Source organism: Plectropomus leopardus, chromosome 1 (genome assembly GCF_008729295.1).
Source record: "Plectropomus leopardus isolate mb chromosome 1, YSFRI_Pleo_2.0, whole genome shotgun sequence".
NCBI classification, from domain to species: Eukaryota; Metazoa; Chordata; class Actinopteri; order Perciformes; family Serranidae; genus Plectropomus; species Plectropomus leopardus.
Window position 1 is genome coordinate 2,846,459 of NC_056463.1, and position 72,089 is coordinate 2,918,547.

A 72,089-nucleotide genomic window follows, 5' to 3' on the forward strand; every position below is an offset into this window, starting at 1 on the left:
GGCCAAAAAAAAAAAAAAGCAAGGCTATAGTATGGCAAAAATGTCAAAAAATGACATGTCCCAAAAAATGCTAAAACACCTTAAACAGCATAAAATAGCGTGCTGAGACACGCCATAGCATTTAAACATGCAAAAAGTGGCCAAAAACACTCAAAATATAGCATGTCCAAAAAAAATGCCAAAAAAAAAAAAAGCAAGGCTATAGTATGGCAAAAATGTCAAAAAATGACATGTCTCAAAAATAGCTGAAAACACCTCAAAACAGCATAAAATAGCGTGCTGAGACACGCCATAGCATTTAAACATGCAAAAAATGGCCAAAAACACTATAATATACAATGTCCAAAAAATGCCAAAAAAAAAAAAAAGCAAGGCTATAGTATGGCAAAAATGTCAAAAAATGACATGTCCAAAAATAGCTTCAAACACCTCAAAACAGCATAAAATAGCGTGCTGAGACACGCCATAAATTTAAAACATGCAAAAAAACCAAAAAACCTCATAATATAGCATGTCCAAAAAAATGGCCAAAAAAAAAAAAGCAAGGCTATAGTATGGCAAAAATGTCAAAAAATGACATGTCCCAAAAATAGCTTGAAAACACCTCAAAACAGCATAAAATAGCGTGCTGAGACACGCCATAGCATTTAAACATGCAAAAATGGCCAAAAACACTAAAATACCTCAAAATGTCCAAAAAAAGCATGTCAAAAAAATGGCCCAAAAAGCAAGGCTATAGTATGGCAAAAATGTCAAAAAAATGACATGTCTCAAAAATAGCTTCAAACACCTCAAAACAGCATAAATTGTGCGTGCGGCCCAAAACACGCATGAAAAAATAGCATTTAAACAGCAAAAATGGCCAAAAAACACCATAAATATACATGTCTAAAAAATCAAAATATCAAAAAAAAAAAAGCAAGGCTATAGTATGGCAAAAAAGTCAAAAAATGACATGTCTCCAAAAATAGCTTAAAACATGGCTCTAAACAAAACAGCATAAAATACGTGCTGAGAAACACGCCATAGCATTTTAAAATGCAAAAGTGCCAAAAAAAAAAAAGGCAAAAAAATGTCCAAAAAATGCCAAAAATTTAGCATGTCAAAAAAATGGCCAAAAAGCAAGGCTATAGTATGGCAAAAATGTCAAAAAATTTTGACATGTCCCAAAAATGGCTGCTTAAAAAACACTAGAATAACAGCATAAAATAGCGTGCTGAGACACGCCAAAGCATTAAAAACATGCAAAAAACAGCCCAAAAAACACTCAAAATAGCATGTGTCAAAAAAAAAAAAAAAAAGCAAGGCTATAGTATGGCAAAAATGTCAAAAAATGACATGTCCCAAAAATAGCTGAAAAACACCTCAAAACAGCATAAAATAGCGTGCTGAGACACGCCATAGCAAAACATGCAAAAAACAGCCAAAAAACACTATAATATAGCATGTCAAAAAAATGGCCAAAAAAGCAAGGCTATAGTATGGCAAAAATGTCAAAAAATGACATGTCCCAAAAATGCTTAAAACACCTCAAAACAGCATAAAATAGCGTGCTGAGACACGCCAATAGCATTAAAACAAAAAAAATGGCAAAAAACACTCATAATATAGCATGTCAAAAAAATGGCCAAAAAAAAAAAAGCAAGGCTATAGTATGGCAAAAATGTGTCAAAAAATGACATGTCCCAAAAAATGCTTAAAACACCTCTAAAATAAGCATAAAATAGCGTGCTGAGACACGCCCAAAGCATTTAAACATGCAAAAAAGTGGCAAAAAAACCAAAATTTATGTCCAAAAAATGCCAAAAAAAAAAAAAGCAAGGCTACTATAGTATGGCAAAAAGTCAAAAAATGACATGTCTCAAAAATAGCAAAAAACACCTCAAAACAGCATAAAATAGCGTGCTGAGAAACGCCATAGCAAAAAACATGCAAAAATGGCCAAAAAAACACAATAATATAGCATGTCAAAAAAATGCCAAAAAAAAAAAAAGCAAGGCTATAGTATGGCAAAAATGTCAAAAAATGACATGTCCTTAAAAATGCTTAAAACACCTTAAAACAGCATAAAATAGCGTGCTGAGACACGCCATAGCAAAAAACATGCAAAAATGGCCAAAAACACTCAATATAGCAATGTCAAAAAAATGCCAAAAAAAAAAAAAGCAAGGCTATAGTATGGCAAAAATGTCAAAAAATGACATGTCTAAAAATAGCTTCAAAAACCTCAAAACAGCATAAAAATAGCGTGCTGAGACACGCCATAGCAAAAAATGGCCAAAAAAATGGCCAAAAACACTCAAAAATATACAGCATGTCCAAAAAAATGCAAAAAAAAAAAAAGCAAGGCTATAGTATGGCAAAAATGTCAAAAAATGACATGTCTAAAAATAGCTTAAAACACCTCAAAACAGCATAAAATAGCGTGCTGAGACACGCCCAAGCATTTAAAAATGCAAAAAAATGGCCAAAAACACCATAATATTTAGCATGTCAAAAAAATGGCCAAAAAAGCAAGGCTATAGTATGGCAAAAATGTCAAAAAATGACATGTCCAAAAATAGCTAAAAACACCTCAAAACAGCATAAAATAGCGTGCTGAGACACGCCAATAGCATTTAAACATGCAAAAAAAATGGCCAAAACCCAAAACAATAATATAGCATGTCAAAAAAAATGCCAAAAAAAAAAAAAGCAAGGCTATAGTATGGCAAAAAATGTCAAAAAAATGACATGTCCTCAAAAATGGCTTAAAACACCTCAAAACAGCATAAAATAGCGTGCTGAACACGCCATAGCAAAACATGCAAAAATGGCCAAAAAACCAAAATACTATGACAAAAAATCACCAAAAAAAAAAAAAAGCAAGGCTATAGTATGGCAAAAATGTCAAAAAATGACATGTCTCAAAAATAGCTTGAAAACACCTCAAAACAGCATAAAATACGTGCTAGAGACACGCCATAGCATTAAAACATGCAAAAATGGCCAAAAACAGCAAAAAAAACCTCAAAATTTAGCAATGTCCAAAAAATGCCAAAAAAAAAAAAGGCAAGGCTATAGTATGGCAAAAAAAGTCAAAAAATGACATGTCCCAAAAATGCTTAAAACACTTAGAAAAACCAGCATAAAATAGCGTGCTGAGACACGCCATAGCAAAACATGCAAAAATGGCCAAAAACCTCAAAATTTAGCATGTCAAAAAAATGGCCAAAAAAAAAAAAGCAAGGCTATAGTATGGCAAAATGTCAAAAAATGACATGTCTCAAAAAATAGCTTAAAACACCTCAAAAAACAGCATAAAATAGCGTGCTGAGAACACGCCCAAGCATTTAAACATGCAAAAATGGCCAAAAAAAACACTCATAATATAGCATGTCAAAAAAATGCCAAAAAAAAAAAAAGCAAGGCTATAGTATGGCAAAAATGTCAAAAAATGACATGTCTTAAAAATGCTGAAAACACCTCAAAACAGCATAAAATAGCGTGCTGAGAAACGCCCAAGCATTTAAACATGCAAAAATGGCCAAAAAAAACTCAATAATAGCATGTCCAAAAAAATGGCCAAAAAAGCAAGGCTATAGTATGGCAAAAAATGTCAAAAAATGACATGTCCCAAAAACTGCTTAAAACACCTCAAACCAGCATAAAATAGCGTGCTGAGAACATGCCATAGCATTTAAAATGCAAAAGTGGCAAAAAAACAGCATAATAACAAAATTTCCAAAAAATGCCAAAAAAATGGCCAAAAAGCAAGGCTATAGTATGGCAAAAATGTCAAAAAATGACATGTCTCAAAAAAGCTTTCAAAACACTCAAAACAGCATAAAATAGCGTGCTGAGACACGCCAAATAGCATTTAAACATGCAAAAATGGCCAAAAAACACATAATATAGCATGTCCAAAAAAATGGCCAAAAAAAAAAAAAAGCAAGGCTATAGTATGGCAAAAAGTCAAAATTTTGACATGTCCCAAAAATGCTTAAAACACCTCTAGAATACACATAAAATAGCGTGCTGAGACACGCCATAGCATTTAAACATGCAAAAGTGGCCAAAAAAAACACTATAATATAGCAATGTCCAAAAAATGCCAAAAAAAAAAAAAGCAAGGCTATAGTATGGCAAAAATGTCAAAAAATGACATGTCCCAAAAATAGCTGAAAACACCTAGAAAAACAGCATAAAATAGCGTGCTGAGACAACGCCATAGCATTTAAAACATGCCAAAAAAATGGCCAAAAAACACTCAAAATATAGCATGTCCAAAAAATGCAAAAAAAAAAAAAAAGCAAGGCAAGGCTATAGTATGGCAAAAATGTCAAAAATTGACATGTCTCCAAAAATAGCTTCAAAAACCTTAAAACACATAAAATAGCGTGCTGAGACACCAAATAGCATTTAAACAAAAAAAATGGCAAAAAACAGCAAAATAGCATGTCAAAAAAATGGCCAAAAAAAAAAAGCAAGGCTATAGTATATGGCAAAAAAATGTCAAAAAAATGACCCTCCCAAAAATGCTTCAAACACCTCAAAACAGCATAAAATAGCGTGCTGAACACGCCACGCCATAGCATTTAAACATGCAAAAATGGCCAAAAAACAGCATAAATAAACCTAAAAAATTTAGCATGTCAAAAAAAAAAAAGCAAGGCTATAGTATGGCAAAAATGTCAAAAAAAATGACATGTCCAAAAATGGCTGAAAAACACTTAGAACCAGCTTGTAAAACATGCCAAAGTGCTGAAGACGCCATAGCATTTAAACATGCAAAAATGGCCAAAAACACTCATAATATACATGTCCAAAAAAATGCCAAAAAAAAAAAAGCAAGGCTATAGTATGGCAAAAATGTCAAAAAATGACATGTCTCAAAAAAGCTTCAAACACCTCAAAACAGCATAAAATAGCGTGCTGAGACACGCCATAGCATTTAAACATGCAAAAATGGCCAAAAACACTATAATATAGCATGTCAAAAAAAATGCAAAAAAAAAAAAAGCAAGGCTATAGTATGGCGAAAAAAACTGTCAAAAAATGACATGTCCCAAAAAATGCTAAAACACCTCTAACAGCATAAAATAGCGTGCTGAGACACGCCATAGCATTTAAACATGCAAAAAATGGCCAAAAAACACTATAATATACAATGTCCAAAAAATGCCAAAAAAAAAAAAAGCAAGGCTATAGTATGGCAAAAATGTCAAAAAAAATGACATGTCTCAAAAATAGCTTAAAACACCTCAAAACAGCATAAAATAGCGTGCTGAGACACGCCATAGCATTTAAACATGCAATGCAAAAAAATGGCCAAAAACACTAAATATACAATGTCCAAAAAATGCCAAAAAAAAAGCAAGGCTATAGTATGGCAAAAATGTCAAAAAATGACATGTCCCAAAAAAACTGCTTAAAACACCTCTAAAAAGCATAAAATAGCGTGCTGAGACACGCCATAGCATTTAAACATGCAAAAAAAGGCCAAAAAAACACTATAATATACAATGTCCAAAAAATGCCAAAAAAAAAAAAAGCAAGGCTATAGTATGGCAAAAATGTCAAAAAATGACATGTCCCTTAAAAATAGCTTCAAACACCTCAAAACAGCATAAAATAGCGTGCTGAGACACGCCATAGCATTTAAACATGCAAAAATGGCCAAAAAAACACTATAATATACAATGTCCAAAAAATGCCAAAAAAAAAAAAAAAAGCAAGGCTATAGTATGGCAAAAATGTCAAAAAATGACATGTCTCCAAAAATAGCTTCAAACACCTCAAAACAGCATAAAATAGCGTGCTGAGACACGCCATAACATTTAAACATGCAAAAATGGCCAAAAAACACTATAAAATACAATGTCCAAAAAATGCCAAAAAAAAAATGGCCAAAAAGCAAGGCTATAGTATGGCAAAAATGTCAAAAAATGACATGTCCTTAAAAATGCTTAAAACACCTCTAACCAGCATAAAATAGCGTGCTGAGACACACCATAGCATTGGAAAACATGCAAAAAAAAGTGGCCAAAAAACACTATAATATACAATGTCCAAAAAATGCCAAAAAAAAAAAAAGCAAGGCTATAGTATGGCAAAAATGTCAAAAAATGACATGTCTCAAAAAATGCTTGAAAACACCTCAAAACAGCATAAAATAGCGTGCTGAGACACGCCCCAAACATTTAAACATGCAAAAATGGCCAAAAAAACACTATAATATACATGTCCAAAAAATGCCAAAAAAAAAAAAAAGGCTATAGTATGGCAAAAATGTCAAAAAATGACATGTCCCAAAAACTGCTTAAAACACCTCTAACCAGCATAAAATAGCGTGCTGAGACACACCATAGCATTTAAACATGCAAAAGTGGCCAAAAACACTATAATATACAATGTCCAAAAAAATGCCAAAAAAAAAAAAAAAAGCAAGGCTATAGTATGGCAAAAATGTCAAAAAATGACATGTCTCCAAAAATAGCTTAAAACACCTCAAAACAGCATAAAATAGCGTGCTGAGACACGCCATAGCATTTAAACATGCAAAAATGGCCAAAAACACTATAATATACAATGTCCAAAAAATGCAAAAAAAAAAAAAAGCAAGGCAGTATGGCTATAAAATGGCAAAAAATGTCAAAAAATGACATGTCTCAAAAATAGCTTCAAAGAAAAACACCTCAAAACAGCATAAAATAGCGTGCTGAGACACGCCAAAAAACATTTAAAACATGCAAAAATGGCAAAAAAAAACAGCATAATATACATGTCCTAAAAAATGCCAAAAAAAAAAAAAAGCAAGGCTATAGTATGGCAAAAATGTCAAAAAATGACATGTCTCAAAAATAGCTCAAAACACCTCAAAACAGCATAAAATAGCGTGCTGAGACACGCCATAGCATTTAAACATGCAAAAATGGCCAAAAACACTCATAATATACAATGTCCAAAAAATGCCAAAAAAAAAAAAAAGCAAGGCTATAGTATGGCAAAAATGTCAAAAAATGACATGTCTCAAAAATAGCTTAGAAAACACCTCAAAACAGCATAAAATAGCGTGCTGAGACACGCCATAAGCATTTAAACATGCAAAAATGGCCAAAAACAGCATAAATATACTATGACTAAAAAATCACCAAAAAAAAGAAAGCAAGGCTATAGTATGGCAAAAATGTCAAAAAATGACATGTCCCAAAAATAGCTTAAAACACCTCAAAACAGCATAAAAAATAGCGTGCTGAGACACGCCATAGCATTTAAACATGCAAAAATGGCCAAAAACACTATAATATACAATGTCCAAAAAAATGCCAAAAAAAAAAAAAGCAAGGCTATAGTATGGCAAAAATGTCAAAAAATGACATGTCTCAAAAATAGCTTCAAAAAACACCTCAAAACAGCATAAAATAGCGTGCTGAGACACGCCATAGCATTTAAACATGCAAAAATGGCCAAAAACACTATAATATACAATGTCCAAAAAATGCCAAAAAAAAAAAAAGCAAGGCTATAGTATGGCAAAAATGTCAAAAAATGACATGTCTCAAAAATAGCTTCAAACACCTCAAAACAGCATAAAATAGCGTGCTGAGACACGCCATAACATTTAAACATGCAAAAATGGCCAAAAACAGCATAATATACTATGACTAAAAAATCACCAAAAAAAAGAAAGCAAGGCTATAGTATGGCAAAAATGTCAAAAAATGACATGTCCCAAAAATAGCTTCAAACACCTCAAAACAGCATAAAATAGCGTGCTGAGACACGCCATAGCATTTAAACATGCAAAAATGGCCAAAAACACTATAATATACAATGTCCAAAAAATGCAAAAAAAAAAAAAAAAAAAAGCAAGGCTATAGTATGGCAAAAATGTCAAAAAAAATGACATGTCTCAAAAAAATAGCTTCAAACACCTCAAAAACAGCATAAAATAGCGTGCTGAGACACGCCATAGCATTTAAACATGCAAAAATGGCCAAAAACAGCATAATATACTATGACAAAAAAAATCACCAAAAAAAAAAAAAGCAAGGCTATAGTATGGCAAAAATGTGAAAAAATGACATGTCTCAAAAATAGCTTCAAACACCTCTAACCAGCATAAAATACCGTGCTGAGAGACGCCATAGCATTTAAAACATGCAAAAATGGCCAAAAACACTATAATATACAATGTCCAAAAATCACCAAAAAAAAAAAAAAAAAGCAAAAAAAAAAAAAAAAATGGCAAAAATGTCAAAAAATGACATGTCTCAAAAATAGCTTCAAACACCTCAAAACAGCATAAAATAGCGTGCTGAGACACGCCATAGCATTTAAACATGCAAAAATGGCCAAAAACACTATAAAATACAATGTCCAAAAAATGCCAAAAAAAAAAAAAAAGCAAGGCTATAGTATGGCAAAACTGTCAAAAAATGACATGTCCCAAAAACTGCTTAAAAACACACCTCTAACCAGCATAAAATACCGTGCTGAGACACGCCATAGCATTTAAACATGCAAAAATGGCCTAAAAAACACAATGATATACAATGTCAAAAAAACATCGCCAAAAAAAAAAAAGCAAGGCTATAGTATGGCAAAAAAATGTCAAAAAATGACATGTCCCAAAAACTGCTTAAAACACCTCAAAACAGCATAAAATAGCGTGCTGAGACACGCCATAGCATCAAAAAAACATGCAAAAATGGCCAAAAACAGCATAATATACTATGACTAAAAAAATCACCAAAAAAAAAAAAAGCAAGGCTATAGTATGGCAAAAAATGTGAAAAAATGACATGTCCCAAAAACAGCTTAAAACACCTCAAACCAGCATAAAGTACCGTGCTGAGACACGCCATAGCATTTAAACATGCAAAAATGGCCAAAAAACACCATGATATACAATGTCCAAAAAATCCCCCCAAAAAAAAAGCAAGGCTATAGTATGGCAAAAATGTCAAAAAATGACATGTCCCAAAAAGTGCTTAAAACATCTCTAACCAGCATAAAATAGCATGCTGAGACACGCCATAGCATTTAAACATGCAAAAATGGCCAAAAACACTATAATATACAATGTCAAAAAATGCCAAAAAAAAAAAAGCAAGGCTATAGTATGGCAAAAATGTGAAAAAATGACATGTCTCAAAAACTGCTTAAAACACCTCAAAACAGCATAAAATAGCGTGCTGAGACATGCCATAGCATTTAAACATGCAAAAAATGGCCTAAAAGACAGTGATATACAATGTCCAAAAAAATCACCAAAAAAAAAAGCAAGGCTATAGTATGGCAAAAATGTGAAAAAATGACATGTCCCAAAAACTGCTTAAAACACCTCTAACCAGCATAAAATAGCGTGCTGAGACATGCCATAGCATTTAAACATGCAAAAATGGCCCAAAACACTATAATATACCATGACTAAAAAATCGCCAAAAAAAAAAAGCAAGGCTATAGTATGGCAAAACTGTCAAAAAATGACATGTCCCAAAAACAGCTTAAAACACCTCAAACCAGCATAAAGTACCGTGCTGAGACACGCCATAGCATTTAAACATGCAAAAATGGCCAAAAACACTATAATATACAATGTCCAAAAAATGCCAAAAAAAAAAGCAAGGCTATAGTATGGCAAAAATGTCAAAAATGTCAAACAATGTGTCCCAAAAACTGCTTAAAACACCTCTAACCAGCATAAAATAGCGTGCTGAGACACGCCATAGCATTTAAACATGCAAAAATGGCCAAAAAGACAATGATATACAATGTCCAAAAAATCGCCAAAAAAAAAAAGCAAGGCTATAGTATGGCAAAAATGTGAAAAAATGACATGTCCCAAAAACTGCTTAAAACACCTCTAACCAGCATAAAATAGCGTGCTGAGACACGCCATAGCATTTAAACATGCAAAAATGGCCAAAAACACTATAATATACCATGACTAAAAAATTGCCAAAAAAAAAAAGCAAGGCTATAGTATGGCAAAAATGTCAAAAAATGACATGTCCCAAAAACTGCTTCAAACACCTCAAAACAGCATAAAATAGTGTGCTGAGACACGCCATAGCATTTAAACATGCAAAAATGGCCTAAAAGACAATGATATACAATGTCCAAAAAATCGCTAAAAAAAAAAGCAAGGCTATAGTATGGCAAAAATGTCAAAAAATGACATGTCCCCAAAAACAGCTTAAAACACCTCTAAACAGCATAAAATAGCGTGCTGAGACACGCCATAGCATTTAAACATGCAAAAATGGCCCAAAACACTATAATATACCATGACTAAAAAATTGCCAAAAAAAAAAAAGCAAGGCTATAGTATGGCAAAAATGTCAAAAAATGACATGTCCCAAAAACAGATTAAAACACCTCTAAACAGCATAAAATAGCATGCTGAGACATGCCATAGCATTTAAACATGCAAAAATGGCCAAAAAACAGCATAATATACCATGACTAAAAAATCGCCAAAAAAAAAAAGCAAGGCTATAGTATGGCAAAAATGTGAAAAAAATGACATGTCCCAAAAACTGCTTAAAACACCTCTAACCAGCATAAAATAGCGTGCTGAGACACGCCATAGCATTTTAACATGCAGAAATGGCCCAAAAGACAATGATATACAATGTCCAAAACATCGCCAAAAAAAAAAAGCAAGGCTATAGTATGGCAAAAATGTCAAAAAATGACATGTCCCAAAAACAGATTAAAACACCTCTAAACAGCATAAAATAGCATGCTGAGACATGCCATAGCATTTAAACATGCAAAAATGGCCAAAAACAGCATAATATACCATGACTAAAAAATCGCCAAAAAAAAAAAGCAAGGCTATAGTATGGCAAAAATGTGAAAAAAAAATGACATGTCCCAAAAACTGCTTAAAACACCTCTAACCAGCATAAAATAGCGTGCTGAGACACGCCATAGCATTTTAACATGCAGAAATGGCCCAAAAGACAATGATATACAATGTCCAAAACATCGCCAAAAAAAAAAAGCAAGGCTATAGTATGGCAAAAATGTCAAAAAATGACATGTCCCAAAAACTGCTTAAAACACCTCTAACCAGCATAAAATAGCGTGCTGAGACATGCCATAGCATTTAAACATGCAAAAAATGGCCAAAAACAGCATAATATACCATGACTAAAAAAATCGCCAAAAAAAAAAAAGCAAGGCTATAGTATGGCAAAAATGTGAAAAAAAATGACATGTCCCAAAAACTGCTTAAAACACCTCTAACCAGCATAAAATAGCGTGCTGAGACACGCCATAGCATTTAAACTAAACATGCAAAAATGGCCAAAAACACTATAATATACCATGACTAAAAAATCGCCAAAAAAAAAAGCAAGGCTATAGTATGGCAAAAATGTGAAAAAATGACATGTCCCAAAAACAGCTTAAAACACCTCTAACCAGCATAAAATAGCGTGCTGAGACACGCCATAGCATTTTAACATGCAAAAATGGCCAAAAACACCATAATATACAATAACTAAAAAATCGCCCAAAAAAAAAAGCAAGGCTATAGTATGGCAAAAATGTCAAAAAAATGACATGTCCCAAAAACAGCTTAAAACACTTCCAAACAGCATAAAGTAGCGTGCTGAGAAACGCTATAGCATTTAAACATAAACATAAACATAAACAATCAGTCATACGTGCCTTATTTCTATAGAAAATGTCAGTTTTGTTTTCAAGGACTAGTCAGTTAATCAAAATACAACTTTTCAGTGACAAGACATTTACAGGAGGATACCCTTTCAACTGGAACCACATTAGACAAAGTAATGTTCACTTATCGCTAGAGAACAACATGCAATTGGTTTTATCTGAATGTAACAATAATAAAAAATCAACAAGAGTTTGGTGCACCACACAGAAATCACAATGCAACTTGTTCACTGCCAGGGCAACAGAGGGTGGCATTGCAAATAAAATGGCAACATCCACATACAGATGAACTGAACTATTTCTAACTTTAACACCCAATTCATTTATAAAAACTGTGAATAACAGTGGTCCCAGGATAGAACTCTGTGGCACACCTTTGTTAAAACTTATTAGGTTTGTCTGATAACCATTAGCCACATAAGCTTGTGTTGTGCCACTTAGATGTGTGTGTGTGTGTGTGTGTGTGTGTGTGTGTGTGTGTGTGTGTGAGAGAGAGATCCATTAGATTCGTGTCTTTTTAAAGAATTTGATAATCGATAGTATCAAAGGCATTAATCCTGAATGTGTCAGAGTATTCTTTTTCACCCACTAAGCTTTTCCCTAGTTATTTTTTTACAGGACTCGATTGACACAAATATAGACAGAGCCATGCCCTAGAGTTACTTTGTTTTGTTTTGGCATTTTCACTTTTATTGGACACTTGACAGTGCAAAGGGAGAATTGGAAACACGGGGAGAGAGGGAGGCATGGCGGGCAAAAGACAGAAAGTACATGCGCACAAAAATATCCTGATTTATAATAGAGTGTGCACGCACATGCCTGTTTCCCTTTTGTAAATCACAATCAACTCGAAATCTGGCACAACTGAGCGAGCTTCTTGTCCTACGCACAAGGGCCTATAAATGATCATTGGGACACCTTTAAGTAATATTCATTCATAATACCTGCAGGAAGGCAAGCATGGCAAGAAATGACATTTCACACAATATGAAGTTGAAGTTCTTGCTGGGGACGTTGACGCACATGAGGGAATGTTATATGGTGAACACAGCAGCAGCATAATAAAAAAAAGGCAGCAGAGTGGCAGCTTGTTGCAGATGCTGTAAACGCAGCTACCTCAGAGACCCAGACTGAGGCAGAAATGAACAAGAAGTGGTCCGATATTAAAGTGGAGGCCAAAAAACGCATTATTCTTCACAGGCAGAGTGTGTGTGGTACAGGGGGAAAGGGGCACCGGAGCTCAACCCCCCTTGATGAGAGACAGGCAGAGATTATTGGGGAATCCCTCATGAGTCTCCCACCCAGCCAGCAGGGAACATTTCCACAACATTGGCTAATGTTACTTACAAGTTGCAATAATAAGAAAACATTTAAATATAATGTCCAAAGAACATTTTAAGGATATTTATCATTTCAAATAATCTTCCTGTAAGATTAAATACTGACTAACGTTTTAACTGCAACAGGATGTTCTGGTGATGTTTAAAGAGGTGACAGATCATAGAATTCTTTTATAAAACGTTTCCACAACATTACATGAGAACAAAGTAAGAATACTATCAAAGCAACAGTCAGAAAATGTTGAAGGACTGAGATTACAGACCAGTTTTAATGAAAATGTGATATGTTACGAAAAACAAATTTAAAATGACCACTTTTATGATGTTTATAGAGAATGTTACCCTAACTTTAGGAAGTTAGTTCAGGAAATATAGCTCGGGGAGTTGGAATAGCTTCAAAAGTAACTAAATCGCTTTATAAATCATATGTCTTTTTTGTGTGGAATGTCTGATTAAAAGAAAATAAACAAAAACTTTAATGACAAAAAAAGTCCCCTAATCCTTTTTTTTCATTTCCTTAAAAAGCAGTATAAGTGGATATTTGTGTTGTTGATTGATTCAGGTCCAAATCTTGACATTTAAAAGCAAAGCATTAAAATTCTACATATCGTGTTTACATATGGATAGTGATGCCCTCTAAAGGTTGAAATGTGGCTTTTGCAATTAAATGTTGGCTTATCCTTGCAACAGGAGCATGCTTCATTACCAGTCAAGCTCCCTGTTGACGCCCTCTCACAAACTGACTACTATATGTGTGCGTGTGGTGGGCAGGGAGGTGCTATGGATCGAGAGGCTGCACGATTGAGTGACTAGACTTTTCTTTAGCCCCCCTCTGAGCTCTGCCAATTGCTCAAACTTTTTTCGAATTCCAATAAGGAGGCACTGAAGCCAAAAGTGGAGGGTTTACTTACTTTTTAATAATGATAATAAAAAATAATAACAAAAGCAACTTTGCACATTTGTCACACAAAATGTCTGTTATGTCTTTTTTGAACCCCAAACGTCTCTCTAACTATTAAGGATAAAATAATACCTTGTCAGGTTGTTCTGTTGTCGTGTTTCACATGTCAAATTCTGTGGAATAGGATCTGGCCTCGCCACCGGGTGCATGCATAGAGCACCCACACTGTACAGAACTAATCAGATCAGATCATCCAAGGATGTCCGCAAATACCTAAAATGTCTTCAAGCATTTTAGGGCCTGGTTAGACCTGGTATCAAAAGAGGTTTCAGTGATTTAAACACAAGTGGACAGCCAAGACACACCACCATTCACACCCGTGTCTATCATGCATCTCCATGTTACCTCTTATGTGCAGATTTCATCTCACTTACATCAGAAGGTCAAAGGGCCCACTGCAACATTATGTTGTCCACACTCTCACTAGCATACTTGCTAGATAATGCTTTCAGCAAAAATCAGCATGTCTCCTTCCGTGGGGCAAAACGATGGATGGTCACAAACACTTTCAGCTCGTCATAAAATAGACAAATTATAGAACATTAGTCCCTTGTCCCCAAAACAACAACTGTAAACAGCATCAATGACCCAGTCCTTGTTGATGACACAATAACATTTAGCATTACATAATAAAAGATATGGGGTCAAATGCATCCCAGAGCACCTCTGCAAATGATATGAGTTATTGGATCACAATGAATCTTGGTGGTTGTAACGCTGTCCACTTGTGATAATACCAGGCATGAACAGGATCTTAAACTGAAACTGAAGGTCATACAATGTCTTAAGAGGTCTTTTTTTTAAAAAACAATCCTCATGTACATGAATCTGCGAAAACAAAAAAATGCTGCAGTATCAATGCCAGGCCAGCAGTTGGCAGTGTAACTTTGTAATGACACAACAGAAAACCACCCAGCGCCTGCACATCAAGACATTCTTCTACAGAGCGGTGAGTATAAAAAAACAAGAAGACAATCACACGCTTGCTCATCACTTCATGCACGAACCACTGCCGTGTAAACGGGCCCTCAGTCACAAAAACTCTGAAACTTTGAAACCAAATCAAGCAAAACATCTCAACGAACATGAGCTCAGCAGGGAAGCTCTTACACACACCAGAGGAAATTATTAAGACCTTTCAAGATTTGTATACAAAACTACTCTAATCAACATAGAAACCAAAGCAAGAGGACACCTGACAGGTTCTATGTTATTTAATCAAATCATGAAAACGGTTGTTCTTTGGTGTCCTTTATTTTATAGTTCGACATCTTTGGGTTGTTTCTTCACAAGAAAAACCCCACCACAAATTTCTCTGAAGATTACAGGATTCAGGTAATAATCAGGTAATTTACCAATAATACGTTTTTTGGGAACAAGCACCCCTCAGTTCAAAGAGAGACAGAGCAGGGGCCCCCTACCAGGACAATGGAGATGTGAAGAGAAGAAGTTTCCACAATCCAAGTACAGTACTTGGGCTCCACCAGTTATTGAGATGTAGGTGTGATAGTAATTAATGTCACGAAACTCTTTAGACTTGGGATGGGACTGCAGCCCTGGTTGTGAGGTCTGATGCTCTCAGTGTGTCTTCCTGTAGTAAACAACAGCTGCAACCAACGCTACTGACACCACAATGGCTACTGTCCTCCACTGAGGAAAAACAACAGTGATCACCTCCTCCTGGAAAGACCAAGACATTAATATTAAGAATTTTGCATTATACGACAAATCCATACATGACACCAAAATTTCATGTAGATGATTTTTTTGTGCATGGCTGACAGATCTTATGCATCACTCACCCAGCCTCCCTGCTGTATGAGCCAAATGAAAACGTGCTCTCTGATGACCTGTGGAAACAATCTCTGAATTTGTCGGACGGTCTCTTCATCGTTAGTGGCCAGTGCCTTTTAAACAAAAAACAAAAGACCTGTCAAAACATCTCTGAGGTTACCAGGCACTGATGCAGATTTCTGTGTATAAGACTGAAGAATGAGATGGCTCCTGGCGCTACTTAATACCTTGACGTATTCCATATAATTAGATTTTTTATTGTTTCTGTACAATGTGTCAAAGAGGACAAAAATGATCTGATGACTAGGCACATCGTGAAAGATGAGCAGCGATGATTTTTGGTGGACCAATGTCTAGTCTGTCAAGTCTGTCAACCAAGTCACAACAAGATTTTAGGACTCTATATTTGCCTAATCTGACATAGTAACTACCAAAATGGACCAACATGTTGTGTGGTCTGAACCAAGCATAAGATGTCAGCATCAAGAAATTTGTCAATTAAAAAGGTTTTTCTTTTTTTTGGTAAAAAGGAACATAAGTGATACTTTCTTTGTTCAGTGGCAGATCTTCCTATAGGCGACAAAGGCAGCCTCTCAGGGCGCCACCCAGAGCCAGTGGTGTAGTGGAGGGTATCCAAAGGTATACGGGGTATACCCATCTCTTTTTCTCTTTTTTCATTCACGGTATACCCATCAAAAATCCACATGAATATATACCAATCGCCTACCAATCTGAGTAGTGCAAATGGTTGAAAAAGTTCTGCTTATAAAAACGTGTACTGAAGATCACCAGTAGAACTCAAATGGGCAACCACGGGATATCAGCATCGGAATAAAAAATGGTACCTGACTTTAAAAATCGCAGCCATGTTCAGAAACACTGCTCTGTGAGGTGTCTGTTTCAGTGTCTTACCTTCGCTATGAATATGTAGGCCATTTGGAAGAGAGCGAGCACTCGACCCCAGTTGATGCCGTCAGCAAAGATGTTCTTGGCCGTCTTCATGAAGATGTCCTCGGAACATTTGTCCGGAACCCGCTTGATCAGTCTGTCGAACAAAAATGGAGCAGATTCAAAGGTAAAATCTATGGCTCTAATATCACCTTCACCAAGTATTTTGGACTGACACCGCCCTTGACCAGGCACATGTAAAGATAGACCGCAGGTGATCCTCAAGCATCTGCTCTTTAGGTCTCTGACAAAATTTGTGCCCTTTTTCAGACATTTTTTTTCTATTTCTTTTATATCTTAGTTGTATAAGTTAGGCCCATGGCATCAATTATCATTTAAAAGCAAGTGCAAGTGATATGCCTGACAACTGCATCTGAGTCGAGCCTCTGCCAGCCCTCTTTTCAGCTTACATTGTCACAGCCACCACAGTTAACACACCCATCCACGACTGATGCAGCGTACCGGTACTGTTTGTACAAAATGCAAAGCTTACCTTTGGAGCTCTGTATTTGTTTCCAGATCAACTGTAATCTTCATCAGCTCTTTGAGCAATTGTTTGAGTTCTGGATCCTGTAGTTCGTCTGGCCTTCCTCCCAGAAGCTCAAGGGACACGTGTCGACTGGGCTCGTCGATGTTTAAACGCTCAATCACGTACCTGGGGCAGAGAAAACTGCTTCACCAAGGAAATACCACATATTTAGGCAGAAATAGTAAAAAGACTAATGTTGAAAGATAACCAGTGTCAGTTTTGTACTCTATCACTTATATTAACATCGCTTTAGGTATAACAGAAGGAACTTCAAAAAACAACCAATAACTTTTCTGATGTACATGTAGTCACATTGGTATTGTTGGCCTAAAAAATAGGAAGCGACAGTATCATATCCTTTAAGAAACGAGCATAGTGAAGAGACTGGAGGGGTATCGGATTTCTGAGGCCCTTTCCACACCTATACAGATATTTTTGAAAACTGACATTTAGCTCAAAGTTTTGCTCCCTCATTCACATGTAAAACTGAGTTTTAGGTCACTAAAACTCAGTTGTTCGGGTTGCCCGTCCAAACGACTGTCCATCCATCCATCCGTACATACTTAGGCACATCCCATTTTTTCCCATATCTCAAGAAAAGTTTGAGGGAATTTCTTCAAATTTGGCACAAACGTTTTGAGCAGACTGAAGGATAAAATGGCCATGGACTCAGCCTTGACACATGGTGTATATGCTTTATGGTGAGCAACCAGATATGCATGTATTAGAAAAACTAAAGCTGCTCTGCAGAAGCTGCAATACAAAGTAAAAAGAGAGTGCACATATAAAGAGTGCAATGTACAAGGACTAAAATAGCATAGCAGAAGAAGCAAATATAAAACTAAAATTATCTAGACATACTTTTGACAAAGAAGTCATAATCAATTCATCCTGGAGCCCAAGAGGATGTTTGTTCCACTTTGTTTTTTTATTTTTGAAATTTGCTGCATAAATTAAGTAAACTATTATCATCATCATTATTTATCAAGTTATGATGACACTTACCCTCTAAGAAGAGCTGCTCCTTGCTCCAGGATGAAATCAACAGTGACATCTGAAACAATGAGAAAATTGATAAATACTGACAATAATTGCAATCATTGTTTGATTGTAGCATAGAGTTGATGCATACAAAAGTATATTCGTTTTTTTTTAATGGAAATTTCGTGTTATGGCTTATAGTCAGGGCTGACTCAGGCTTACCTTGGACCAGCCCTTAGGCCTTGTCTGCCAGGGTAAACTCAAGAGTAGCACAGTTAACCTATAGATTGACATGTGTAACAGATTAAAAATATTCTTTGCAGTTTACTGTTGGCATTCCCAATTTTGTTATAATTTCTTATCACATTTGCATTTCCAATTTGATCATTTTTTACAAAGAAGTTTTAGTAACTAAGTAACCTAGTTTTAGTTAACCAAAATATATTTCTCACTAGGTTAGCTTTGCTGTAATTCAACTTCTTTCAGTTTTAAGTAGTTGGTAGCCTGCAAAACTATTCTTTCCAAAATAGTTAGTAAAAAGTGTCACTTAGTTTGCCTGTACATGTGACATGGCTTCACTTACCTTCCCCGCCTGTGGCACCCTGAGGCCCCTTGCTGTCAGCCATCGCTTCTAACTTTCTGTCAGTTCAGAGAGCTGAATAAAAATGAGACTAGATATTAAGTTACAACAAGGAGGGCTAACTTAAAAGTCACTTTGTGTCTCTTCTGTGAGAAGTTTTCACTTCCCGCAAAAGAATAAGTGAAGTGAAAGTGAAATGTCTAACTCATGTGTCAGGAATGAAAGAAAACCTGTTCATAGAAAAGATCTCACCTCAGACATACTGCTAAGGTCAGACCATTTCTCTCTCAGCTGAAACTGAAAAACTAATTCATGCCTTTATAAGACCGAGAGCACATATAACTCTTACTGTAAAGTCACTGCATTGACTGTTATCAGTTTTAGAAGCGAATTTAAGAATCTCTTAATCAGTGAACCGCCTGGCACCAGTCTGTCTCTCTGACATGCTTCTTAGATTTGTACCTGGCAGGTCCTCCTGATCATCCCAAAGATTTCACGGTAGGAATTTGTAGCATCTGATGGGGCTTCGGATTCACTTTCGCTGTCTGAAGTTTGGAGGATTGCCATTTCGGGAGTTGCTGCAGCTGTTTTTTCTTCAAGCTCAAGCTCCGTCCGTCTTCTCGTTAGCTGTTCCGGTTCCTCCAGCACATGCTTCAGTTTCGGGGCTGCTGCAACAAGAACGGCTCCCTCAGCTTCTGCTTCATGCCTGTATAGGTTGTAAATTTGCTGCTCTCCCTGCTGCCACAGCTTCATCTGCTAAAATGCTTGCTAGCAACATTTGACACACTGTGGGCGTCAGTCCGAGTTTGAGAGCGAGACAGGGGCAGGTCTGTCTCTCAATGCACTTCTATACTCTTTGTGTCCGCGGTGGCCACATGGCCGGGGGGGCACTGAGCAAAAGCACAGGGATATGGTGAAACTCAGCTGGAGGACGTGCTTGTATCAATGTGCGTCATCCCAACACGTTCTCGTCCCAACTCGTCACATGGTGCCGCTCTGTCAGTGACTTTCTTCATTTACTTAAAATGTTTTAGGAATCCAATGCGTCAGCTGTCTCCATCCTGGGAATACAGTTACCGTGATGTCAACAAATACACATGGTGGGATGCAGCACGTCCTTGTTTACACAACAGCACATGGCAACCAACGCAGGGCAACAAGATGGTTAGGATTAGACAACAAAAAAAAAACACTCCTGCGCAAAAGTCAGTTGTTTGTGGGACCCATCCACCTTCCCAGCCACCTGTCCTTTGAGCGCATTCGCCAAAAGCGTTAGCACCTGTCGCCGTCCTTAAGCATTTCATGCGCATGCTACCAGTTCCGTCCGGCCGCATTCTCAAGTGACCAAGTGACGCCACCCATGCACCTTGCATGTGGACACGCCTGGTGCCGTCCGACTTTTCGGCAGCGTATTATAACAGCGCCACCAGGTCTGTCAAAGCACGTTCTTGTCTGACGCCGTCCAGCTGTGTTCCAGTTAGATGCAGAAGGTGGCTTTTGGCATCATGTCCGTACACTGGAAGCACGGACAGAGGGGATATATTTGACAAGTTCGAAGCAAGAACAGGCTGGTCATCCGGTGGAGTTATGCCAGAGGAGGAGGGATATCTAGACACTGGTTAGATGGAGAGAAGTTTACCAGTTTATCTGCACACACTTCCCACATGGTTTTTACAAAACTGGTTGACAATAGGTGAAGTATCCCTTTAAGTCACAATCACTGCATTATAAATAAACTTAACACAATATGTACGCATCGGCTGAAATGCAAAAACCAAAATGTCCTCAAACTTTTACCTTTTCTCAGTCACTTCATTTTCTGCTACAATCTTTTTTGCATCCAGGTGGAACATTGTAATTCCTAACCACACTTTAAATCAACGCCTCAAAACCTGCAGACGCCATCGCCACAAACTAGAATTACTGCCATGCAGTTGTATGCCTCCACACAGCAGTCAGTTAACATTTCACATCCATGTATGTGAAAACATGGATGCATCACACAGATCTCTACAATCAGCACAGTTTGAGGTTGGACACCTGAGATTAGTGTCACCAATTAAGTATGTGATCAAATATCTCCCCTTTTGTTCCTGACCTATGATGTTAAATAACAGCCAAAAAAAGTGCTGTTACGTAACATGATGATGTCACAGTGAAGATGACCTTTGATATCTTGGATATAAAAAGGCAGCACTCGATCATTATGTTCTATTGGACGTTTTTTAGCATATAAATTCTCGACCTACAGCCATAAACATTTTTGAATTCACAGTGATCTTAAAATCTGAACCTCGACCTCCAAGGTCTCATCAGTTCATTCCTGCTTACATACAAACTTGCCAAATTTAAAAAAAAAAATCCATCAGTGTATTCTCGAAATATCTCATTCACAAGAACAAAACAAATGCAAGGTCACAGTGAGCTTGACCTTTGACCTATAACCATCAACATCTTATCAGCTCAGCACCAAGTCCAAGTGAGCATTTGTGCAAAATTTGAAAAAAAATCCCTCAATGCATTCTTGAGATGTGGCATTCACAAGTATGAGGCAAATGCAAGGTGACAGTGACCTTTGACCTATGACCAATGAAAAGCTTATCGACAGATCGTGAGTCCCGGTTGGATCACCAGCATGGAGGCATAAAAACAGTGTGCTTTCCCCTGTCATTCAATGCACCTGACTGCAATAACCCTTTCTGTATCAATGCAACTCCATTGTACAATTTTGCCACCCGGTGGACAACGAATGCATTACATCAAAAGTAAAGGCAAGCAAATGTATGAATAAATGGCTCTCACACCTCGACCGAGCTGACTCAGAGCATTCCCACAGCGAGATGAGTGGTATAACACATTTTTAGATTTATTCACATTCAAATAGAGTCCAATGAGATAATTTCCTAACAATTAAATTATCATCACATTTTTAAAAACACCATAGAACAGCAGATGAATAGTGTGATATCCCTCTCAAAAGTGCACGATCAATTTAAAAGCAAAAATATCTGAAAAAAAGCTAATGTGGCACTAGATTATAGCATTTAGGTCTGCTGTAAACCGCTGACTGTCCCCACAGAAATAATCCATTAAATCATCTGACCTTTATATACCTCAATAAGCACAAAGCGTTAGTTTAAATAACTACTTATTTCTCTATAAATTACAGAACTATAAAGAAAGGTTTCTTGTAATCAAAGTCTGGTCCTTTTCATGTGTTAAGAATCTAAATTAAGATCTTTACCAACCCAGAAACAGTAAGGACATAGCTTTTTTTGTCTTACAATCACAGAGGTTTTACAGGTTTAAAAATCTACCAGCATCTGTTCATTATAAAAATCCATCGGAGAAGTTTGTGAAGATAAAGTTGAAATACTGCACCGAGCAACCAGGCTGGAAAATAATAACTGGAATCTTCTGCAATATTTTAAGTAAAAGCAGCTTTTACAACGAGCTACATACTGCATGTTTCCAAATGTAGACACAGCTAACCTTTGAAACCTGAGCAAATTAGCTTGATTTTTTTTAAATTAAAAGCATGTTAAGAAAACAAACAATTTAAGAAGAAATTATCTAAAAAAAATAGCAAAAAAAACCTGTAAAAAGTTACCCCAAAAAATTCTTAAAATGATCAAAAAAAAAAAAACCAAAACAAAGGAAAGTAAAAAACCAAAACAAACATAAATATATAATTGTAATAATTACAAATATAGTTTTCTGGATATTTTTCCCTACTTTTTTTATAATAATCTTCTAAATCTACTTAATTGTCTTTCAGATGTTTTCAAATGAAATAGAACCAATTTGCTCATCGATCAAAGGTTTCATACTTTTGGTGTCTGAACGCCGCACAAGAAGTCGTTCCAGGTTTCGAAGAGTTAAACATCTTAATATGAGGAGTAACTCGAGCTAAAATGATGTTAGTATTTTGGAAAACACAGCATATAAATTTTAAGCCACATTTACATTTTCTGATTGTTCTCTAAAATGTTACGGTTCACATTGAAGATGAATGAAAAGGAAGACAGACAAAAATATCTCTGCCTCCTTTTCTTGTGCAACTGAATGACAAAACATTTTGACAAATAGCAGATTAAAGTTTGAATGTTCTCTTTTTTTGTGTCTAGTGTCATCACTGGCATTTATCTTAACCTTTTGAAACCTATGCAAATTGGCTTAATTTCTATCATAAACACGGGAAGAAGGCGTTGAGCAACAAAATAAGAAATTAGCAAGAAATTAGTAAAACATACAAAAAATTACCTGAAAATCTGGTAAAAACAAAAATAAAAATAAACCCTATAAACTAAACAACAAAAAATAGAAAAAAAAATCAAAAAAGACTTGGAAAACGTGATTTGAAATCATAATAATGCTAACATGATTTTAAATATGTAATAATGATAAATATAAATACAGTTTTCCATTAGCTTTATTCCCACTGACATTTTTCCCTATTTAAAAAAAAAAACAAAAAAAAAAAACGTTGCTTAATCTAGTCTGTTTTTTGTGCAATTTGTGGAACATTTCTCACCAAGTTGCTCAATGTCGTTTTTGCCATGTTTTTGAAAGAAATTGCTTTAATTTTTTCAGGTTTCAAAGGGTTTTCAAAAATACAGACGCTCCTTAGGACCTTGATGGTCATGATATAAACCTATGGGATCTTTACATTAGCTGGGACGCCCAGAACTCCAACATGTTTGCTAGGAGGTGTGTCGCAGCAGCTCTTATACTTCCATATAGATGCTGGTGAAGGATGATGGAGAACCCAGTTGGGCTGCTGGTAGTAAATGCACTTTCTTTGTTCTTGTAATCCTGAGACGAGAAGAGGTTTTCCCTCTCTAAGTACAGTACTTGACCTCCACTGATTAATAAGATGGAGCTTGAGGAATCCAGAAACTGTTAAGTCTTTTACTAAAAAGTTGCATTAATCCAAGAGGTGGGACTGTAGCCCTGGTTATGAGGTCTGATGCTCTCAGCGTGTCTTCCTGTAGTAAACAATAGCTGCAACCAATGCTACTGATGCCACAATGGCTACGGACCTCCATCGAGAAACACCACTGATCACACCCTCCTAAAAAAAAACATTAACACAGTTAGACCGGATTTCGATCCCCATCCCGACTGACAAGTCGACACAATGAATATAGCACAATTGTGTCAGATCTTTATGGACAGTGCATGACTCACCCAGCCTCCCTGCTGCACGAGCCAAGGGTACAGTTGGTCTCTGATGAACTGGAGAACCCAGCTGATGATGGTTCTGATGTTCTCTAGATGGTTAGTGGTCAATGCCTTCAAAACAAAAACCAAAACACCTTGTCAGATACTGATGGCAGATTTCTTTGTAAAATGTAAAGATGAAGAACAAGGTGGCTGGTTCATATGTTGAGGAGTCGATCACACCAAGAAGCGTTGAAGGCAAAGGGTCGCAAGCAGAGGGTCGCAAGCAGAGGGTCGCAAGCGAGGGTGGCAAGCGAATGTCGCAAGCAAAGGGTCGCAGGCAGAGGGTCGCAGGCAAAGTGTCGCAAGCAAAAGGTCACAAGCAAAGGGTCACAGGCAGAGGTATGCAAGCAAAGGTATGCAAGCAAAGGGTCACAGGCAGAGGTATGCAAGCAAAGGTATGCAAGCAAAGGGTTGCAGGTAAAGTGTCACAAGCAAAGAGTCGCAAGCAAAGGGTCGCAAGAAAAGGGTCGAAAGCAAAGGGTCGCAGGCAAAGGGTAACAAGCAAAGGATTGCAAGCCAAGTGTCGCAAGCAAAGTGTCGCAGGCAAACGGTGGCAAGCAAAAGGTCACAAGCAAAGGGGCGCAGGCAGAGGATTGCAGGTAAGTGTCGCGAGTAAGCAAAGCCTCGCAGACAAAGCCATTGTTTCCCTATAGTACAGCAAGCCTGTCGGGCACTCCTGTCTTACACATTTTTCTGGCAGTTTTTGTGGTGGGCATAAAAAAATTAAATATTTTCAACTTTCTGCTAAAGGCATGAAGTTGCACTGCTGTTAACTGTCACTTTTTGCCACGCGCACACAGAACCGCTCCACAAGCACTAACAACTGTTTTTCCAGATGCACTATATCTTCAAAAGTTGAGAAGATAAAGTATAAAAGTAGTAAAAGTAGTATAAAATCTTAACTTTTGGTGAAAAAATATTATATTACTTTCAGAAATCAAAAAACTTAAATTCCATGCCACCATTGCTCGATACCGCACCATAATGCTTGAGAAAAATCTCATTCACGAGAATAAGATCACCACAATAATTTAGCATATTCTTTGATATTTAAATTATTTCAATTCCAATATATAATCTAAAGTAATTGCTATTTGTAAGGGCATACTTGCATTATTTTGCCATGATATTATCATTATATCAATGGCATAAACCCTACGCTAACATAAAAAATAAATAATTCCACTTATAGTGACAATCGCCCGTTGAACCTCAATGCTCAACAATCGGCAAAGCACTGGGTATCACTATCGCACAGTTAAAATCTTCAGCAATAGCAGTCTGTTGAGAAGCGCTGCTCTGTGACGTGTGTTTCAGTGTGTTACCTTGTGTATGAGTCTGTAGGCCAGATGGAAGAGAGCCACCACTCGTCCCCAGTTGATGCCGTCAGTAAAGATGCTCCTGGCCACCTTCATGAAGATGTCCCTAGCACAGTTGCTCGGGACCTGGTTGATCAGTCTGACAGACAGAAATGGACAGATTTTTTATATAATGTTTGGATTTGAATTCACTTGTTGTAAAATCTGTAGTGTTAACAGTAGAGGCGTTATGGTACAGCAGCTTCACCATACAGCAGAGGCATCCAATTAAAATTCAAACTTTCCTCCCAGCAATGGTCTGAATAACACTTTTTTTTAAAGTAATTTAGTAATTTATTTAAACTTGTTTATCTTATCTCTTTCTCTTTTATTGAAAATCTGTATCTTTTATTCTGTTTTTATATTTTATTACTCTGTAAAGCACTTTCAATTGCCCTGTGTATGAAATGTGCTATACAAATAAAGCTGCCTTGCCTGCCTTTGTCTGACTGTACACATACAACACACATATATAAATATATATATATATATATACACACACACACACACACACACGTATTACGTATATATACATTTTTTTGCACTTAACAGTATGAATGTTAAAAAAAAATGACTATACAGTAAATTTTAAACTTATTGTTGCAGCTGAGCTGGAAATCCCAATACTAAAAAAAAATACAAAGTCTTACCAAAATGTATACCATATGCATGAAAACAGCCAAATTTATTTTCAAAAATAAGGAATATGAAGCACAGAAAATGTGCCAAACAGTCCCCAAGGGTTAATGGAATAGAGTACAAAGACAAGATATTTAATGTTGACACTCATAAACTGTTATTCAGAATTTGCTGCCTGCAACACACTAAATAATCTGGGACAGGAGCATGTTTACCACAGTGTTACATCATCTTTTTTTTTTTTTACAACACTCAGTTAGTGTTTGTATCATTGAAAATGTGCAAAGTTAAATGCTTTCCCATTCTTGCTGGATTTAAGACTTTGGTTGCTCACGAGTTGGGGTCTCCGTTGTTGTATCTAGTGCGTAATAATGCGTCACATGTTCAGTGGCAGACAGATCTGGACTGCAAGCACTCCTACTTTCTTGCCTTCAAATTCAAAATTATATAGTCGTTTGTCTCCCTGAAACTTTGTGCATATGTTTTTAAAAGAATCTGTTTCATAACTTTTAGTGTCCCACAGGTGTGTTTGCACCTGATGCACAGCTTACCGTTGGAGCTCAGCGTTCCTGTTGATGTCATCTGCGATCTTGATCAGCTGTTTCACGACCTCTTTGATATGTGGATCCTGTTGTTCATTTGGCCTTCCTCCCAGAAGCTCGGGGGAAACATGCCGATCAGGCTCCTCTGAGTTTATACGTTCAGTCACATACCTACGACAGGGAAAACTGCTTTACCAAGGAATCAGAACCCATGTAATTGGGGATTTCATACTAAAAACACAAAAGATACCCACCTGTTATTCAAAATTCTGAGTTTTGTTCAATCAACCACAAGATCTCTTGAAGAACAGTGCAGAACACCGAGGCAGATTACATTTAAATCCACTTAACATAAGTGACATAAATTATGAGGTCCAGTCTACAGGATGTTGATAGCCAAAATGTTCCCACACTGCTGACTTGAAAGTGTCTTGAAAGGGTTGTGGTGTCAATATCAGTAAATTCAATAAATTCAGTGCCCATATCACAACTGTGGCTGTCGTATTTCGCAGAACCCACACAAGCACAGTTTCCATGTCAATGTGTGTGAGGGAGAGAGAGAAAACTTTCATTAATTTTCATTAAAAAACTTACATTTCAGAAAAAAGCTTCGAAAATCTCATTGTTTTAAAAAAAATTATGTCATTTTCAAGAGCAAAATCAAATTCATTTTTAGATTTTGGGTTTTTTTTTCCCTCTTATCATCCTATGTCAACTTGAACTGTACAAAAATAATGCTGAAAATAATATTCAGCTTGAGTTATAGTGGATCTATAGAGAGGAACATTCCCGATGTCAGGAAGCAGCAGCAGCTACAGAACTCACTACACCTGAACTCAAACCGCGTCTAGCTTGTCCTCTCATCATGTCCTCTCATTATGTCCCTGTCACACACACACGGAGCAGAAGGAGGGAGCTTGCACCGGTGTTCAGCGGTTATTGATTAGCCAGCGTGCTAATCAATAATAGTATCAGGACCAGATCGAGACATGTTGCTGCCCTAGAAGAAATTGGAATCACCTGTCAGACAATGAGAGCGGAGTGGACATTCGGAGACACCGGCGGAGAATGAGGACGGAGCAGACATTAGGAGACACTGGCGGCGACAGTGGCGGAGAATGAAAGCGGAGCGGACATATGAAGACACCGGCAGAGACACCACTGGACAATGAGAGCGGAGCGGACTCATAATAATCACAATTATTTTGGTCAGTAATGAAGTCACAATTATTTACCTCTATTACTCATTGACTTCATAAACATGTTGCATTTATTAAACATAAAAAACTTAAACAGTTGAACTTTAATCTCCCTTAATATTTTTCCCATCGAGCTTCATTTAATTCCTTAATTTAATTACTGTTGAGTTGCTTTGTATAATGTCTCCTGAACTGATGACTGCGTTGAGGTGGATGTCGATGGGGTTGTCCTTTTCTCCTTTTGTATTTTCATTATTTGGTCACTTTGTGTTTAAACTTCAGATGATTAAAAAGATTTGACGCGTTGCCCCATGGTGCAGACATCACCATGTGTCATGAATCCTACATTTTATCCTCTTTTGCTCCACGCCGGATGCCTCGCATCCAAAGTGTTCCCACAATGGAATTTGTTCTGCCTAATTTGTTAATCAAACACTGTTGCTCTTCTTCCGTCATCTTTCCTCGCGCTGATACAACTCGCCTCGCTGTATCGACTGCAAGTGTTGAGCTCAGGCTGAGGGAAGGAGGGCCGAAAATGTGCATGCGTGTGGCATTCAGAGCACAAGACAAAATAAGGGTAGACTTGCAGACGAAATGTGGAAAAATAATTGTTTTTTCTCATTTACACCTTTTTTTGTATTTGTTGGGAGCAGAAATTGAAATTGAAATCAAAATTTGATTAATTGCACAGCCCTACTAACTACTAATAATCAGTATCGACCCTAAAAAACCATCAGTCGACTCCTAGTATGTACATGTATGGGTAAGCATGTGTGCGTTAGAGTGTGTAAAAAATGCATGTACAAAAGCATGCTTACTTTCATAAAACTCCTTTTGTTAAGACACAGAGGGAGCGAGAAGGGTTTTTTAAAGTCTAATATGATCTGTTTAAATTATTGTTAAATAAATGCGGAGTTTGCATGTTCTCCCCGTGTCTGCGTGGGGTTTCTCTGGGGTCTCCGGCTTCCTCCTGCAGTCCAAAGACATGCAGGTCAGGTTTATTGGTGACTCTAAATTGCCCGTAGGTGTGTATGTGAGTGTGACTGGTTGTCTGTCTATGTGTGTTAGCTCTGTGATAGTCTGGCGAACTGTGCAGGGTGTACCCCGCATACCCCCCGCGACCCTTACGAGGACAAGCGGTTACGGAAAATGGATGAATGAATGAATGTTGAGAGTATATATACAGTATATATGTATGGAAAACAGTGTCTGAGCTATTCCTTTATCCTAAAAGTCTAACCAAATTTTACAAAAAACATCTTGTTACCCCATCTACAATTGTCAAACAAGAAGCCAAAAACTAAAGTGAAATATTTGCCCTTTTCTTTGAAAAACGTGTTACAAAAGTCACTGGATGACATCTTAACAACAGAGGAGCACCCCAAAAAAACTTACCCTCTGAGGACCACTGCTCCCTGCTCCAGAATGGGATCATCAATGACATCTGAAAAAATGACAAGATTGATTAATACCCACAATCAATGTGTATTCCTATTAAAAAAAATGAAATTTCTTGTTAAAACAGCAAACAAACTTTATGTTTGGTGTCTCCCTTTGTACGATATCTTTGAAAGTTTGATAAAATATTATTTAGGCTACAGTTTAACAACATTTTACCAACTGTTCACTATTACAGCGATGAAGGCTCCCGTGGTAAGACTTCTTTTTTTATTGCAGTCCTTCACAATATGTTTTGCATTTTCTCTTAATACACATTTGCTACCTTGCAATAGTTTTCTGTTACCTTGCATTAGTTTCACTGCCATAGATAAGATGAAAAAGGCAAAATTTCCTGTTAAAGATATCCAAACTTTAGAAATTAAGGTTACATATCAATCTGTGTAGCCTACAGGTTGAGAGGGGTCTGCCGTTCATAATTTAATATAATTGTTTTTAGTGTATTTTCTAACATTTACTGATATTGACAAAACAATGTATACCAATTATATAAAATAAAGCCTTAACATAAAAAGGGGGAAATAAATTCCAGGATAATATATAAAACAGATAAGAGTGAAAGTATGTGTTATAACCAAAATACCTCAAAGCCTAACTTAACTAATTTAATGTAACATTTGGTAATACAGTTCCAATTTGATGGAGACTCTTAGGCTATTACATTCAAGGAATCATTTTTATGAACAACAAAAAAAAAAAAAGATTTGCCCAGAAATAGCATAATTAAAATTCACAATTGTATCACCTAAAGTTGCAATAGTATGCTATTTTCATATGACATATGACAGTATAAGGTATTACACAATTATTATTATTATCATTATTATATTTAGTTAAAAAAAAGGTTAAAAAAAGGCTACAGGACTGAAAACTGAAGGGTTTATTTGGTTGAACGGGTGCTTTATTAATATTACTGAAACTCAAACCATTTTTAATGTAAGTATATGTAAAAAGTCAATCTTTTGAAAATAACTAAAATGTAAGTGACATGGATAACATGAAAACATAAAGCATACCAAAAATTCAATGTTAATTTACACTGAAAGAATAAATAAACCGGCGTTTCATCAGCAGGTCCACAGAAAGAACAAGAGTTATCATCATTCGCACATCTGGAGGTTATAAAATTCACTGAATCAGGGGCTGACTGATAATTGTTTTTTTTCAGGACCGATACCAATTATTGGTAGTTAATGAGGCTGATAACAGATATTTGGAAGCAATATGCATTTAAAATAAAAATAAATCTTTCTGTCGATATTTAGAATTTGGCAAAGACACAAATTGACAGAAAACTTTATTTAAAGGCCTTCAGCATATGTTTAATCAAAAGTGAAACTTTCATCATCATATACAGCAAGTTCCCAGCAACTTTTTTCATAAAATCAAGTAAAAATTTAAAGAATTAATAAATGAAAATAGTTCCTGAAGGTTTAAAGCGTAAAAGTTCCTCCCATGCTGACGCTGTCTGTGCACTTTTTAATTAATTAATTCAATCAGGAATCATTCAATAAAACACTGATACAAACAATCAGCAAGATACCAAATATCTGCCTCAATAATCGGCCAGGCCGATAATCTGTCGATCCCTAAACCGGAGAGATTTTATGCAAGATTTTAATTTCTCTTCCATGTGTGTCTCAGTGTGACGTCACCTTGTTATTCTCAGCATTGGCTACGTCATTGTGCGGTCACGAGCCCAGTCTTTAACCCTATAATTGAGCTGTTTTCATTGTTTGACAGCCACGCATCTCCTCATGACGTTATTTTTGTTTTGAGTATTAAAAAGAAAAGTTTTGTCACAACTGTTCCTCACATACAGTCTCCTCCAAACTTTAAAGGGCAGCTCTCGCTGCCCTGGCAGACTGTGATTCACACGGACCTGACCCGTTTTATGGCTCTGTTTGTCACCGGCCGCTCTTTAATTACCGAGCACAGCAGACAGAAGGCCTCTGAGGTTCTTTATAATGCACACATTGAATCAGCATATGTCCGAAAGCTAGTTTAAGCATCTGACAAAAATGGCGGTGAGTTAAATCAACAGCATTGGAGCATCTATAAATGACATCACCTTGCTTATACTTTTTTTTTTTTTTTTTGGGGGGGGGGGGGCACAAAACTGAAGACGTGAAAAACGAAAAAGTATTTTAAAGTAGGTAAACTTCAGGTACACAACACAGCTAACACTGCTCACGGTTCATACACTCCTCTTCTGCTACAGCACCGCCGAAGTCGGTTTCCTCTTCGATTACTGTGGTTTCCTCCCGCGAGGACGGTGGTCGGGGTTACGGTTATCCGCGGCACAGATAAATGGTTCATGTTACAGTGAGGTCGGTCACATTAGGCACCAAAAAGACACCTAGTTTGGGTCGGGGACAGGGGTGCGAGGGAGACACATCGATAGAGAAACGAACTTCGGCACAGACAGCGTTCCCTCTGCACTTCAGAGAGAACGCGTCGTAACTTGGAACGTTGAATTCGATTCGAACGTTCCAACAAAACTTTTAAAAAAGTTTACCAACGTTCTGTTTTGGTGGGAAAAGGGGGGTCGCTTTGCTCGTCTGCACACCTGACATGGCTTCACATACCTTCCCCACCCACGGCGCCCTGCAGCTCCTGAGGCTCCTGAGGCTCCTGGTCTTCTTCTCTCTCCTCCTCCCGGCTGTCAGACATAACTTCTAACTTTCTGTCGGCTCGGAGCGAGCTCGGAGCAACGAACGAGGAATTAGACGTTCGGTTCCAACATTTAACGCTAGCGTAACCAGAAACAAAACTCCACTCCTGACCCGAGAGAAAAGTTTTCGACCTCCACGGAAGAACAAGGAAGCGACACGGAAGCGGCCAGCGGCCACCGGGTGCCACGCCCCGCCCCCCAGTGGATATCAAGCACGAGAGAGAAATCACACATTTACAGAAAATATAACACACACATAAAGGAAAAGGTCAACATTTGAACCGCACTGTCTCTGCTGTTATCTAATCTGGCTGAAGTATTACTGTTCAAACAGACCGGATGTCAGTGTTCCGTGTGTCCATAAGGCAACAGGGGAATATAATGAAATGTGAAAACACTGCATTCCTGTGCGCCTCGCGTGGGTCTTCAGAGGAAGTCAAGGATCTTCTGTGATAATCATCACCGATTTCCGATGGGAAAGAAATCTTTTTTTGAGGATTAAATAAAGCTGCTGTAAGGGTTTTGACAACTCTCAGTGTGGCGTTTTAATATTTGTAAATCGTTATCAGTGGTGAAACCCAAGGGTGAGCTGAGGGGGGCATGGCCCGCTTAATAAAATTTGAAGCACTCTTCATTCCTTGTCAGACATTTGTAACAGTCGCTGGGTTTCCATAACAGACTTGCGCAAAATTTAAGTGATATGTTTCGAATTGTCGATAAAACACAATTGCAATGATGATTGCGAGGGAAAACACAAACACATATACATATATAAGCACTTTAGATCACTTTTGTGCTCTTTTTTTTACATTCTTTCTTTCTTTTAGGTTATCCTTTATACTTTTTTTGCTAAATTTGGGCATTTTTAAGTTTTAACTCTCAGTGTGTGGTGAATTAATTTTCTTTTCATTTTTCTGTGTTTAGGATGTTTGGTCCGTGTACCTCCACAGCACTCAAAATTAATGGGGGAGCAGTATAGTAAAAGAGTCACAAGTGATTTGTGTCATTAGCAGTTATCACATTACATTTTGGTGTTGAAACTCAAGTTTTGCGCTATCCACATCCTCCACAGGCTTGACAACACACCCATGGTCTGCACTATTTTCATCACACTTTGTGAAGGCACACCCACACAGACTCATTTTATTTCTTCTTTTACTTGTCTGTTTCACTTTCAGTATACACCCTTCAACCATATTCTAAACTCACACACTGAATACAGTTTATTGTGAAAAAACCCAGTAAAGTCCAGAGGGCAGCGTACAGTTAATGATTTGAATCTTTCCAGCATCATAGCTGGCATTTACAGTTCTTTCTGTTCAGGTCATTAACTTCCATTACAGTCAGCAAATACAGTATTTGGCGGCTAGACTGAAAGAAATTCACAATTACTTGTAGATCATGAGCAGAATTATAATGATGATTGTCAGTTAACCTTTTGAAACTTGAGCAAAATGAAAGCAATGAGCAACAACAGAGGAAATGACCCAAATATTTGAAGAAATTAGTAAAAGAATTACTTAAAAAGTTAGCATTATAAAAAAGTTCAAATAAATACACTGTAAAAAGTACTCAAAAATTATAACCATTTTGTACAAATTGTAAGCATTTAATTATGATCATTATAAATGTAGTTTTTTTTCCAATAGCTTTTTTCTTTTCCCAATCGTTTTAAAAAAATTTTTCTAAATCTTATCTCAATCTTTGAAACCTGAGCATATTGGCTTGATTTCTTTCAAAAACCTGGGGCAGAAAAGCAATGAGCAACCAAAAATAAATGACCCGAATATTTGCAAGAAACTGGTATAAAGTACAAGAAAATTACCTAAAAATTAGCACAAAAATAAAAGAAAAACAAAGGTTAAAAAAACGTCAAATGACCCACAATAAAGCACTTAAAAATTAAAATAACTCTATAACATAATTTTGAATATATAATTAATGATAATTATAAAAATAGTTTCTTTCCCTTGTCATTTTCCCTAGGTTAAAAAAATCTAAATCTTCTAGTTTTTTGCAATTTATGGAACATCGTTTACAAAGTTTCTCATTGTTTTTTCCCACATTTATGAAAGAAATCACACCACTTTGCTTCGGGTACAAAGGTTAAAAATACTTAAGACATCTGAGATTAGTAGTGTGATGGTGCTCCAGGTTTCAAAGGGTTAACTATGCACCTCACCTGTATGTTCTGTCATCCTTTCTGATCCAGTTACAGCGGTAGTTCCCAGATTTTTCCCTTTCACTGATACAGTAAACTTACAACCCCTGAATAAGTGGACTATTTAAACCTTTAACAACTGGACATCAGTTTTCTTGTGCTTCATTCAGACGCCTTTTACTAGCATTCAAAATCTCTACAAGTTGGTTTGATTTCTTTCATAAAATAATATGAGCAACTTGGCAAGAAATGTCCTGCAAATTGAAAAAAAAGAGGATAAGTATAAGGTGACAAGGAAATGATATGAAAATTAGCTGGGTATTATTAGATATGATCAGAAAATGGGATTAAAAAACATCAAGAAAATGATTTTTAATATTCTCTTAATTAATATTTAAAATGATGTTATGGGGGGAGAAAAAGAAAAAAAAGATTTTTTTTTTTAGCACCCTCTGTGGGTCATTTTCTTGTATTTTTTATTTTGTTTATTTGTTTTCTACTTTACTTCATATTTGCTAATTTTATTAATTTCTTAATCATTTTTGGGCAATGCTTGTTGCTCAAAAAAATAGAAAAAAAGGATCTGAAAATAAACAAAAAAGCAGAAGTAAAATAAAAACAAAACAAAACAAGAAACAAGACAAAAACTGTACTGTAACTTTACACATAACTGTAAGGTTTCGTTGAACAGATTCTGAAATCATGAAATGCGTGGTTTCTTTCATCGAGAAATCGCATTACAGGGTTGAACAGATTCTGGTGTTGATGTAAAGTTTTAAAGGGTTAATCAGACACTGGAATCTTTCCCATTTAACAAAGTGCGATGTAAAAGAAAAGCAGGAAAAAGGCTTAAAACATTTTTATTTGAATCTGCTGGAGGATGAGCACAACACTGAGAAAACTGAAGCCAAAAAAAAGAAGCAAAGGGAAAAGTCAGCAGTTTTCAGCTGAGGTCTCAGTGGGGTTGTCCTTAGCTCTCCCCTGCTTTGGAAAAATGAACATTGATGCCTTTTTCTCAGCTTTAGAGAAAAAAAAATGCCGAGTTAATCCAGGCCATTTAAAGAAACTATTGAGCTGCTGCAGTCTGTGCGAGACATTGTTCAGCTCGATGAATGAGCAGCAGTAGAGAAGAATAACGAGGAGCTCAGCAGTCACATCCTCTGTGAGGGATTCGGTGTTTTGGAGGCTTATTTTCGGGGTGCTTGCTTGGTTTGAACTGTCTCGGCCCTGAAGGAGAAATCCACTCATCACTGTAAAACAGCGTCAGTGTTTATAGACGTGGTTTTATATTCTGACGACTCCCACCATTCACCATAAATGATTTATTCTAGTCACAGATAAGAGTGACGCTAGACACAACATGCTGGTTTCGAGGGAGGGCAAGTAAAATGGGGAGGAAGAGTGTGGTTAAAAATGGTGAGGGTGATGAGCAACAAGAAATGGCCAAAAAAATAGCAAAAAAAAAAAAAAATTTTTTTTAAATTAAAAATCAAAGAAACTGACCTTTAGAGAGTGCTAAAAATACTTTTTTATGACATCATTTCAGATGTTATTAAGAGAATTAAGGATATAGTTTTCTGCCCTCCACTCCACCCAAAAGATAAAGGTGTTTTCTTACGTCACTTTCTGCTGGACATTTATTGATTTGTGGAGTTGCTGTATAATATACTATAGCCTATCAACAAAATAAAATCAGTTATTGTTCTGAGGTGAAGACAATTAACACTTTAAAACTTGAGTAAATTTGGCTTGATTTTGTTAAAAAAAAAAAAACATGGTGGGAAGGCAACTTAAGGATCAATAGCCCAGCAATTAACACGAAATTATATTTTAACAGAAAAAAAAAAACAGATTTGCTTTTTTTAATTAAAAAAAACAAAAAACAAAAAAATGAACAGGAAAGTAAAAAAATAAGATAAAAAGATAAAATAAACAAAGAAATGACCTGAAAATGATTCAACTGATTACTGCAGTATTTCAAAATGACAGTAAGTCTGATTTAGTGGATTTTATTTAAACATTTACTCTACAAGCCACCACACGATGGCAACAGCGAACCACATGTAGAGCTCTGTCCTGCTGCCACCTTTGTGCTCTGCAGACTGCAAACCTTTTGTTTTGACGGAAAGGATAGCCAGAAGGTGAGTTATAGGTGGAGCTGTGTAATTGTGAGGATCCTTCTCCCTCACCACCACACCCACCCACCTCCACCTCCACCATCACCTGCGACACGCAACTAAAACCTGCCTGTCAGGTTCCTGCTCAGCACGTCCCAGTGAATGGACTGAATGGAGGAGTGTGTGGTCCTGACAGACTGGTAGTTTTCCACTGACACACTGATACCAAAACAAACTCCCACACTTCTTTGTAGATAGTGGGTGGGGGAGGCAGGTAGCTAAAGGTGAAACATCAGTCATTACTGGGTAAAATGTGAGACTTTAGTACAAAGTTAGAAGTTGTGCATTGAAACTAATGTCATGGTGATTCTAATGTGGCAAAATTAATTATTAATTAGATTAGTTTTTCTCCCTCTTGCATACTTAAATTCAAAATGAGTACTTCAACATTTTAGGAAACCACTGTTTTTTTGTTTTGTTTTGTTTTTTGTTTTGTTTTGTTTTGTTTTGTTTTGTTTTGTTTTGTTTTGTTTTGTTTTTTTGTTTTATTTTTTTTATTTTATTCTATTTTATTTTATTTTATTTCATTTTTTTTCATTTAATAATTTAATAATTTATATTCTTATTTTATTTTTTTTATTATTTTATTTTTATTTTTTATTTTAACTTTTTTATTATTTTATTTTTTGTTAAAGTTCCATGTATAATTTAATGGAAATTTAAATATAATATGTATTTTTTCTTCAGTGTATAATTACCTAAAAATGAAAAGTGTAGTGTTTTTGTTACCTTAAAATCTACACAGGGAGCAGGTCCGTGACTACAGACATGTTGCACCAACATGTTTCTACAGTAGCCCAGAGTGGGCAAACCAAACACTGGCTCTAAAGAGGGGCATCTGCGTTTTTGCATCGGCCACCATAGTTAATAATAATAATTAAATAATTTATCATAACTTTATTTATGTAGCACCTTAAAAAACGGAATTTACAAAGTACTTTGATAAACAAAGCAAAGCAGAAATGGGATACACAGACAGCGATACAAAAATGGCAAAAGCCAAACAGTCCTATTGAATACGAAGTGGGACGAAAACTAAAATCTTACAAATAATGTAAGATGTGGGACGGAAAATGTCAATATAAAATAACACAAAGAAATAGACCAAAAATGACAGGAGCAATAAAAGCAATCAAACCCCAAATAAAAGGAAATGAAATAAACAAAACAGAAATTTTAAAAAAGTAAAAACAATAAAAAAGACAACATCACATGAAGACAAGTCTATAAAAATGGGTTTTAATAAGTGATTTGAAATAAGTCACAGATTTTGAGAGCCTTATCGTCTCAGGCAGGTCGTTTCAAAGCCGAGGGGCCGAGTTAGCAGAAAGTCAAAGTCAAAAAAACAAAGACTTATTTAACGTGAAATAAACTGGTTTATTGAGTATTTTAGTGGTTTAAATCGATGGTCCAGTTTGTTTCAGGGAGGAAAAGGCCTCTTAGAATAATTCAGCTCAGTTCTGGGCCTTTAAAAGTCCAGTGTGTAGGATTTGTGGGCGTCCCTTGGCAGAAATTGTATATAACATTCATCATTGTTTCAGAGCCTTCAGTGTCAGGTAAACTCATACAGGTTGAGCACAGTACATGTTTTCTAACCTTACTTCTGGGATATCTTTTTCTACTCTCTGGAAGGACGAAGTCAGTTTTAAATTTTAAAAACAAAGTTGAGAGCTCAAACAGCCTGTCAACGGCAAACTCTGTAACGCGAGACCTGTGAGAGGATCCAGAAAGATGAGCCCACTCTGGTGAAGCAGATGTTGAGCTGCAGACCAACCGAAAAGTTGCACAGCATGTTTAAACCGTGAGGATGTTTCCTGTCTCCCTGTGATGTTTTCATCTTTCTGAATTACTTGTAGTCCTCTAATCATCACGTGGCTAAAATCTGAAACTTAAAGTGATGTTAATAACCAAGTGATCCTCAGCCGCCCCTTTGTGACCCGAAATCAGTGATAAGGATCCTTGAGGAACTCTATTAAGCCTCTTGTGTCATAGCGAAATGGTTTTTGTGAATTCTCCTTATTTTATCAGTTGCTACTAACAATATAAAAACTTAATTTTTTGGCCACTTGGGGGCAGTGTAAGATATTATATTAACAAAATGGACCTATTATCAACTGTGAACAACAACCCTCATATGCAGCCGACATGAAGCACTCATTTGGAGTCACTGTCATGTTGTTCCCAAACAATTACTTTCCTTTGTCTGGTCATCACCAAATCCTACAGGGAAATATCTGGATCTTAGGTTTCCGTAAGACAAGAATGGCCCTACTGAAATCAAAAAAATGTTTTTCCTTTGCAGTGTTTGAAAAGATCTGCTTTCATATGATATCATTGTGAAAACAATCCTCCAGCGAAGACGCTGTAGTTTGTATGCCAGGCCAGTAGTTGATGGTGCGACTTTGTAGTGACACACCATCGAAGAACAACACACACATATAAGGGCATTGCTCTACAGAGGGTGAATATAAACAAACAAGAAGACGATGGCGAACGCATGCACAAAAACCAACAGCTGATCACAGTCATGGTGCAACAAATCTACACTTTGCTGGAGGAGTGTTAATAACCTCAGCAGAGTCAGCAGCACAAACACAGCTTGGTAGTCCGCCATTGTTTTTATTGATGTCCTACTCGGGCATGAGTATTTGTCTGAAACATAATGTGCAAAGTGCGACCGTGATGTCACAGTCCTCACAGGATCCTCACGTTGCAACAAAAGTTTAATGTTTTATACAAGAACCGTTGCCGTGTTAGCTGCTAACATATCCAACTATGGTGCCCAGCAAGTCAGTGATCAGCGCGTGGCTAATGTGCAGTGGATTTATCAGAGCTCGTTTTAACTCGCAGCCCAGTCGTCCAAAGAAAATGTTTCTGCAAACTATGGATACTTCACTTTGTAGATTTTAAATCTATCATATCAACATTTCGAAAGTGTCGTAGAATATGAGATGAGTTTTTCATCTGAGGAAGGAAGGAGTGGTGGACAATGTGAAACTAAGGTATGATGGCTGCCAAGCTGCAGACCACTGTTCAAGACCAACAAACAACAAAAACGCTTGTTTTTTTAGTTAAGTTATTGCTGCATCTTCCAGCAGTTTTTTAAGCATCAAACATGAATGTTATGCAGCAACCTATTACTGTTTTTCCAGTGGAGATAGGTTGTTTTTCACCAAGACATCACCGCATTTCCTGCTGAAACACTGGCACAAAAAGCAGTTGTTTTTTTAGCAAGATAGCACGGTATTTCCAGCATAGATTGTGCCACCAAAGCCGTGTGTTTTAACCCCAAATTATCTTTTCCTAACAGTAACAAAGTGGTATTCATACCTAAACCTACCCAAATGTTAACAAGTGTTATTTAAACATGAACAAAAATAGAATTTCGACATATCCACAGCATAACAACGTGCAAATATTACATTTACATGGCTTGCAGAAGCGTAAAATGCCAATATTTATTCTGGCGAGTGTGTTGCACAGCTGCCTGCTACTGAAAACAAGGCTGATGAGGACTGCAATCCCCGTAAACTGCCATTTTGAAAGGCCCAACTTTACAGATGAAGTTAACATTTTAACAACCTGGTACAAAAAAGACGGTTTTGGTCTCTATAGTCGTCACATATCGCTGCTTTGAGGTAGTCTACATTTTAGGTATCTAGGTATCCTTCTGTGTCTGCAGCTGACGTTCTGGGAGGCCGCTACCGTGACGACAACAAAAACACATGCTGGGATAACACTGCACATAGTTATATTTAGTTAACAAAAGCAGGTAGCAACCAGCGCCGGGATGTCCACAAACGCAGATGCTACCACAGACGCTTAGGACTAAAGGAAGGAGGCACCTGGTGTAGAAGAAGAAAACATTACTTTCAGATGTGAAGCGAACACCAGACTCCCACCTGAAAGTCCAAGGTTTGTTAAATCTATGCAACACACCTCCTGCCTGCCCTGTGAGGACCTTCGTGCTCCTTATATCATGTCTTTACCAGCAGTTCTGTTCGGCTGCGTTATTACCTGATATCGTTCAGCGGCATATTATCTGAACGCGAAAGGTGGCTAATTGTGTCGGGATCTTACACCGAAAGCACTGTAAAGAGCAGTATTTTACGACTTCGGCTGGAAATGCCGAACTCAAGGCTTCAAACAGGAGTATTTTATACAATGTATGGATGACATTTCACATTACACATCATTTGACTCATTATTGTTATCAAAATATCAACGAGTGCAGCTTTAAACCTGTAATTTCGTGACTGTATTTTCAGTATTTTCTCTTTGTTGTTTTTCTATTTTGCCTCAAGGCTTCCTGGAACATTTTAACATAATGTCAGCCAGTGACGCCTGCTGCTAACTGATAGGTCACCGTATTATATTCATGTGCGTAGTGCCGTCAGGCCCCGACATGCTTCCACTGCAGACAAGGACTCCTGTGAACCCTGACTGCTGATTGATTGCCCCCCTTCACACCCCCACAAACACAAACACTTACACATGCTTAAACAAGTCTCTGTTTGATTTGCTTTTTGCCTTCAGGGAGTTATTCAAAGCGCAAGAAACCCCCGAGAAAGCTCTTTACAACTTGTCAGCATGAATTTATTTTAGCTTTAGATTTAAGGAGGCAGAAGAGTTGGCTTTTAATTAACTCTGTCGTCATTTTTATTGTTGTATGTGATAAAAAACACACACAGAGTTGTATCCCATCACTCCAGAGCGCCGCTGTCTGTCTATTAAGACTGTGAGAAAATGCCCCTAATCTCACTGTCGGCTGCGGAGGGGTTCAACCCAACAGCCTGTTTTAATTTCAGCCTTGTCATGACAGGAAGTGTGTGTGTATGTGTGTGAGAGAGAGAGCTAGAGAGTGTGTGTTTGGAGGCGTAGGGGGACAACAGGAAGCGGAGAGGATGGTGCATGGGAAACAGTTAATGGAGTTATTTTTGCTGGGGACACTGGTGTGAGGAGGGCTGCTTGACCCGGGTCCTGTTCACACTGGTGCTAAATATGGAAACAAGGACTAATATTAGTGTTAGCCGGCATCTGGACGTCCATAGTTCAGTTCGAGATGAAGATGAATGCAAGATAGAGACACAAATGTGTCATAAAACAAGACTTTAAATCAGTGGGAGTGATAAAAAGTGATGTAACATCTATGATTTTACTTACAGACGTCATTTACATTATTACATGTAGTGGCGTCACTAAGCATGGGTGTCCTTCAGCCACAAATGTTTTATAAATAAATAGCCCTGGCTATAAATAAATAGAACATTTTAAATAAATAAATAATAAGATGATTTAAGTCCCTTTCAATACAAAAGCCCTGAAAGAGAAAGAAAAAACACAGAAAATCTTAAAAGAAAAAAATCGCTAAAAATGTTTATAGAAAAAGAAATTAAGAAAAAAAATGCAATTTTTATTTTTTTAAAAAGTCCTTCCTCAGTGCTTAAAGAATTATTCGACATGCCTCCCCCCTTTTGCACCACACCGTTCCCTCTCATAAATAACAAACAGTCCCTTACAATCATTAAAAAAGCCCTTGATTTAATAATCTTTCCATACTTATACCAAACCAAATGTACTTAGTTTGACTCTGCCACTTATAACAAAAATACAAACTATTTTTACATCTTTCATTTAACATGTTATTATGATAGAAGCTGTAAAACATTATCTTTCTACTCAGTACTAATTACTAACAACTACTTATATTTTTTTGTTATTTTTTTGGTTTTTCAGGATAAATAAGGTGCCAGAGTGCATAAAAAGGAGCCCTGATGTCCTCAAATTCGAGACACGTCCCTGATTACATGCATGTTTCTGGGACTGACTTGCATGCAATAACATTATTAAATCAGGTTACAGGAACTGAGATTCATCAGAAAAATGCAGAACTGCACTAAGTCCATTCTGTCTTTCCTCTATCAGTATTTGTGTTTAAGTCTGCATAATGCACAGACAGCCAAAGGGGAAACTAATGACAGCGAATGTTTGTCACACACACTTCTTGCAGAGTCACTGCAGTTTGTTATCAATGTCAAAAATACGGAAGACCGGAGCCGTGTGTTTCATGTGTGTTTCATGTGTGTTTTGCTCGACTGGAGCAGAAGTACAGGACAGACATGGACGGAGCTTTTTTTCTTCTTCTTGTTTGTGAAAATACAAGTTTATTTGTTTTTATGGAAAGAACATAAAATAGTAAGTTGAACATGTTTCTTAAGCACATGTAGCTTACTTTTACTTAACATAAAAACACAACTATGAACCATGATTTTTTAAATTATTATTTATTTTTTAATTTATTTACGAGTATCTCCTTAGTATTGTTTTATGTATCCGGGAGATGCTGTGCTCTTCAGTTGTTTTATAACAATGAGCATAAAAAACTTTTGCCTTTTGACTAACTTCACTTCAGTATTTCAGTTTTATGCCACTTTATACATCTACAGCTCTGTAGTTCAGAAGTTCAGTGGAAAATATTGCATATTTTCACTCCACTATATTTATCTGAAAACTATAAATACTGTTTGGTTCTGTTAAAGTGAAACAACATCATTACAAAGATCTTTCATACAAAACAGACAGTAGGCTTATAAAACATGACATATTGCAGACTAAACTACCTCAAACTATATAGAAAAACCAGAAGCCATTCATCTGCATTTATTGTTTTCATTTTGGATATTTTAAAGGGGCCAGGTGGTGTGAAGCAGGTGGACCCAAATGCAGGATAATTCAGGCAACAGGAACTCAACTAGATCACTTTTTTTCAGGCTGAAGCAGGGAAACAACAGTGAAGATCACAAAACCAAATCAAGGATGCAAGAAAAACTGCTGTGAAAACCAGGATTATGAAATACATAGTGGTCTGATGAGGGGGTGAAGTGCAGGTGGAGAAAAGCGCTCAGGTGAGGAGAACGAGGTGATGAAGCAGAAAGCAGGAGGCTGAATGGGAGAAACTTTGGAGCACTGAGGGACTGACGCGGCTGATAATACCCAAGACCCAAAAAGCAAGGAAACAATCTTCTTAACCCCCAGGGCCCGCTTTAATATTCCGCACACGAAATCAGCAGGCTATAAAAGAAATATTATACATTAATATGATTTTCTACTTTCACTGAAAACAAAAAAAAATATTTTATTTTTTATTTTAAAAAAAGAAACAACTAGACAAAGCAAGAAAATTACTTGAAAAAAAGGTTAAAAATTAATTAATAATGATAATTCTGGAAAATAATTTTAAAAATATTTGTAATAACTATAAATATAATTATTTTGATTTTTTTTCTTAGCTTATAAAAACATGATCATTTTCAATTACTATTTTTTTTTGTCTAGTTGCTCATCGCCCTTTTCGTCATATTTCTGAAAGACATCAAACCAATTTTCTTGCGGTTCACAGTTTTAAAAACGTGTGAAAAGTGTGTGAATGCGACTCAAGAAAAGTGACGATGATCCAGGTTTCAGAGGGTTGAATGAGAAAGTATAATTCGTTTGGCTATTACTATTTTTTCCTTAAAACATTTTAGTTTTATATAAGTATGATTTCGAGGAGAGAGGACTGTCCCAGCTGGGATAGTGGCACCAAACGTGTTTTGTAGCAACCCGCCACTGTTTGTTCGGCACGGATGATGCCATGAAAAGCTGAGATATTGCTGCTTTTTCCAGCAGGAATTGTGCTTCCAAAACATGTATTTTAAGCCAAAACATGATGTTTTAGGTATCTGAACCTTTACCACACATTAAGCACAATGTTTTTGAAATATATTGCCAGGCGAACAAGAAAAAAAATCAGGATAATTTTTATAAGTTACTTTTTTTCATCTGTGAAAACAGGTGAAAAGAAAGAGAGGTGCTAAAATGATTTGGTGTTAATTCTGTGTGGGTTCTTCAGTATGAGCGTGCCATTTCACGTGACATGTTTTAATAAAAAGCATGAAAAAGCTCACAATGAAATACAAATCAGTAACACTTTTATGTGATCTTAAAAAGAGAAATACCACATAATGTATATGGAAGGTGGGAAAAAAAAGTACATTTTGGAAGATTTTAGGGAGCAAAATAACATGAAGCGTAATGTTAACAGTTTCGCCACTCTTTGTCGTGGCTGTTAAAATGTTTATCAGCGTTCCTGCCACGTCAGGTGATATCTAGCCTGAAGCACAGATCAAACAAAGGCTGAAAAAAAAGAAAATACTCATCAAGCAAACAAACAGTAATCGGTGATGTTCCCTTAAATGATCTTTTCTTGTTCACACGGCTGAGCGCTCACACCACACCTGTAGAAATTATATATAATGCCCTGCAGCGTTGCAACATCACCAGAAAATCCAGTTGGATGCAAACAGGGGATTTGGGCATGAACACACAGGACCACAGACACATTTAGTTGCAACATTGCAGCTTTAAGACAGTTTGTTTTCTGGAGTCACAACAGGAAATGAAAGTTATAGATCATCAGGAGCAGGGTTAGGGGTCTTCTCTGTCTCCCACCCCGCTCACGCTGACTCTCAGTGTGAGGCTGCTTCTTTAAAGACTTCACACACACACACACACACACACACACACACACACACACACACACACACACTCACACATCCTTGATGACTTGGCTTTCCCTTATATTGATTAGGAGCAGCTAAATTTAGGAGTCATGTCAAGGAGTCATTAGATTTCAATTTTATAACCTCAAAGCTTTTTTAAATTAACTTTTAAACCTGGGCAACATGGCTTAATATCTTTCTACAACTTGGTTAAAAAAAAAAGAACCATTAAGAAAACATTACCCATTAATTAATAAGAGATTAATAAAAAAGAAAATTGCTTGAAAATTAGCACAAAAAAAGAAAAGAAAAAAGGTGGGGGGAAAAGAAAAGGAAATGAGGAAAGGAAATGAAAAAAGTGCTCAAGAATTAAAATATTTTTCTGTAATATTGTTTTAAATATGTTATTATTATGGCAATTCTAAATATAATATTAGATATATTAAATTTTCCTAGTGATTTTTATTTTTCACAAGCCTTTTTTTTCTAAATCTACTAGTTATCTGGCAATTTGTGGAACAAGTTTCTCATTGCTTTTTTCCCATGTTTTGAAAGAAATTGAATTTGTTCAGGGTTCAAAGGTTAAATACTTGTTAAAGGCATCTGAAAGCAGCACAACAAAAGTGATCTCTCCAGCTTTCAAAGGGTTAACAGATACGGTTTCATCAGCCCTGACATAAACTTCTTTTAGTATTCATTAATCTTCCATTTAGTCCAAAGATTTCTGGGCTTCGTTCACATAAATCCGCCTGTTTTATATCAGGAGGCGGTTTGATTTAAAAAGCATTTATACCAAAACTTTGCATTAATCCTGCAGTGGGAACAACATATACATATTTATGAAACCTCATGCAAATGTTCTTTTTGAACCTCAAAAAAAAGACCATGATGGGTCGTTGTTGGCTGAGAGGATAAAGCAGGTGCCCTACAAATGAAGGCGGCGTCCTCGCTGCAGCGGCCTCAGTTTTGACTCCTGCCCGAGGCTCTTTGCCTCTGTCCTATCTAATAAAGGCTAAAATGCCAAAAAATAATCTTTAAAAAAAAGATCATGATAAATGGTGCCTTTATCTATTTATGCAGAGCATGTCCTGCACATCTGCTTCACACAGATTTACACTCATTTGAATTCACTTACAAAGCTGCGACTGAACAGGTGCAAATAATCACTTTAATCACAGCTTTTGATGGAATTTAGATTCGTTCAAAATGTAAATATCATGAGCACCTAAAAAATGAATTCAGTGTTGTAACAACTTTCTCTAAAAACCTATCACGGAGTCTATAAAATGTCAGAAAACAATGTTAAATCACATTTTCTTACAATTCTAGTTTACTTAAGCCCAACGTGTCATCTTCATATTGCTTGTTTTGTTTGACCAACAGTCTTTTCCTCCATATTCAGTTAGCTGTCACATAAGATTATCACTATCACTTAAAAAAAGATTCAGTTTTCCCTGAATATACAAAGTTTTGTTTGTTTTTGGAGAATCAGTAAATCATCACAACTGAGAAAAATGAGTTGAAGTGAATTATGTGAGATTTAGGGGGGTTTGCTGGCGTCTAATTGCAGATTGCAACCAGCTAAAATCTCCTGATTAGAAGTCGTTCAGTGTTTTTACTGGGAGCCAAATTATCCGCAGGGGTCTCTACCTAAAACAAATCATGTGATTAAAGTAAAAAAAATAAATAAAACACTGACTAAAGCACTTTTGCATTACAATCAGTGTTTCTCCAATGCTGTGTGGCACCTTGCGGCTCGCTCTCCACCTGCTATTGTGTGTTCATCCGTTTTTTCTGATAAGTTCATGTGTGCTCACCTTTTTTTCAGATTCAGGTTTTTACTGGGATTTGAATTATCCATAGACGTCTCTCACATTCCAAAACAAACGGCGCCAGCAATTTAAACCCGTGAAAACACTGAATAAAAGCAGTCTCGTGTTATAAATCAGTGTTTTTCTGGTCCTGTTTGTCCTGCTACCTACAGTGGTCGACACGAACATGTGAATTGTCCTATCCAGAGTCAGTGTTTGGTTTGTCCGCTCTGGGCTACTGTAGATATATGGTGCAACATGGCGGACTCCATGATGAGGACCCGCTCTCTGTGAAGATATAAACGTCTCCAAGGTAAAGAGGGAATAAACACAAATGAAAACATATTTACTAAATCCATTTCTGCCAATGTAGCCTCCTAAATCTTACATACTGGATCTTGAAAGAGCCTGCAATCTTAAATAAGACCATTTTGAGTTCAAATTTAACTTTTTTTTTTAACACATTCAACACATCCTCTTTTCTACTGCTTTAAATCAGTCAATATTAAATCAGCCACAACATGAGGGGAAAATACTCTCTAAACTAACCTTATCTTAGTACATTAGCATTGATCAGGATCCTTCCCATACTCTATTATCTATATGCAGATATTCCAGAAATTAAGATAATTTAAAAAATGTTTTGAACTGGATGTAAAAAAACAAACAAACCTGCCTTGTCAGTTGGCTTTGACAGAAATGTCCAACTTCAGTGTTTCTGTCTGGTTGGCAGCGCTTCCTCAAATTTCTGCAGCTCCTTCCTGATCATCCAAACTCAGTTTCACTCCAAGTTTCTCTGAACAATTTTGGATTTTCCAGCCACACAAAGACAATGATGAGAAGTAAACGCAAAGCCAAACTTTTTTTTACAGTATTCAGCACGACCTCCATGGACGAATAAATCACTCTCTTTGCTGTAGGTGAAGCAACGTCCTGGTTCAGAGGTGTAATTCAGGCTGTTGAACGTGCTTTATCACCCTGAAGATTTAAATAATCCTGCAGTATCAGTGTCCATGTGTTTAAAACCAGCACAAACAATGGTCTTATGTTGCTGTGGCTAACAGCCGGGAATCTCCAAACCACTGAGGTCATTAAAAGCAAAAATGAATGCACCTCACATGTTGAATAAAAAGCACAAAGAAGATACATTTGAGATTAAAAAGCCTCAGGCGGGATCAGGGCACACACACTGTGTCGAGGTCAGCAGCACAATATTGCGGCTTTGTTACTGCTCCAAATTTTCTTCTTCGTGTTTCCACCAGAGGTCCAATTTGAGGCACAACTTGTTCTGCGGTGAGAAGATGTGAGCGCACAGAGACACTCACACCTTCAGTCTGTGAGAGTCGGCCAGCTCTTAAAGTACGTGTGGACAGTTAGTTCACTCGTAAATGGACTTAAAAAACGTGATTCGTCATCAGACACCTTTCATAATCTATTTAACCCCCCAAAACATGGGGCGAAAGGCAATTAGAAACTTGGCAAGAAACGTTGTTCAGATTGCAAGAAATTAGTTAAAGTTAACTGAGAAAATGAACCGAAAAGTATTTTAAAAAGCGGGGAGAATTATTAGGAAATCATCAACTGTATTCATAATCATTCTAATTTTACATTTAAAATGAAGTTACAGGAAAAATCTTCTGCACTTCTTTAAAAATCATTTTGTTGTTCTGTGTTTTCTGCTCTTTTAACGTTTTACAAATACTGAGTTACTCTTTAGGCCATGTGTTAAGTGTTAAGTTGCTCATTGCCTTCTCCCTGTAGTTTTGAAAGAAATCACACTAATTTGCTCTGGTTTCAAAGGGATAGTTACAGATTCAGTTTGTTTTTTGGCAACTGATGTTGCAGTTTTGGTGGGAAAATTTTACACCTGTAACGCCACTTCTATGTTACCTGTTCCAGCTAGTTTTAGGCTATCAGGCAAAATAACATGGGAAGAAAAGCACAAAAACCACCACGGTGCCAGGAGATCATGTAGTCATGATTAATGTTGAAAGTTATGTCAAGAGGGAAAATCTGTGGTCTCCAGACTTTTTATATGCACCACCGCCCATCCCAACTTCAATCCTTAGAGGTTTTGTGACATTATTACCTCCGCCTTTACTTCCTAGAGGCAAAATGACTATTAAGGCCTGTGTTTCAGCAGCAGGCGACAGTCGTCTGTAACAACTCGTCCTCATTCCAACTCGTCACATAGTACAAGCCAGCAACTTTTGGGTCTTAAAACAATCTGAGAAAGGTACAGTGCAATGTTTTAGTAACATTTTCAGCAGCAAATGTTCCTTTGGTTCCCAGTAAATTCTTCTTAAAGATTCTCCATGAACATAAAAAAGTTCATTTATTATTATTATTATTATTATTATTGTTAACATGTCACATTACATATCATTTTCAAAAAGGTCTGTAATCCCCGTCCTCAATAAAATGTTCTGAATGTTGCTTTAAAAAACGCTGTTCCTTTGTTCTCATGTAACATTGTGGGAACATTTTATAAACATTGACACTGACATTCTTTGAACATTAGATTAAAATGTTTTCTTTAAAACGTTATTGCAGCTTGTAGGTAACTTTAGTGGGAGCGTTCCCTGCTAGCTTGGGTGCAGTGATCTTCCGCGTCTACTCATGGCGTTTTAGGTATCCTTCTGCGTCTGCTGTTTACACTCTGGGATGCTGTTACCATCATGTCAGCAAGTGTTTGAATGCAGCACAAGAAAAGTAATGTTGATCCAGGTGTGAAAGGTTTGCTTAAAATATGTTTTGCTGCAGCTCTGTCCACATTGTTTAGCTTCTGTACTGGTTTGTTGCTATGACGACGGCAGCACATACAGAAGCCAGTCGCCCCTCAGATCCTTGCTACTTTTTTGCTATATATATTTTTTTGACTCCATGGCCCTCTTCTGCTGAAGCATGAATTTTCTACAATAAAGAAGCACTTATCAGCATCGGGAAAAGTTGTGTGGGGTTTGGAGAAATGAAACTTGAAACGCCGGATAAAGACAGGTAAGAGAGCTGGCATCAGGGCAAGGCTGACCCGACTTGGACAGAGAGCTGTTCCTCCGCCAATCCTTCTTCTGGCTAATGTGAGGTCGTAGGAGAATAAAATGGATGAGATGTGATTGAGGCTCACTCAGCAAATCAAACTGCTCTGCACACATCTTCACAGAGACATCCCAGTTCAAGCTGTTGCACTGGATGGGCGGACCTTGTTCAGAGCTGTCAGGACTCCACAATACTCCAAATTCGAAAAATGCACTGTAGGAATTGAATGATGCCATTAGCAGCAACCTGGTGGAATTTTTTTATAGTAGCTGACTGATTTTAATCAACTTATCCTTCAACTCTAAAGATGTTGCAGGATCAAGGACAAACTTTGATTTCATTTTTCAAACTATGTTTAAAAAATGACTAATAAATCTTACTTGTGGCAAAGTAACACAGTATAGAAAATTAGCACAGCAAAAAAAACATCAGATTCAAAGCACAATTCAAAGCAATCGTCTAACCAGAAATGACTGTTGTGGATGACGCAACATCGTGTTGATGCGGTCTTTATCTGTCTATGGCTGCTGAACGTTTTGATGCTGATTGGGTGGTGTGGACACGGACAACCAAACAACAACAAGAAAAAAGCTAAAAACAGCTTTTTGTTGAAAACATTAAAATTCTAATATATTACTATATTGGACCGATTTGTTTAAATGGGAACAAAGACGAACATTTTTTTGCTGATTTCAAGTTGTCACAATAAACCTACAAACAGTATTAAAAAGAAGCCGTTGTTCTACTGAAAAACAAACATGTCTTTCCATGAAACCTACTTTTTGATGACTCTGCCAGCAATCACTTCTGTGGAAACTGTGCTGTGGCGTTCCCACTGTCACCAGAACTGGTTTGAATGCTACAACTCTTGGCTGGTTTTGAGCAACATAATTAGCTGACATGTGAACAGTGATGATTCACAGGGGTGGAATATACTCTGCATTCCCTCAGCGACAACACCACAGGAGACTTTCCTTGGAAATATGCATGTGTGGGACGATGTATACGCTCACAGGTAAACACGAGAGTGCTTGTGTTGTTGAAGAGTCGTTCAGAGCTGTAACCTCCTCTAAGTGTGCTATTAGCGACCCTATACATAGAAGTCGGTTTCTGATCTTTGCAGAGTTTACTTCAACTTTTCTTGCATCTTTTTTCACAGCATTTTTTTTGTTGATAGTTGATTTTTGTGTCTTGTATTTGAGTGGTAACCTTCTCTCCTGATCTGCATGGTGAGTCTTTTGTAGGGTTCGGGCGTGGTGTGTAAAACAACACCCTGGGCTATGAAAGTCTTGGTATTAGTGGAAACACAATAGGTGGACTAAGCTCATGCAAATGCACAACTCTCTTCCCCCAGACTGTGTCCTGCTCCGGCCCTCACCTGCAGCACCGGGGAGGCTTATATTTCACCCTCCCACCACACTGTCCACACTGACACCCATTTGGGAAATATTTAGCAAACAGCACACCCAGGTTTTGATTTGCCCCCATGTGTAAAGAAGCAGGCAGAGCAGGTTCGAACAGAAGCTGAGGCCATAGCGTCACAGCAGACTATTTCAGTGTTTATTTAAACTGTACAAATTGCATTGGCAGGTTTGGTTGCATTCTGTAATGGACACTTTCTATTTCCAATTAATGATTTGCCAAGACTGTTTGCTCTGAATTTAAGCAGCAAAACTTCCCTGCTCAGACTGCAGAAACAGTGTTTTGTTTTTTTTTTTTTGGACTGTAAGTCCATGTTAAATTCCTCACCACATCCTAACTTCGACTCCAGCTGAAGAGGCCTTTCATGCCCTTACAACAGAAAATTCTTTTGGTGTGGGGACCTACAGTTTACTCTGTGAGGACAGCTCAACTTTTATGAGCTTCTTTTATCAGTGGTATCAGCAAGAGGTGGCCAGTGGGGGGGCACACCTCATTTAATACAGTTGCTAACCAACCCAAACTGGAATAAAGAAAGATAACTGAACTTATCTTGAGTATGTTTCTTCCCTGCCGATGTTTTGTTTCTTGCAATCAATAAACTCATTCGACTTAAAACTGTAATTTTGTGTTTTTAAGGAAAAATGCAACGACATCGAGAGGCGGATTTCCATTAACCCTCAAATTGTAATTGTGAATATAAAATATGCCTAATGTAAACTCATCAATTCTGAAAATACTCCCATTTATCACAAAAAAAAGCTTTTATGCTTTCATGAGGTGGTATTTCGTGAGATTCAAAAAAGCCATATTTTGCAAAACTGCAATGGAAACACTACTGCTACTACTACAGATGTTACTACTACCACATATAATTACAGCATGAATCATCATATTTATACAGTGTTGATCCACTGTGTAATCCCTCTGAATCTGATGCCTGAGGGTTCCAGATTACAGTTTCCAGACCAGCATGGTCACTTTGTTTCATGTCCATGTTTTAATACACTTTTAGGGAACAGATTGATGTGCAAAAGTGTTAAAGTCCCACATTTTGTCCTCAGCTGACAGCTCTGCAGACGGAGCTTCATTTTGAATATGGAAATATGAATGTTACTGAAAGCTTTGTTAGGAAAACACAGCAGGAGGGAGCCATATTGTTGTTGGATCGGTTTGCACGGGCACATTCTGCTCTGTCGTGTATGACAGATCCAGGCGACAGCATTGTTTTAAAAAGTTTATAAAAATGTGCACATCCAAATAGTGGCGTAAGGTACGGGCCGCAGTGGATACTATTACGATGGCCCTAATGCAAACTATTGTGCTCATATTGTTTCATCAATCTGGATAACACCAACATGCGTATTTTCCAGAAATTATCATTGCATGAGAAAAATACCATAGAAAATAAGAACTTATTTGTTTAATTTCGTCGAATTGTGCTTATTTTGTATGTAGAATAAGCATCAGATTTTGTTTTAGCTTTCTACTATTTCACCAAAAAAGAAGAAAAGAAAACCATGACAGAGATGGGTTTGCCTTCATGAGAGCAAATATGATAAATGGCTTTCAAATGTGAAAATATTTGTTTTTGGGATCACAGGAGTAATAAAAAATTTTTATTTTTTCTTTAAATTAGGGCTGGCCGATGAATCCAGTTTATCGATTGATTCAAATTTGTGGTTAAGGAAGATTTTTGCATATCTAAATTTTCTCCTCCGCCGCTTCCTTTGGGCTTTTGTAGTCACAGCGGGTTGCGCCCTCCGCCCGTGCTTCCCTCCCAGAGATACACTCACACACAAACATGACAACAAGTGTGGATAACAGTAAAGACTACGTTCCCAAAAGAGGCACAGTCTCATCAGGCGTTTGGTACTGGTTCGGTTTTGCAGCGTCAGATCTGAAAAAAACCCACAAAGTTTATTTTGCAAAGTTTGTTTAAAGGCCGCTGCAACTAAAGGCAGCAGCACGACCGATTTATCTCAACATCTCAAACAGAGGCAGCAGCCGAGTGGGAGAAATGTGTCTCACTCCGAGATGCACAAGATCGCATCAGCCCACAAACACCCGGTAAAAAGCAGCCGACATTAGTGGAATCATTTTCCCGTCGTGTCCCATATGACAGGAAAGAGACCCGCTGCAGAGCTGTTACTGATGAAGTCGCGTTGCATATCGCTGAAGATTAAATGAATTCATGTAAATATGTTTTGTGAAATTACTGCAGCCGTCAGTGCAAATGTAAACAACTCCCAGTCAGCTGAAACCACAGTGCAATTTTAAAGGCAAGTTTGCAGCTTTGCACTTAAATCCCCAAAAGGGAGTTTGACTTAGATTTTTTTTATTGCTAAAATAAAAGCAAAACTTGTTTTGAGTAATTTCTCTGTCATTTGTAGTTCATTTTTAAGAAGAAAGAATTTATTTTTAGGCCATATTGTCCTGCCCTAACTTTAAAATCTCATTTTTCATCTTATATATTGATCGAGGGGCCACGTCACCTCGTGGGTCCTCAGTGCCGTCACACTGCCTGCACAGTCTGTGTTTACGCCCCTGCATTCAGATGATGAATACACTGTAGGTGCTGCACAGAGGAAGGTGTGGACGATGGAAAATTAGATGCACACTGAATAACGCTCCAATGAAATATTTGCCTACATGTTTCGAATACCAAGCTCTCCTTCAGACAAACATATTTTAAACATTTGACTTCTATGTGCTCCTTAAACTGTGTGCTCTGCTGTGATTTCTGTGTCACTTTAGACGACCACTCCTTTCCTCAGGGTGAGCTCAGAGAGTTGGGGGCGTCTGGAAACTTCCAGGCAGTCTGCTGCATGTCCTCACACGCCTGCATGGGAATGTCTGTCTCACCTGAGGAGACTCCCTGTAGGTTTTTCTACAGTCATGTTGTCTGGGTTATAAACAAAACATAAATATAAGAAATAGCTGCACATATAAGGTCACCTATCAAAATAAAACACACACACGTAGACAGGTCCGGATACGACAGGATGCATTTTATTGTAGAATATGTGTCCTTCGGGCTCCTGGCCAATCAGCAGCTCCGCGTCTTTACATTGTCACGTTGCATAACCCACCAATGACTTCACGTCCTCCCGGAGCTGCTGTGTGGGAGGAGAGACTTTACCTGAGGAGGCCAGAAGCACTTCCTCCTCCGCCCCATCTGCACACAGGTGAGTGGGAAGTGTTACCTGGCAAATACCTGCAATTATTCCTTCTTACCTTCTGCCCAAACGGCTTCTCTCTAACTCTGGAGACAAGGTAAATATCTATTTTATATGTTAATCTCTGCTCTCCTTTTTAATTAGTCCGAAACCTGAAGTTGTTTGCTCTTTTTTTTCCATTCATTTGCTTTGCGTTGAACTGGAGACAGGTTTCTCCCCTTGAGCAATGATCTGCGCGTTTCGTCATTTTTGCTGCCCTTTAACTGACAGCAACATGACACGCTTTTGTCCCTAAATATATTTAAAAAAAGAACGGACAAATATTTGGGATTTTCCTCCACCACGCTCCGGTGAAGCCTGATTGACGCGCAGTGTCCTGAGGCGCAGTTTGATCGAGGAGGTTTCCAAGTGTTGTATTACACCGGGCGATGCCTGTTCAGCAGTTAATCTATGAATAATACGTCGGAAATGCTGCTAATACGATGTGGCATCTGGCGTCCACAGGATTTAAATGCTCATTATTATTAATTTTGCGCTTGGCTGGTTTGGAGTGTGAATGCAATGTGCTCTCCGTGTCTGTGCCGGTGCGAGGAGCGCGTCCTCGCGACTGACAGCCGGGCAGACATTCAATGTAACAGATAGTTTTAAAGATAAGGACTTTTAACCGGAGCATTCCCTTTTCGTTGGTGTTGTTGTATGTTTTGTTTGTTTGTTTAATACATATAACTGCAGATATTTTGGACATACTGTGGCCATGCAAACTGTTCACTAAACAGCTTCATTCATTCTCCCAAAATTAAAGATTTGATCCACACGGATCATTTAGCGGTGCTACTAGGAGTCGTGAAAGTGGTATTCAGGAGGTTTTTGTGCGTCCTTTATTCCCTCTTTGCTGTTATATGGTGTTTTACGCGAGACCGCTCCAGCATTCGCTCGTGCGCTCTGATCACCTCGCGCCTACTGGAGGACCCGAGCGCGAGTAGGCGGCACCAGCTGGCGCAGTGATGCTCGAGAGCTAAGCTGCATTCAGGTCCCATAGGAAATAACAGGTTTTACACGCCTCATTGGTGAAAGCAAGTGGAAGTGTGTGTTCCCCACCATGAGCGGATTATGAGACTGTGGGCCCCTGGGCACAGATATGAGGAGGGCCCCACCACCTCTCCTACATATAGGAGCAAGACACAGATTTTGTAGTTGTTGCTTTCTGTTCATTTTGAATCTTTTTTTTTCTTGTCCCTTTGTAGTCATTTTGTGTCTCTGTGACGTAATTTCGAGTCTCATTTGCTTGTTTTGAGTCTCTGTAGTTATTTGGTATCTGTTTGAAGTAATTTTGTGTATTATTTGGTTGGGTTTTTGTGTTTCTTTATAAGCCATTTTGTGTGTAATTTTGTGTCTTATTTGGTTGTTTTTGTTTTGTTTGGGTTTTTTTTTTATCTTAAGTCATTTTGTGTCTTTTTTGGTTGTATTTTTTTTTTTTTTTGTCCGTTAATTATCAATTTGTATCTTTGTCTCTAGTCATCCAGTGTATCTTTGAGGTAATTTTGTGTCATATTTGATGGGAGGTTGTCTCTTTATAAGCATTTTCTCTTAAGTCATTTTATGTCTTACGTGGTTGTTTTTGCCTCTTTATAGTCATTTTGTGTTTCTGGGGTAGTTTTGTGTCTTATTTGGTTGGATTTTGTCTTTTTGTAGACATTTTTGTTTATTTTGGGGTAATTTTGTGTCTTATTTGTGTCTTATTAGTTGTTTTTTTGTGATTGTGTGTTCCTTAGGGTAATTGTGCATCTTATTCTGTTGTTTTTCATATTTTTGTTGCCAATTTTTGTAGTTATTTTGTGCCTTTTGGAAGTGCCTTTGCATCTCTTTGCGGTCATTTTGAGTCTTTTCCTGGTCATTACGTGTTAATTTCAGTGACATTTTGCATGGTCCATGGTCACCACGATTTTCCCAATTCCTCTCACTCAACATACACACATTGATGAACAGCGTTAGTTGTATCATGCATCAATAATTAGGGATGGTGTAGATTCAGCTCGGTCAGATGTTAACACAGGTATACACTTCTTCAGTTTAATATTTAGAGTCAGTTCAGTATTTAGAGCACATGTTTTTGTCTTCCCCAATTAAAAATATGAAAGTTGCCAAGGACTTTTATTTTGACAACATCAAAGACATTTTCACCACAAATTGCTACAGAAAAGGCAGAAATTGCTGCATTCAAATTCACGGCAATGCAGGAAATGCAGTGTTTGATGCTCAACATTTTCTGGCAGAGAAAACTCCGAATCTCCTGTTTCATCTGAGTCCCCCCGAAGTTGAAGAGAAACCGACTTTCTTACTTATTAATATGATGGAAGAAAAAAACACCCCAGAAATTTGTTAATCATTCTTTGTCAAACTTTTCAGCGCTGAGCTTCAATCCAAATCCATCTCTCTATCTGATATCTTTGCTTGACTCTCAAATCAACGTAACTGCAAAAAATGACAATGTTATAAAAGTGATACATTTGGGTTTTTCTCTGTGGTCACACCAGATTCTGGCCGTTATTAAAATAGCAAATTTGGATTGTACAACAGCAGAGATGTGTGATGTGTGTGGAGTGCATCCTAAAACAGTAAGTGCATGGATGGACATCATAGCTGTCCTTGATAAACTAAAGGAGTAAATGCTTTAACCTCAGCTGACAGCCCTGTGGTCACTGTATTTGTCAGTATACTTGTGCCTAACAAGACAATCAACATTTGATCACAGAAAACAACACTTCCTGTCCTGAAGGTATTTCCATAATCCTCAAAGTCTCTTTTTGCCATCTGGATGAACCTGTTTCCCAAGTTATGACTGCAGTTTGTTACTCATGTCACCCACGATGACCTAAGTTTCTGGCTCATTTCTTGTGAAACACAAGCACATATAAATGCATTATTTTGTAGGAAGCAGATGGATGATGGTGTCATTAATAGGCTAGGAGAGGCAGGGTGTGTTAAACAACTCCCAAGCTTCTTAGAGTTCATGGTGTTAGTTTTGTTTTTTTTGTCCAGAAGATTGAATGTTTTTGATATGAAATGGTAATATATGAAGGAAACCTTTTTCTCTAACCACATCTCTAATTAAACTAAATAAATGATAAAGTACCTCCAAAAACAAACATAAACATTGGTAGAAGTCAGGGATGGATCACTGAATGGGCCCCCCGAGCACAGGCCCAGGGCCCAAAAGTGTCAGTGGGGCCCCTGGCCTTTACCTGCAAGATGTCACTCGATCAGGAAGAGACTCAAAATGACCACAAAGCAAAGCAAAGAAACTGCAAAAAGACACAAAACAAACACAAAGAAACACACACAACTATAGATATACACTAAACAACTGAAAATAGACAACAAACAACTGAAAATAGACAACAAACAACCACAAGGAGACACAAAAACAACAAACAGACATGAAACAACCACAAACAGACAAAAAACATCCATTAACAGACACAAAACAAGGAAAAGTTGAAATAACTGCAAAGAGATACAAGGAAACTGCAAAGAGACCAGGTATACCTACCACAACATGTAAATCCACCACAAACACAATACTACAACAAATAGACACAAAACAGCCACAAAGAGACACAAAGAGATTCAAAATGACCAGAGAAGAGATGCAAAGAAACTGCAACAATACACAAAATAACTACAATATTTTGTAAAATGACCACAAATAGACAAAAAACAACAAGAAGACACAAAAACCAGGAAGGCATTCAAAATGACCACCAAGAGATCCAAAGAAACTGCAAAGAGACACAAAATAACTACCAAGCAGGCAAAACAACCACAGAGAGACATAAAAGAAGCAAAAGGAGGTATGACATTACCTCAAAGAGACACAAAACCACAAAAAAATTCAAAACAATAACAAAGACACACAAAACCACCGCAAAGTCTGTGTATTTTTCTCCTATCTGGTGGTGGTGCCTTTTGCATAGCTGTGCCCAGGGCCCCAATGTCTCATAATGCGCCCATGAAATCTACAAAACACTCATATGAGCAGCTGTTAAGTCTGAGTTATACCTCCTCTCCACTGAATTTTATAAGAAACATTAACTAAATGTCATAAATTACCAAATTATGACCAAAACTGCAAATTTACTCATAAAAATTAAAACAGTCTCATAGGAATAAAACAGTGGAAATCTGAGGTGATCGGTCTCAATTCGTCAGCTGAAAACTGACATGAGTTGTGGCCAGGTGAGGCGGGGAACTCATATTTCCTCATTTTCTGCGGGACTTGAATGTAACATGATTCCAGCCCGTTTTGGCACGATTTTCGCTCAGCTCCCCTGCGCGTTATCACTCTGCTGTGTGTGAGTGGATCATCTCATTTAGACAGAGAGCGTCCTCACACGCGGACGAGATGTTTTAGCATTGAATAGTCTCAGATAATGTCATTTAGGCAGGATTCATCAGACCTGAAATATCTCCTGCAATCACCTCGCTGAGATCATTTCAGCCGCTTCATTTGGACACATAGTGTTTTGGGGGCAGATATAGACAGTGAGCAATTTCACAGTTTCAGCTTTTTTTAAAAAAAAAAAAAAAAAAAAAAAAAAGAATGAATAAGTGGTAAGCTCTCCGTCCAGCGTTTCCATGCAACAGCGCGGTGAAGCCGCACGGAGGGATAGATGCTGAAACAGAGAGCGAAGGCACAGTAGATCTGGACCCTTTGAGCGCCTTTTAAAGCCAATGGAGCGACGAGATGATGGAGGCGAGCAGGTCGGGAGCGTAAATCACCATGATAGCGCAAAGGAACCCGGTAAGAGCGCGCTTTATCCACAATTTTTGCAAGAAACGCATGAATAATACCATGATCATCGCTATAATTTGTGCGCGCGGCTGCCACGTAAAAAATAAGCAGTGCGTGTATTTGCACATATTTTTTTTATTTCCCAGAGATGTCCTTAGATTCCCTCCGGTTGGTTCAGGTGGATTGTTGCTGCTGATGAACGCACATGTGCGCACTGATACCCCCAGATGTTTGTGTGGAGGGAGTCCGTCAAATGAGTTTTTTGCATTAAGATGCTGATGCCATGATGATGTTACGTGCATGCTGGCACATGATTTTCTTCGTTTTCCTAACCTTGCAAACCATAAAGGGACAGACTTACATTTTACTGTAATGTACATAAGCAGTAGTTGTTTCACTTGGACATCACTTTTTTGTGCCATTTCAGATGTCAAATTGGTTTTCAACAACATGGGACGAAATGCAACGGACAAATTGGCCAAAAAATGTTCCACAAATTGCAAAAAAATCAGTAAATTTAAACATTACTTAAAGAAAAGCTAGGGTGAATGTCCAGAGTACTTTATTCATATCTTAAAAAATATTTTTTTTTTCTTTTTTTTTTTTTTTGGTACTTTTTTTCTTTTTTTGTACTTTTTTCTTTTTTTGTACTTTTTTCTTTTTTTAGTAATTTCTAGGTCCTTTTAGTCTTAAGTTCCTCCTTGCCATCTTCCCATTTTTCTGTTGAAATAAATGAATTAAATTTGAATAGGTTGCAGAAGGTTAAACTGGAGGTTCACTGCTTTCAACTTGCGTTTGGCAACAATTTGCACATTTTTTCCAGTTATGTATTCCTGCAGGAAACTTTTTTTTTTTTTACTGTTTACATTCTGCACTGCTCACTTTATTTATTTATTCATTCATTCATTCATTTAATAACCCAGTGTTTTTATTTATTGCAATGTTTTTATTTAATGATCACTGAGACCTGATCTATTGATCTATCTATGTGTTTATCTATCTAATTATCCATATATCTATCTATCTATTCCTCTGTGAAATCGGGGACTATCACCTCCCAGAAATCCCTCATACATTCATACATGGCCGGTCCCACGTACGTATAAGGGGCTTGACTTTCCGGGTCTCCATCACTACCTATAAAGGAGCAAGACACACAGACTTTGTGGTTTTGCCTCTTTTTTGTTTTTTCTCTCTTTGTAGTTGTCATAAATTTTGTTTTTTAGATGTACGATACGCTGCTGAACTGTAAAGTTTGAAACGCTGCTGGTAATGACGTTATATAGGGAGTGGAAAAGTCCCTGCAGGGCGGACGAGAGGAGGTGGACAGGACCAACAAACCCCCGACTTTAACCCGTGAGCACGCTGTTTACTTCCTGTATAAACCATGACGTTTTGGTCCAGCCCTAACCATGTGCTATTGTTGCCTAAACTAGGGGTCCACTGATTATTGATATTTGTTTTTTATTTTAATGATCGCCAATGAAATTAAATGATGAAAAAGTGTGCGTATTACACTCAGCCAACACCAGGGAAGGCAGTCTGCGAGACATGCAAAGACAGCGTCAGCATGGGAGGAACTTTTACTTTGGAAAACCTCACGGAGGTATTTTTATTCATTCATTTTTTATTCGGTTTTTCATTGAACTTATTAACAAAAAGTTGCCGGGAACTTGCTTTATAAGATGTTGAAAGGTTCAGTTTTGATTAAAAATTTGCTAAAAGTATTTAAACAAAGTTTTGTGTTGGAGTTTGTTTTGTTCCAAACTCTAAATTTTGACAGAAATATTTTCATTTTTCATTTTAAATGCATATCGCATTAAGTACTTATAATCAGCATCGGCCCTGAAAAACCGAACCACATGCTTGTGCAACATGTAAATAATAGTTTTTTTTACAAACTTAAGTTTATTTTGAAAAAGACTGTATGTATCTAACAAGCAGAAACTGCACATTTCCTGTGAAAGCAGAAGTGTATTTTGAAAAGACACAATGCATGTTACTTGTGTAAATTGACACGCCGTCTCATAACGGCAAAAACAGAAGTAGGAGGACACGTTTTGCATCATATGTAGACGTGAGCAACACTGACCAGTTGGGGTGACACTGTGTTGAATCATGCAGCACTCTCCTTTTTCCTCTGAGAGCCTCCTCTCTTTGTCACACACGGTGTGAGTATTTGTGGTTGATTCGTACAAACTGGAGTTGATAGCTGTGCAAACACAGTCAGCTCACGTTACCGTCACAGCCAACACTGTCACAGATGCCACTGCATCCTGTTGGATTGTTATTTCATTCATAAACCACGCCTCTGTAACAACGGGGTCGTCAGCTTAAACACAGGCTGACTTCAGTGGAACAGTTCAATATTTCAGGTGTTGAGATGCTTTCAAGGCATTATTGCGTTATTGTTCCAGTCCCAGTTCTCAAGGCAACATGCAAACGATTGTTCCAGTTGTTTGCATGGAGGTATTATCTCCTCACTGCACGTCTCTGTCTAAGCTCGGCTCTAATTAGTCTGAACATTACAAACACAATAATTTTGCATATTACATAAAGCGGGCGTAAATAATGATATAAAAAAACAACGCTGTGTTTGCATAGCCAGATTCTGAGTTCAGACAGGTGGATTAATCGTAGTGATATACGTTGGTTTACAGTGAAAACATCTCTTGTTGCAAAAGCAAATCCAAGACCCGCGCTGGGTGCCGCCTGTCTCGGCTTCCTGCCAACACGTTTGGCAGACGCTAACAGGTCTCGGGCAGAGCTGTGCTGTCGTGGAGTACCTGCGATTGCATATAATGAACCCCAAATCTGTTTTATATGATTGTACGTTACTACGTAGCCTGAGGTCTGAAAACTTTTCAGATCTCAGAATTTCCCATAGCAGCACTTACCTTCCCATAGCAACTTACTGAGAGCTCCTTTAACCCTTCAAAACCTGAGCTTCATTTCTTTCAAAATCAAAGGAAGAAGTTACAAGCTATGAGTTAAAAGAAAATTACCATACCTTAACCTTTTAGCCATGTTTTCAAAGAAAAAACAAACCAGTGTGCTCAGGATTTAAAGGTTAAATGTATGTAAAAAGCATCTGAACACAGTACAATAAATCTGATGTTGTTCCGTGTTACGGTTAACCTCCAAGCGCTTTTTTTAATACAGTGAAAGATACATGAAATATGATATAACACACACAAAAGACATCAACCGTGCAGTTGGTGAAGGATGCAGGCTTGGGTTTATTTGAGGTTTGCATTGAAAGAAGGCTGCACCGCCGAACTAGACAAAGCCAAACTTGCCATGCCAGGCATGTAACATCAAGTTCACTTAAGGTATTTAAATCTGCAGATACAAAACAAGCTGGATCTGTTCTCTCATGTTTACTGTACATTTCACCTGAGGTGGTGTCACATCGGAGCCAGCATTACCTTACAGTTTTGAGGTCAAGGTCTCAGATGGTGTCAGACTCAGGTGTAATTGCCATCAGAAATAAGGTTAAATAAGGTTTGATAGGTTAAATAAGTTGCTTCGTAAAAAAAAAGGCGATGGTTTTTAAGACCCCATCACTGTCTCACCTCCCCTCTTATTGACAGATGTGAATGATATAAACATGTTGTTCCTCTGCAGCAGAAAAATAGCACCACGCTAATTCTGCCTTTGTTTCTGAGGACGAGCCGTCATTATGTGGAACAGCACACAAGGTTGTTGTAAGCTGCAAACGCTCGGGGCAAAAAACGCACCATCAATTCATGCTGCCTTCACGTGCTCCTCAGAAATATACCATATATATATATATCCTGTATATTTACCATGTTTAAGAATTACAAGCACATAAAACCCTCTAAAGTTGTAGTTTCGAGTTGGAAACTGGGAAATTTCGATGATACCCAAGTTGCCGAGTTTTGACGTTTCAGGGCAGCAGAGATGGCAGAACGCATTTAAACAGTGTCAACAATTGATGGTAAGAATATATATATTTTGTGATTTTGTTCCTCGTAGTTATCGTCATCACATACACACAGGTACACAAGCACATGGATAAAAAAAGCAAGACTTGGTTATGAATGAAAGCACTAAAATAAGAGTACTCATAAAACCAGGAACTGAGGAAACAGCAGAGGCAGGTTAAAACATACAGATAAAAATATAAAAATAAATAAATAAAAGAAATCAATTAATTAATGATGATAATACATACATAAATAAATAAATGCTCCAAATAGTAGATAAAAAATAAAATGAAAGGATAACATCACAATGTATAACGACAGAAAAAAATGGTAAAATAATATACCTTCTAGTCAAACAGTGAAACAGACTGTAATGTATAAATAAATAGTCAATAAATAAAGAAATAGGTAAAGTTTAATTAAAAGCCAGACTTAAAAGGTAGGTCTTGAGTCATTTATTTCCATTACGTCATCTTATAACGCTTCACGTCTGTCCGCGTGACCGAGGAGGCGTCTTTTCAAGACCCCAAAATCAACCCGATCCTTCAAAATAAAAGCACCATGGGTTCTGCTTTGATTTATTTCATCATAACTTTACGTAATTTAACATTGTAACTCATTTATTCAACTTAATTACATTGATAATTTATTCAAAATATCAGGATATGTATCGTGTATCGTGATACAGCATAAAAATATTGTGATATTATTTTAAAGCCATGTTGCCCAGCCCTACTGCAACCACTTTTCTGCTGAAGAAAAGCGCTATTAGGACACCGGCCCTTAGAATAACAATCTGAGCCTGTCAGTGGCAAAAAGGAGCACTTTTAGTGTGTGTACGTCAGTGTGCATAATTGCCCAGAGTGGTTGCTTTGCAGCCTATTTCACGGCTGCAGCACTCTCTCAATACTGAACCAATTTCAAAAATTGTCGTCTCCATTAGTGACTTAGACACAAAAAAATGGAAAAATAAGCTCCAGGTTAAAAAAAATAATGAAGTTACCCTTTAAGGGAAGTTGTTTTCTTGTGGTTCGATTGAAGGCTTTTGCTTCATCCACCACTCTGCAGCTCTAAAAGGCTTTTTGTGCTGTAAAGTAACTCAGCCACAGTTACCCGCTGTACAGAAGCCATTAAAAGGCTGCAAATACTGAACTATGGTCTCATGTACAGCAGGCAACTTTATCAAAAAAAATGGACTCGGTTTGTCTGGATGAAACTCTTTCTGCTCGGCTTTATGTCAAAATCATCTCAGCGATTATGCAAATTAATTGTGGCAGGTGTATTAAATTGCAGAGAGACATGGCAACAATATTTACACTTGTTATTGTGTTTGTGAGCCAGTCTCACTCCTGCAGCTCCCTCAGCAGACTTCACAGTGACAATGAGTGCAGTTCAGGGAAAATTGGATGTTTGAAATTCAATCTGTCAACATATTATAATGTTTGGTGTCCTTAGGTACAAGAAAAAGTCATTTTTTTAATAAGTTCAACAATATATCTTTTGTATCTTGTATTAATATCACTCTTACAATCACAAAGTTTTTGCTGATTGACAGGAACAACAGAGGAGGAGCAAACCAAACATGCTGCTGTAATAATAAGCAGAGTTTAGCATTTAAATAAGATGTCACTTCTCAGGAATTTATTTAAACGATGCGTCTTACTAAGGGCTGTTTGAAGCCGTTTGTATCCACCAGCATGTGAAGCTGTCTTGTGCAGCTTTAAAGAACCTCGCAGCACCGCAGTGATTTTTAGCCCATTAACTGCAAACCGCCTCACCAGCAACACTTCAGATTCACAAAGTTACCACTCAAATGTTTACAGCCACTGACATGAATTTTCTCCAGTGCAGCTTTAATGACCGCGATGGAAGTTTTGTGTATTTGAGCCCATTATCTAAATAGCTTACACTTTGCATTATTACCATTCTGTGTGTTTTTTATACAGATGTTTTGCCGTCACACAGACAGTGGTTTCGCTTAATTTCATCAAAAACAAACCGCTGTGATGGGTTGGCTATTTACAAAAAGTTTCCAATGAATTCAAGCTGATTTCTTCATTTGCTGATTAACTGAAGCCAATGAGAAGTTTTACTGTCTTATAAATTAAATATATAAATAAATAAACAAACAAACATACCACAATAGTCCTTTAACCCTTTGAAACCTGTACAAAGTGGCTTGATTTCTGTCAAAAATGTGGGAAGACGGCGATGAGCAACTTAAGAAAAATTACCCCGAAATCAGCGAGAAATTAGTAAAAACAAGAACAAGCAAAATAAAACAAAAAAAACAATCAACAAACAAAACAAACAAATGGAAAAAATAAAATAAAATAAAAAACAATTAACAAACAAAACAAACAAATGGAAAAAATAAATTGAAATAAAATAAAATAAAATAAAATCAAACAAGACCAGACAATAACAGGAAAATAAATTTTAAAAAAATCTTTAGATGTTAAATAATTCAAAATATATTATTTTGATAATTAGAAATAAAGTTCTCTGGAACTTTTTTGTTCTTTTTACTTTTTTTTTTTTTAATTTTCTAAATCCACTTATTTCTCGTAATTTGTGAGACATTTCTTGCCAAGTTGCTCGTTGCCTCGTTTTTTCATGTTTTTGAAAGAAATCAAACTAATTTTGCTTCAAAGGGTTTAAAAACAAGTGAAAGGCTTCTAAATGCAGCTCAAGCAAAGAGATGCCGATCCAGGTTTTAAAGGGTTAAAATAAAAATCCAGCCTCATCTACTTCCTGCATATCGTGCTTCCAAAAACAATGTAACTGCTTCACATGTCAAAATTTAGAGGAACATTTGGGGCTATTTTTCTAAATTTCACTAAACTTGAAATTACAGGAAAACCAGATTTCTCAAATGTGAAGACAGCAGTCACAATTTGCGGCGGTGACAACTTTATCTTCGTGTGTGTGTGACAGTCGTTGTGTGTGGTACAGCAGGCTGGATTGTGTGTGTGTGTGTGTGTGTGTGTGTGTGTGAGAGAGAGAGAGAGCACAGAGGGTCACTCTACCAGCCGTTAAAAGAGGTTAAATAATGTTTGGGACCGTCCCCAAAGTGACGGCTTTTGATTGGTGTGGCGGCTGCCTTTGCCTGCTCGGACATTTGGGTTGATGTAGAGTTTTTGACCCTTTTTAGAGCACAAATTAATAATGTGTGTTTGGGTTTTGGCGTTCCTCTGCAGGACTGCAAAATGTGGGAAAATGCTTTTGTACTGTACACAAGTAACCGCTGAAATCTATTCAGTATATGAGCAGAACTTCTCTGCAGAACTCTTCTGTGGTTGAATGTCTGAAAGGTGTAATATTTGCGACACACTAGAGAGAGAATATAATGATAGAGGCTAAGAGTATTGCAGCAAAGTCATAGAAAAATGGATTCTCTCTTCAGCGCCGCAAAAGCCAAACAAGCCGTCAAGTCAGTTTTAATCATAAAGCCCAAATCGCGAATCAGAATTTGCCTCTAGGGGTTTTACAATCTGCACAGCACACTCTGTCCTCATGATTCGGATAAGAGAAGCTTTCACCCAAAAAAACTCCAATCAGGAACAAAAAAATGAAGAAATGTGAAACAAAGCAACAGAGGAGGGATTAAAGGGATAGTTTGGGTAGTTTGGTGGGGTTTTATGAGGTACTTATCAAAAGTCAGCGTGTTACAGACAGTAGAAGTCAGTCGTCAAGCCTCCAGCTGGAGAGATGCTGCGGACAGAGGTCACCAACAAAACACATTTCTAAAACACTAATATCAGTGTAAGTATATGCAATATTGAGAGTATTTCGCTGCTTTACCTTTATGTCAGACAGCCTTTTCTGACGGGGAGACCTAAGTTCCCTGTCTATGCTGCCTATAAAGACTCCATTTACAAAAACGGTCATTTTAGTTTAGTGAACACAGGAGCTGCTGGACTAAAAATGCTTTGAACAGTTAGTTAGTTTGAGTAATTTTGTGACTGGTGAATCCAAACTAACCCTTAAAACGCCAAAGTCACACAAACTAACTGATGGAGGCTGCAGTCGACCAGCAGCTCCTGTGTGTTCAGTTAAATCCCCGTTTTTTTCAGTGCAGTCTGGCTTTGAAGTGAGCGACATACCATCAGAGAAATCGTCTGACACGAAGGTAAAGCTGTGAAAATATTCTTAATTAAGTATATTGGATATTGCAGTACCACTGTTTGGCCAAAATTTGCTTCAAAGCCTGGCGCACTTTTCGGGGGCCTGTTAAAGTTCCTCATACAACCCCACTTCAAAAAACCTGAACCAGCTTTTAAGGGACAGAGATGAAAACCCGAGGTGACATTACCATCGTGTTTATCTGACTCAGAGTGGTCACAACAGTCCGTGCACAACATCATTTTGGTAAATATGTGATGAAAGAGGATAACTGGTACAGGTTTTAACACTGAAAACAAAAGCAATAAGAGCTGTGTCTTCAGTGTGCGGTGACACTGATACTCATTACAAACACCCAGGAGACGCACGCTGAACTGTGCTCTCTGTTACCGAGATTTTATTAATTAACAATATCCATCAGAGCTGTTGGGAATTGGGATTACTAGACTGCGGCTGTCTGCAGAAACAGGTAGAAATACAGAATTACCTGCGTGTTTTCAGGTTTTTTCTTTGTTTGATCATTTTCCTCCTTCGTTCAGAGCGTCATTACGCGCTGATGAAGGTGCTCTCGCTGAAATGTTTGTGCTCCCTGAGGAGAAAACTAACTGCTGCCTCATAAATCTTTTCTGTGAGGATAGTCTCTCGCTGCAGTCGTATAATAATGACACCAAACCAATCATATGACGGCCGACTCGCTGCACAGAAGGCGCAGGCTCATTTGGGGGATATTACAGAGGAAGAGCTCGTAACAAAACACAACGGTTGATCAAGCGAGGCGTCCGTCAGCGTCCGCGGTGACAGCTGTTTCCTGTAAAAGGAGGAGAGTTTATCTGTTTATTTCTTCCCTTCCTCAGTGGAGAGACCATCCATACTGTACTGTGATGTGTTTACTGCCATCCAGTACACTATAGGGGATAAAATGTGCTGCAAGATTAGATTTAAGGGCCAAAGTGTTTCCATGGGAACAAAACTTCTAACCCATCCCAAAGTGTGAAAGGTTCTTCGTGGCATTTTTAGGGGCAGTTTATTCAGGATATTTGGAGGAGCTGCAGCTTAAATAATATTAAAGATATGTAACATTTCCCTTTTATCAGTGGTGGACAAAGTGCACAAATCTCCTACTTGAGTCAGAGTTTAGTTACTTGAGTACTATTACTTGAGTTAAAGTACTGCATTGTTGTGTATTGTCACGATACATTTACAGAACCTGATGACACTAAAACAGCCTACTGAGTGCACTGAGATGTTTGTAGAGCCTGTAGAATAAAAAGCTTTTTGGATATGGATGGCGAATTCTCGTCGGCCGCAAGTAATTTAATTTAATGTTCAATTAAAAGGGACACAGCATATTAATGAGCACCAGCATAAAATACAGCATACCAGTATAAATACCAGTATAAATGTAAATATGCCAGAGTTAGCAGGACTGCTAATTTGCTAATATACATCCATAGTCCTTTGACAACAGACTATATATATATTACATATACGTATGTAACCAAGAAAAAGACCAGAAGAAGAGTTTAAAATCTCATCCATCTTGTCACATGTTTCCAGATTGAAGATTGGAAATGTTCATCATCTATTAGACCTAACTGTTGGCTAAATATCTAAGTTTTGGTCAGAAAAATATCATGTTTTTGTTTAAGGTTTTGAGAGCACAAACCAGCAGGAAACAGAGCAATGTCTATGTAAAAAAAACACACATTTTTGCCACTTTCCTGTCAGAAAAAACAAAAACCATAATGTTGCAGGACAGTTTGGTCAGACTGTCTCTGCTGTTAATGACAAAGCAGATTATGCATGATTTGGAGATTTTGATGCATGTGATGGGATTTGTGGCAGTTTCAATATCTCATTCCAACCCGATGATATTCAAAAGAAAATGATGATTTTACACACACAGTGGACCAATTTCATACAACTGTGACATTATTCTTGATAAATTGATTTCGGTAATATTTGCTTGGTGGAAAAACTGAGGCATTAATGAGATTTATATGCTGGAGATATTAAGTACTTACTTGGGTTGTGGTTGATTTAACAAGCTGTTACTTTTTTGTCCAAACTTGTTTCTTTCGTCCTGACAGAGAGCGGCAAAAAAAGTAATGTGCCACATCAATTCCTGGTCTGATTGCATCTGATTACTTTTTCCAAAATTTAAAAAAAGAAAAAAAACACTTGCTATTAGTGGATGGCATGTGTAGTGAGTGCAAAAGGGCGGTACAAAAACAGTGAAAAAAGCAGGGCATTGATAAGCAGAGCATACACAGGGGTAAATGGAGACAGGAATTTTGACAAGACAGGACAAAACAGGACAGAAAAACAAACAAACAAACAATGGTATGATGGTATTCTTACTGTTGTTGATATGCAAAGTGGTTATATTATTATGCTGTGGGTGTTATTGAGATCATTCATGTTCATGCGTGTCTGCAGGTGAGAAAAAATAAAGAGAAGCTGGACTGAGCAAATAATACTAAGAGGACAATTTAGGAAATTGATAATGATAAGAGGGATATATATAATGTTGCATATACATAATAGTGTATAAAATATTAATAATAAAAATGAGAAAAGTAAGTTTAAATAAATAAATAAAAGTAAATAAGTTTTGCTTCTTCTCTGATTTCATTTGTTTTTGCTGCTCTGGGTTTCACTCCGGCCCTTGAGAGGGCCTGGGCTCACTGCAGTCACCTGTGGCCCCTTATACTTTCGTCCCTGCTCTCCCCAAATAATGAAAACATCAAGTAGAAGCTGTTTTTTATAAGACGGTCTGTGAAAAGAGCTTGAAATTCAGCATGAGCAGAGCTGTCGTTGAGATAACACCTCTCATGGTGAACGCTCCTCTCTGCTCCTCTCCCAGGTTCTCCGGCCTTAGCTAGTGAGCACTCAGGCAGCCCACAGCAGGAGGAGGCCGCCATGATGAGGAGGAACGACATCTACCTGCCAGTCCCTGGCGAAGAGAAGAACCTGGACTACGACAACACCGAGCCCAGGAGCAACGAGTCCATAGTAAGAAACTCCACTACTTTCTGCTCAGTGTTTGCATGGTCCGGTGCTCGGCGTCGGTCACTTTGCAGGTCACTTCAAGCACATTTATGCCCCTTTCAGGAAGTTTCTGTGTTGCTGATGTGCTGAAGCTCTGAACATTTGAGAGTTAAGAACAGGACGATTGTTGTGTTTACTCCTACTAAAGGGAAATAGATCTCCTGTTCATGTACAACAGCGCCTCTCTGCAGCTACGTTATGAGGCGAAATTAGAGCTAAAACATCTCTGGTTCAGAGCTGTAATACTGACAATAAGACAAGAGTCTAATCAATCGATACAGACGGTATATTAAAGTTATATATAGTACGAAGGTCTTTTGTGTAGAACAGAAGGCGATAAAGCTCCTATCATGAGAAATACATTAATTTCCCTGCTCGGACTGTTTGTCTCATAAAAAGTAGTTAGGATCCAAGGGAGGGAGTTAAGACACATTTTAATTTAAATCTGGTGTCTGTGAGGGAGAAGTATTCATTAAAATCCCGTTGCCACATAACATACACACAGTCAATGTGCTGATGCAACATTTACACACAACAATTTGTGCACCTGCTTACACAGCAAAGCAGCAAACACTAAAGATTAAATGATTTTCTAAAGAAAGCCTCAAATGACAGCTATTGTATCTTCAGGTCCATAAAATCAGTGTTGTTCAGTAATGACTCAACTTTTGTGTTATGAGGACTGATAAAAGGTCAGGAGCAGAAGATGGTGGTGCCGACATACAGGATCAATAGATATCATCTCTGATTTCTGATGCTTTGTAATCGGGGGTCCACACAGTCACAGTGGGGCTTGTAATAAGTGATTCTCTGTAGCTCAGTTCAGTGCAGTTACCAGAAGATAAGTGTTGGCATTGGACGTTTCTGCAAACCACAAATATGGTATTTTTGCATGTTTCACATGTTTCTAAAGTGATGGAGTATTTTAGCTGAAACTGTCACCAGGAGCTGAAGGGGATGGTGGATCACTGCAGATATGAAAGAATAAATAAAGTCCGCATACTAGTGCATGAAAATTTATTCAATTACCTCCACACGTGTGACGTTTTGGGCATTAGCCCTTCCTCAGACATGGCAAAGTACAGAGACGCACCCCATAAAAAACATGGGTGGGTCATCTGACAGGTCAAGTGATACCAATAAGTTTAATACTCTACAATACAACATTAAAGGCTCTAATAAAACAAAAATAGTGGGGGAAAAGGCGAAATAGGCACGTAAATAAATCAATAAGAATAAGTAAATGATACTGAGTCCTCTGGATGTCACTGCAGCCCAATGCTTGAGACCAAAAAACAACAAAACCAGTTGTGATTTAGCGAGGCTGTGTTTACTGTGTTTCCAGCAACATTTTAGGCGCCAAACATTGGTATTTTGTATTGACCCATCACTGTTTCCAGCGGCTTTTGAGGCTTTAAGTACTCTGTAGTGGGTCATAATTGTGTTTTTCGTGGCTTTAAAGGCACCAGATATCTTTGTTTTGTACTGACCTGTTGGGCATCTGATCAGGATGCCTCCTGGGTGCCTTCTGTAAGAGTTTTTTGGGGCAAATCCAACTCGTAGATTGTCCTGGGGCAGACCCAGAACACGCTGGAGGGATTATTTATCTCATCTGGTCTGGGAACGCCTCGGGGTCCCCCAGGAGGAGCTGGAAAGTGTTGCTGGGAAGAGGGACATCTGGAGTGCTTTGCTCAGCCTGCTTCCCCCACGATGATGATGGATGGACGGATGGATGGATGGATGGATGGATGGATGGATGGATGGATGGATGGTGTACAGATATCTAAAAATCTTGACAAACACAGTGGAAACTGCTTATATTGATCAAAAAGATTGGGAATGACTCATTCCCACACAAATGCTGTTTAAATACTTTCCTTTTATCAATTAGTCTGTTTACAGTGGTCACTTTCGGTGTTTTCATACATGACAACATGTGGACT

At 37.6% G+C, this 72,089-nt stretch overlaps 3 protein-coding genes across 4 annotated transcripts in view; 1 reads left to right on the forward strand and 2 right to left on the reverse strand.

Moving 5' to 3' along the window:
• Positions 1-15,555: 15,555 nt before the first annotated feature.
• LOC121943733 (apoptosis regulator BAX-like) lies at positions 15,556-18,916 on the reverse strand. Its single transcript, XM_042487340.1, has 6 exons — positions 18,813-18,916; positions 18,254-18,302; positions 17,213-17,374; positions 16,684-16,816; positions 15,780-15,884; positions 15,556-15,657 (listed from the first exon to the last, which is right to left on the reverse strand). The coding sequence occupies exons 1-6, from the start codon at positions 18,853-18,855 to the stop codon at positions 15,556-15,558; spliced, it is 594 nt and encodes a 197-aa protein (XP_042343274.1). The 5' UTR covers positions 18,856-18,916.
• A 4,438-nt stretch (positions 18,917-23,354) lies between these two features.
• zgc:153993 (uncharacterized protein LOC767645 homolog) lies at positions 23,355-32,016 on the reverse strand. Of its 2 annotated transcripts, none has more exons than XM_042486837.1 (6): positions 31,820-32,016; positions 29,169-29,217; positions 26,584-26,745; positions 25,361-25,493; positions 24,000-24,104; positions 23,355-23,883 (listed from the first exon to the last, which is right to left on the reverse strand). In XM_042486837.1, the coding sequence occupies exons 1-6, from the start codon at positions 31,902-31,904 to the stop codon at positions 23,785-23,787; spliced, it is 633 nt and encodes a 210-aa protein (XP_042342771.1). In that variant the 5' UTR covers positions 31,905-32,016; the 3' UTR covers positions 23,355-23,784. The 2 variants fall into 2 exon arrangements, with proteins under 2 accessions (XP_042342771.1, XP_042342779.1); XM_042486845.1 differs by having other exon boundaries at positions 31,750-31,822.
• Positions 32,017-57,895: 25,879 nt separating this feature from the next.
• LOC121943744 (anoctamin-1-like) overlaps positions 57,896-72,089 on the forward strand; it is a 77,696-nt gene continuing 63,502 nt past the window's right edge. The window contains exons 1-2 of the mRNA XM_042487350.1: positions 57,896-59,029; positions 69,962-70,110. Of these exons, the coding sequence (XP_042343284.1) occupies positions 58,960-59,029; positions 69,962-70,110 (219 nt within the window). The 5' untranslated portion in view covers positions 57,896-58,959. The remainder of the gene's footprint in view (positions 59,030-69,961; positions 70,111-72,089) is intronic.

Coding starts and splice junctions, on each gene's coding strand:
- LOC121943733 (XM_042487340.1), bottom strand. CDS start 18,855: ATGGCTGACAGCAAGGGGCCTCAGGGTGCCACAGGCGGGGAAG. Junction 18,303..18,812: donor GGGTGCCACAGGCGGGGAAG/GTAAGTGAAGCC, acceptor TCATTGTTTCAG/ATGTCACTGTTGATTTCATC. Junction 17,375..18,253: donor GGAGCAGCTCTTCTTAGAGG/GTAAGTGTCATC, acceptor TCTCTGCCCCAG/GTACGTGATTGAGCGTTTAA.
- zgc:153993 (XM_042486837.1), bottom strand. CDS start 31,904: ATGTCTGACAGCCGGGAGGAGGAGAGAGAAGAAGACCAGGAGCCTCAG. Junction 29,218..31,819: donor GGGCGCCGTGGGTGGGGAAG/GTATGTGAAGCC, acceptor TCATTTTTTCAG/ATGTCATTGATGATCCCATT. Junction 23,884..23,999: donor TCGTGCAGCAGGGAGGCTGG/GTGAGTCATGCA, acceptor GTTTTTTTTTAG/GAGGGTGTGATCAGTGGTGT.